This window comes from Helianthus annuus, chromosome 13, assembly GCF_002127325.2.
Source record: "Helianthus annuus cultivar XRQ/B chromosome 13, HanXRQr2.0-SUNRISE, whole genome shotgun sequence".
Taxonomy (NCBI): Eukaryota; Viridiplantae; Streptophyta; class Magnoliopsida; order Asterales; family Asteraceae; genus Helianthus; species Helianthus annuus.
The window spans coordinates 19,637,627-19,706,760 of record NC_035445.2 but is presented as its reverse complement, the minus strand read 5'-3'; the positions used below and the strand labels follow the sequence as shown (position 1 = coordinate 19,706,760).

The following is a 69,134-nucleotide window of genomic DNA, read 5'->3' as shown; positions in this document are numbered from 1 at the left end:
TATGAAAAGCGTGTATGAACATGAATGTTTTACAAGGACTTTAAGGCATGTGAGGACATAGGAAGCACTCGTAATGGCTTATACCCTTGTCGATTTTCCTCGACTCTGTCGATTAACTTCGACTTTATCGATTAACCTCGACTGTGTCGATTTACCTCGACTGTGTCGATTAACCTCGACTGTGGCGATTAACCTCGACTGTGGCGATTAACCTCGACTGTGGCGAATAACCTCGACTGGGACTCCGAAGCACTACTCGGTACTAGTTGTGACCATGAGTGGGGTTCGACCGTACCCGTAAGATCTAACCCTCGTCCCGAATTAACTATTAATGGCATTTCAATATTAAGTCTATGCTCACATGATCTAGTATTTCATAGGCATTTCATACCGTTCAAGTATTCGTAACACATTTCACCCCCGTGAGTTATAAATCCAAAAACAGTTAAAGAAAAGGGGGAGCATGAACTCACTGTTTTGCGTTCCGAAGCGTATGTTAGCAAAGTCAAATGTCCAAAATAATTCCTGACCTACACGTGCCCTAATTCATATAAGACACTAAGGTCCATGACATAAAACCCTAGCACATGTGTTGGTCATAATCAAATCATCCAACTAGCTAGTTTTGAAATAAATATTTTCTTATTTTTAGCCCCACACTCCGACATGTTGGTGCTTCGTTTCAAATTGACAAACTATATATCTTTAAACCAAAAATATATTTTTATAAGAATAATGTATCGACATTATTACACTTGTAGTAGTTTTATTTTATTTATTTATTTATTTATATATATATTTTTTACTAAATCATATCCGGGTATAAAAGTAAATATATTTTTAACCCGGGTTGACGACAACTAGTTATATTCATAAAAGTTGTGTATTTTTATTTAGAGAATTCAACCCTTATAATAAGACAAATATTTATGTATAAGGAAATGATAAGTTTATATTTGTTTATTCAAAGTCTATAGATGTGTACATAAAGGCTTGTAACATTTCTATAGCATTAAAATTTTGAGTTTAATGTCTTTATTTATGTCATATTTAAGTTTCTGGGCCTTTTACTAAAAGAGTGCTTAGCTTTATGCAAAATAGTCATCCACAATTGTTAAAGCTTTATGACACATAAATACATATTTATGACCATGTGTTCAAAAAAAAAAAAAAAAAATTCTTTCAAGTCCATAAATGACGTATTCATGCAATTTAGTCTTATAATTACAAAACGTGCCCTTCTATTTTATGAACTTTTAATTTACCATTTCCAAGATTTTATAATTCAAAATCGTAAATTTTATACTACAAACAAAAGCTCTAGATTCCTTACAACTCTTAACAGTACTACCATATATGCTGCAAATATATGTATGCTCTAAATTCCAAAAGAAAGTTATTTATTAACCATTATGTTAAGATTTTGTAAACCATTAGCACAACTCCTGTGAAACCATTAGTACAACTAGCTTAGCCAAAGATATAACTAAAAGGATTCATGGGTTTTCAAGTGATAAAACGCTACTCGGATGATTGTGACGTATAACCAACGTGGGGAAATTCGAAGGACAACCATGATAAATACTTACAAAACCAAGCAAGGTTGCGTTCGAAAGACGAGACGGCGAAGAACTTGAGCTTGCTTTTCGCGGGGGTTCGAAACTCGATTCTTTACGGTCGCGGACCGTGACTGGTTTTGATCATAAAAGCGACTAGGTAAGAAATATGAGTTGCGGAAGATAAACACTAGCATTTAAACTAGAATACATACACTAAGATTCAGCTTGAACTCGAGGTGCGAATGTCGTGCGAAAGACACCAAACAGAACCGTAGTGGATGGAAATGGATGTTGGACCTTAGCTCCCTGGTGAAACTTGAAATGGAAAGTGGTGGTGGTGTTGGTGTTACTTACGGCCGAGAAAGGGAGAGAGAGTAGAAGAGATGTGGTGTGAAGTGTGTAGAAGATAAGGATCCATCAAGCTTATTTATAAACCAAATTTTGGGTTTTAACATTTGTGTCTTATGTTCCCATAAGTACATGACAGAATCTAAATAAATCTTGCTCAAATCCTGGGAGGATCATGCAAAGATTAGGGAAAATCTTATGAGGATTATGTTGGGGTCACTAGGTGACAGATTACTAGCATGGGGGGGTTAAGTGTAAATTCCAACCAATAAGTTTGTTTAAGATTCAAATCTAAGTGTTTAGTTACAAGTGTTACTTACTAGCTATTTTTAGTGAGTGTTGAGGTGTTCGGGGATAATAATTAGTTCAAAAATAATAAAACAATGCTTCTAGCAATATTTTGGTGTTCCGGGTAATGTCCGGTTGTTTGGTTAGATACCGGTTCGTCAAAGTGTCAACTCATTCCGTTTAGTGTTATTTAAGTACCCTTTTGTGACACTTTTAATTCCCGACACTTAGGAAAACATACAGGACCATTTTGTCATATTTTTGCACATTACTAGCTTGTTAAAAGCTGATTTTTTTGCTGAATTATGCAGAATTCTGCACTATATGTGGGTTTTAGGCACTTCCCGGCACTTAAACTATCACTTAGGAATGCAGTTTTGTGGTCCTTACTTCCCTACACACTATACTAGTGTATCACTTGGTCTCTGGCTCATACTGGACCTCAAAATATTGTCTGTCTATGCACTGAAAATCGTCAGTATTTTTTTTTGTTTGTCTGATAACGGTACCAATTCTGTTCTGTGCATTATTAGCACTATATCGTGTTGCATGTAGCAACGAATATGAAATGCCATTGTATGTATATAACAGTAATCAAAAATTCATTTGTCTTGTAAACTAGATCATGCACAATTATTAAAGTGCAGATTACTGTTCAATTAGTGTACGGAATGTACGGAAAAGTGACGGCTGTTACAGTCTCCCCCCGTTAAAAGAATTTCGTCCCGAAATTCAAGCGATGCCATCGGTCGCTGGGGAGTTGTGAATCAAATGTGGTCACTTAAGTTCAAGATTTGTCTTATGTTCCCATGTAACTCTGGTCATGATATGAATTCTATTGTACTCAAGTAGTTCAATCATGTCTTTTCTGTGTTTTGTGGACTCTTGGTCCGTAACCTTAACAGATTCTATACTATTGTGGACTCTTGGTCCGAAACCTTAACAGGTTCTATGGTAATTTTGTTGTTTGTCATTGACGTGAATCTTATTTGTGGGAACAACGACTGTTCCTTGAGTCAGACTCCTCTAAAGACTAGACACATGGAATGTGTCGCGATCACTACTGATCTTTTACTGGAAGTTTCATCTTGTGAACAATGGTTCCGATCCCTACATCGGGGTCCAACCTTTACGTTTTCCAAATCATACTACGCCTTCTCTAGGCGAGGCTCCCGTTCAAGCCATACTTCTTATTTCAATTTCATACGATTTCTGCCGCTCATCGGCGCACTCTTTCTGTATTTCGCGGCTGTCTCGATATGATCACATATCTGAACGATCTTGCCTCTAGTTTTTTTCCTCGACCAACTCAGGCCAGTAGATTGCTTATTTCCGGTCTCCGTTCAACACAACGGGGATCGACTGTCGACTTATTATGTTCTATCTAAAGCTTCACACGAAGCGGTTTAAACAGTGTTGAGATAGATACTGTTGTAGGAAAACTCAACTATGGGCAAGTGAGTGTTCCAGCTTTTCATCGAAGTTTATCACACAAGCACGTATCATCTCCATACAATCTGCATTGTTCAGTAGCTTAGTCCATCTTCGTTAATATTCGAGTTCTTACGATCAACGGTGTGCTGCAACCCTTGTGATTAGTAAAGGTCGTGCAACGTTTTCTTTCAGGTAATGACGTCAAATTTGTGGTGCGCAATTACTGTATCTAGATCAAGGTTTCTTCTTATGATTCCTTAATCAATGTGCCGCGTGTGCAATGTTGTGGTCTCGTTGCATTGACGTGCAATCGAGACTTTGCCGAGAAGCGTTACATAATTGCAACTCTAACTCCTTAGCTTCTGATTGCAAGGTTGGCATGAATCTTGTTTTTACCCACCATGTCTCTAAAGTTCTTTCCTTGCGAATTCAAAATCCGCTTTTCAACATCTTAGCACATAACTGTTCTTTCTCTAAAAGTCGCAAGATAATTTGCAGCTGTTGCTCACGACCTTCGTTGGTCGTTGGCCCTATAAGAATGTAGTCAATAAATATAATCATGATCTATCCAGGTATGGCTTACACTTCGATTCATGAGGTCCATGAATATTGTCGATGCATGTGTTAAGCCAAATGGTACGACAAGGAACTCGTAATGCTCAAAGCGAGTCCTAAAGGTTGTTTTAGGGATATTTCCTTCTTGTATTCACGGTTGAGGACATCCTGTCCTCAAGTCGATCCTTGAGTGGCAACTAGGATCTTACGATTCGTGTGCTTCATGTCATCAGTCCTTGGCAAAGGATTCTGATTTCTAAATTTTCTGAAATTTATGCAAAGTGGAGTCTATCAACTTTCTCCATGTGTCCTTAACTAAGGATGTCATGTCCTTAATTTCCTTTGTCTAGCAGCTCTTGCAGTTATATCGTAGGCTCATGCTTCACGGACGAAGCTAGTCGGTAAGGCGTCATTCGGAACTGGTGCCGCTCCTGGCACGAGATTCATCTTAAACTTCTCTTGTCGTTGTGGAGGTGTTCCTGGCAAGTCTTCCGCAAAGGATACTGGAACTTCTTCCGTCACGGGGATGTTCTCAGGCTCTAAACTTGGATATCCAATCCATGCTGACTATCATATTATGATTTCTCAAGTCAATGGTAACAGAAGGTTCCGGCCTTCTGAGTCCCCAAATACAATCCTTAATTGCTTCTCCTGCTTAAACTAGCCTTCTATATGCCCATTTCTAGAGAATACGGGATGTTTATTTTACTCGAAACTAGGCCAAGTAGTTTTCTTAAGTTCTAAGCATACGAGGTTAAAGCTGATGCCAAGATTAATTAAAAATAGATGCATAGGGTTGGTTAATAGGGAATGTACCCGTAACCGCATCTGGATCTTGGCGTGTTTCACGAGTTTCGATCGTGAAAACCCTTCTTTGCTTGTTTCTTCCTAGGGAAATCTTTCCTAAAGTGCCCTGCTTCACCACATTTGTAGCAACCTGGTACTCTACCTTTATTTCTTTTGTCTGGATCCTTCACCCAACAGGCATCCTTGCTGTGTCCTTCTTTCCCACACTTTCCGCACTTAGGCCTCAGACATCGACCTTCATGGTGAAAATTGCATTCCCCGCACCTCGGCTTAGTCCCCGAGTAAACTTTACCACCAGCCTTATTAGTGGCTCCATCAACCTTCCTGCCACGAGGCGGGTTCACTTCCTTTCTTTTGTTTTCCTTAGAGCTTCCATAGCTAACTTGGGTGCTTGACTTTAGGTTTGAAGACTTCCTCTTCTTGTTGCCTGATGACTCCACGTGAGTCTCTTTCTTATTATCCTCAGATTCCGAAAATTTTTCCATGCGTAGCGCTTCTTCAGTAAGTGTGACAATCAAATCGATAGCCTCTGCGATGGTTGAGGGATTTGAGGTAGTAACCATGCTCCTGATCTGAGGTGCAAGTCCCCAAATGAATCGCTCAATCCTCTTGAATTTCGGCTTGACTAAGTAGGGGACGACCCTAGACAAGTCGTGAAATCGTTGGACATATTCAGGAATCTTCGGTCCGTCCATTTTCAAATTCCAGAACTCCATGTGACAACTCGAATTTCCAAGATTCCTATTTCGCATTTATTGCACGTTCATTGTTTGTTTAGTTAATTATTTGCACAATTGGTTGCTATGGAATTGTATACGTTTTGATGCAATGAATCGTATTGTGTGTTTGTGCATGGTTGTTTGTTAATTATGAAAGACTTGTCAAATGCATAAACTTGGTGGTGAAACTGTGAAATTGTTTGAGATGGTGCACTATTGTAATATATAATAATAAAGGGTGTAAAGAGTTATTAGCGAAACCTAAATCATACTTAACCCTAATTCCTTTTCACTAATCATTACACAAAAACAAAACACGTACTTGCAATTCTCTGATTCTCTGGCAATCATCATCACCATCATCATTGGTACAAGCTATTCATCACTTTCGATTCCACATTTTCTCTAGAATCAACAAAAGGTAATTGTTTATTGATTGCTTGATTATTATCAATTCTTGATTCTTGATTATGTGTTCATGAAAACCCTAGTTCCTCATATAATATTCTGTGATTTTGATTTGATTCTGGATAATTGTGATTATGATGAATGATTAGTTGTATGCCAATAAGATTGTTCACATAATGATTGTTGTAATCATCGATTGATTGCTTGTGAATTCTGCAATGCGTAAGATTGAATAGGGTTCTTGATCGTATGAAAAACTAAAAATGTAACTGATACAATCTCGATGAACAGGAACATTCGTATGTTTGTTTAGTTGTCTGAGTTTTGTGCATGAATGAGACTGTCTGAGTTTTGGATTATACATGTCCGAACTCTTAATGATATATTGTGTCCGAGTTTTATGTTATGCCTAAGGGTCCGAGTTTTATCATTGATGTAAGGGTCCGAACTTCATAGATTTGTGCTAACTTGTCCGAGTTTTGTGATGTTAGTCCGAGTTCTTGGCCCAAACCCTCTTGTCCGACTTTTTAAACCCCCACACACACACTATCCGACTTTTAACCCTTGGAAGGGTGGTCCGACCTTTTAGATGGCACATAGAAGGTCCGAGTTTTAAGTATTGATGTTTGTCCGACCTTTAAACAAGTTAAGGGATCCGAGTTTCTTGTCTAATGTGCTGTCCGAGTTTCATAACCACATGTGTGGTCCGAGTTTTTGGCCCCTACCCACTTGTCCGAGTTTTGCTATAATAAGGAAGGTCCGACTTTTATTAGATGGGTGGTCCGAGTTTTTGACACCCCACATGTAGTCCGAATTTCGTTAGGACACAAGGGTTATCCGACTTGTATAGTACAAAGGGGAATCTGAACTTTTTGTAATGTTACTAAGGATCTGACTTTTAGGTGAGATGCCTTGTCCGAACTTTTAAGTGATTTGCTTAGGTCCGAGCTTTGATATCTTGTGTCCGAATTCACATGAACAATGTATGGTCCAACCCATGTGATCTGATCATTTTGCAGTTAGTCTAATCAATGTATTGAAAGTTGATAATTGTCGGCTATTCACAATCTGTTTGCAATGGTTTATGAGTTAGTATTAATACATGTAGCATGTCTAGTGTATGAGCTCCGTTAAGTGCGTTGACTGTATGAAATATGTTAACTGCCTGTAAATCATGTCAAGCATAAGTGGTGCGATTTTGATTAAACTGCATACGTGATATATGATAATTGTTTAAACACACTTCATGACATAAATGGCAAGTGTATCATTACGAACATGAACTGATTTATTACACGTGCATGCAATAGGACTTGACTGATTACTTGTGAACGCATAACATAGCATACCGAGCAAACCAAGGTGAGTTTACACAGCCAAGGCATGGGGTTCCCAGGGTGGGAATGGGATTGAATGATTTATTCATACATACTTAGTTAATCGAACCTAATGATATGGTCCTCGGGAGAGGAAGAGTAAAGATAAGATACGGCTAGACTAGTATACCCATTTGAACTGATCTTCGCACACACGCCAGGGGTTGGCTGCGATATTATGACTAATCATTCGCACACAAGCCTTGGGAAGGCCGTGAACTATAGATACTAAAACTTCGCAAGTAATGCAAGGGTGGCCGCGATACAAATATACATAGTCTAGGATATTTGGGAGTATTATCCCAAATCTTCGCATACATGCCGAGAGGCCCGCGATGGAAACTAATACGATAAATGACTTAACGAACGAACATAATGCTACTCATACTATTAGCATTACTGAACTATACACTGTGAACTCGCTCAACTAGTTGTTGACTCTCTGCTGCATGGCTTGCAGGTCGTTAGATACATGGAGCTTGCACGGGGAGGAGCAGGACGTTGTGGGCATGGATCATGAATGCTTAATTAAACACTTATGACATTTCATACATTATTATTTATGTTGGGTTTATTTACATGCTTCCGCTACTTAAACAAAGTTTGGTTTTGAACATCAATCATGTCGTGATGAATTACATTATCTACTTTTATTATTAAATGCTGTGTTCGATATGATTGGTGGCTTGATCCTGGTCAGTCACGCTCCCAAGCGGTGATACTCCGCAGGTGGATTTTGGGGGTGTGAAAGATTGGTATCAGAGCCATTGGTTATAGAGAACTTGGTTTTAATATGGGAAAACGTTTTTATTAAAACCAGACTATAACCAGTACAGTGCTCTGAACGATCCACAACGACGCTTCGCTCCACGTGCAAGACTCAACATCCTAGGTAATAAGGTTTATATTATTGCCTACATGCTAGAATTGCATAGAACTTTGCTCGTAGTATGCTTAGATTACACTGCTCATTACTTGTTATTGCTTGAGAACACCTATGTGCTTACACTCTTCTGTCATCGCACTACTCGCGAACCATTCTCACTTACACTACTTTTACTATGAAGAACAATGGCTGGACGCATTAACATGACTCAAGCCCAGTTGACGGCTCTTATCAATGAACAAGTTGCTGCGGCACTTGCAGCTGCAAACGCAGGAGGTATACCATGCAGTCGTAACTCATTCTAGGATCTTTAGATCCTACGTTCCTAAACAACTCTTATGTTTAAGCTCGTTCTGTTCTTACACATTAGGTCAACACGCTCATCAGTCTGTTTGTACTTTCAAGAACTTCATGGACTGTCGTCCAAGCTCATTCAGTGGCATCGATGGGGCAGTGGGACTCCTCCATTGGTTTGAGAAGCTAGAGTCAGTATTCGAAATGTGTGAATGCCCTGAGGCTCGCAGGGTCAAGTACGCCACTGGTACTTTGGAAGGAATCGCGTTAACTTGGTGGAACGCGCAAGTGCAGATCCTAGGGTTGGCAGCTGCTAACGCCACCCCTTGGAATGATTTCAAGGAGCTGATTAAACGTGAATACTGCACACGGGAAGATATTCACAAGTTGGAAGATGAGTTCTACCATCTGAAAATGACTGGGTCAGAAATCGAAGCTTATACTAAACGGTCGAACGAGCTGACCGTGCTGTGTCCAACTATGGTGGACCCTCCAATCAAGCGCATTGAGTTGTATCTCAAGGGGTTAGCGCCAGAGATCCAGAGCCATGTGACATCGGCTAATCTTGATAATATCCAGGCTATTCAGCGCCTTGCTCATCGTATTACGGATCAGGCAGTGGATCAGAACAAGCTGCCAAAACGCATCAGTGCTACCACTACTGCTGTTACTACTTCTGCTACTCCCAGTGACAACAAAAGAAAATGGGATGGGGATTCCAGCAAGCGTTCAGCTTCAGTTCAGTCATAAGTTCAGCAGCGAAAGACTGACAGTTATCAGAGTCCCAGTCAGCACTCTTTAGGCAATCAGGGGCAGGGTGGATATCGGGGAATTCACCCATTGTGTAACAGGTGCAACATGCACCACAGTGGACGGTGTCGTAAGGAGCGTTGTCAGAGATGTCTCAAGTTAGGGCATGAAGCTAAAGACTGCAGGAGTTCGCGACCTGCAAATCAGAATCAGCAACACCCACCACCAGCTCCACAGAACCAGCATCAGCAGCAGCAACAGCGGGGCAACAGGGGATGTTTTCAGTGTGGGGCTGAAGGTCATTTCAAGCGTGATTGCCCCAGTTAAACCAGAACCAGAATCGCAACAACAACAACAATCAGGGAAATGGCAACAACAACAACAATGGCAACGAAGTTCGGGGCCGTGCTTTTGTGCTGGGTCGAGGTGACGCAATGAATGATCCCAATGTGGTTATGGGTAAGTTTCTTCTCGATGATATTTATGTTACTGTTTTGTTCGATTCAGGTGCGGATACAAGTTATATATCGTTAAAAGCAAGTAAAATGTTAAAACGTACACCAACACCTCTAAACACCAAACATGTCGTAGAGTTAGCAAATGGCAAGAGTGTAGAAGCCGTTCATGTAGTCAAGGGTTGTAACATCGTCTTAGCTGGTCAGACCTTCTTGATTGATCTCATTCCCATAGTTTTGGGTAGTTTCGATATCGTCATTGGCATGGATTGGTTATCCAAGCAGCAGGCAGAGATCCTTTGTAAGGAGAAGATCATTCGTATTCCTCGTTCGGGTAAAGAACCTCTCGAAGTTCAAGGCGACAAGAGTGGTGTTGTGGTTGGCATCATCTCTTTCTTGAAGGCTCAGAAATGTTTACGAAAGGGGCACACTGCCATTTTGGCACTTCTTACGGATGCATCGACGAAAGAGAAAAGAATAGAGGATATTTCAGTTGTACGTGATTTTCCTCAAGTGTTTCCTGAAGATTTACCTGGTCTACCGCCTCATCGCCAGGTCGAGTTTCAAGTAGAGCTAGCTCCAGGAGCAGCACCTATAGCTCGCGCACCGTATCGTTTAGCTCCAACTGAACTGGAAGAACTATCTAAGCAACTACAAGAGCTCTTGGATAAGGGCTTCATTCGTCCAAGCTCTTCGCCTTGGGGAGCTCCAGTACTATTCGTGAAAAAGAAGGATGGCACTTTCAGGATGTGTATAGACTACCGCGAACTGAACAAGGTCACAGTGAAGAACCGTTATCCTCTTCCACGTAGCGACGATCTATTCGACCAATTGCAAGGGTCGAGCTACTACTCCAAGATTGATCTAAGGTCAGGTTATCATCAGCTGAGATTCCGGGATGAGGACGTCTCCAAGACAGCATTCAGAACTTGCTACGGTCACTACGAGTTCCTAGTCATGCCATTTGGGCTTACGAACGCGCCAGCAGTTTTCATGGATCTTATGAACAGGGTGTGCAAACCCTATCTAGACAAGTTCGTCATTGTTTTCATCGACGACATCCTGATCTACTCCAAGAGTCAGGAGGAACACGAGCAGCACTTACGACTTATCTTGGAACTTCTTCGAAAGGAGCAATTGTACGCAAAGTTTTCAAAATGTGACTTCTGGCTTCGTGAAGTCCATTTTCTAGGCCATGTGGTGAACAGGGATGGGATCCATGTTGATCCATCCAAGGTAGATTTGATCAGGAACTGGCCTGCACCGCGTACACCAACAGAGATACGCCAATTCTTGGGTGTGGCGGGGTACTACAGACGATTCATCAAAGACTTTTCAAAGATCGCACAGCCACTTACTATGCTGACATAGAAAGGTGTCACCTACCGTTGGGGAGATTCCCAGGAAACCGCTTTTCAGCATTTAAAGGATAGGCTATGCAGCGCACCTATTCTCTCATTGCCAGAGGGCACGGACGATTTTGTGGTCTATTGTGACGCATCGATACAGGGGCTTGGTTGTGTATTGATGCAGCGGGATAAAGTTATAGCTTACGCCTCTCGTCAACTCAAGGTTCATGAACGGAATTACACGACGCACGATTTAGAGCTGGGAGCTGTTGTTTTCGCGCTTAAGATATGGCGACACTACTTATACGGTACCAAGTGCACTATTTACACCGATCACAGGAGTCTCGAGCATATCTTCAAGCAGAAGGAATTGAATATGCGTCAACGACTATGGGTCGAGCTACTTAATGATTATGAATGCGCTATCAAGTATCATCCAGGCAAAACCAATGTTGTGGCTGACGCTCTCAGTCGAAAAGACACTCTACCTAGGCGTGTACGAGCTCTGCAGCTCACTATTCAGTCTGATCTTCCTGCACAGATACGAAATGCCCAGGTTGAAGCATTGAAACCAGAAAACGTCAGGGCTGAAGCCTTACGCGGATCAAGGCAACGATTAGACCAAAAGGAAGATGGCGCCTACTATGTAACAGGACGTATTTGGGTACCACTATATGGCGGTTTACGAGAACTTGTGATGGACGAAGCTCATAAGTCTCGCTACTCGGTACATCCAGGTTCGGATAAAATGTACCACGATATTAGAACTACATATTGGTGGCCTAGTATGAAGGCCCACATTGCAACTTACGTCGGCAAATGTTTGACTTGTGCGAGAGTCAAGACAGAGTACCAGAAACCCTCAGGCCTACTGCAACAACCCAGGATACCACAGTGGAAATGGGAAGAAATTTCCATGGATTTTGTTACTGGCCTTCCTAGATCCCAGCGCGGGAATGATACTATTTGGGTGATCGTAGATCGACTCACGAAGTCTGCTCATTTCTTGGCTATCAAAGAAACAGACAAGTTTTCCACATTAGCAGACATATACTTGAAAGAAGTAGTCTCAAGGCACGGGGTGCCCACCTCTATTATTTCGGATCGGGATGCACGATTCACTTCAGAGCTATGGCAAGCAATGCATAAAGCTTTTGGCTCTCGATTAGACATGAGCGCAGCTTATCACCCTCAGACGGATGGGCAGTCTGAGCGCACGATCCAAACTCTAGAAGACATGCTTCGGGCATGTGTTATCGATTTCGGCAACAGCTGGGAAAAGCACCTCCCGTTAGTGGAGTTTTCGTACAATAACAGTTACCACACCAGCATACAAGCCGCTCCATTCGAGGCATTGTACGGACGTAAATGCCGGTCACCTCTCTGTTGGGTAGAGGTGGGGGATAGTCAGATTACAGGTCCAGAAATGGTAGTCGATGCTACCGAACGAATAGCACAAATACGACAACACATGTCGGCAGCTCGTGATCGCCAGAAAAGCTACGCGGATAAGCGTAGGAAGCCATTGGAATTCCAGGTCGGGGACCGGGTTTTACTTAAAGTCTCACCCTGGAAGGGTGTGGTTCGATTTGGTAAACGAGGCAAGCTCAATCCATGGTATGTTGGACCGTTCGAGATCATAGAAAGAATAGGCAAAGTAGCCTACAGATTAAACCTACCAGCTGAACTCGGTGCAGTTCACAACGTATTCCATGTGTCGAATCTGAAGAAGTGTCTGTCAGATGAGACCCTCATAGTTCCTTTCAAGGAACTCACTATCGACGAGCAATTGCACTTCGTCTAGGAACCTGTAGAAATCACGGTCCGGGATGTTAAGGTCCTCAAGCATAAGAGAATCCCTCTTGTCTGAGTTCGTTGGAACTCCAAACGTGGCCCAGAGTACACCTGGGAACGCGAAGACCAGATGACAGAAAAGTACCCCCAGTTATTCGGAACCAATGCAACCAATACTGAGACTGAAACTACTACTGCGGAATTTCGGGACGAAATTCCAAATCAACGGGGGGATGATGTGACACCCCAGGAAAACCAGTAAACGATATAACTTACCTAGCTTCCTCAGTAACCGCATGCTAAATTTCGGGACGAAATTTCTTTCAAGTTGGGGATAATGTGACAACTCGAATTTCCAAGATTCCTATATCGCATTTATTGCACGTTCATTGTTTGTTTAGTTAATTATTTGCACAATTGGTTGCTATGGAATTGTATACGTTTTGATGCAATGAATCGTATTGTGTGTTTGTGCATGGTTGTTTGTTAATTATGAAAGACTTGTCAAATGCATAAACTTGGTGGTGAAACTGTGAAATTGTTTGAGATGGTGCACTATTGTAAAATATAATAATAAAGGGTGTAAAGAGTGATTAGCGAAACCTAAATCATACTTAACCCTAATTCCTTTTCACTAATCATTACACAAATACAAAACACGTACTTGCAATTCTCTGATTCTCTGGCAATCATCATCACCATCATCATTGGCACAAGCTATTCATCACTTTCGATTCCACATTTTCTCTTGATTCTTGATTATGTGTTCATGAAAACCCTAGTTCCTCATATAATATTCTGTGATTTGGATTTGATTCTGGATAATTGTGATTATGATGAATGATTAGTTGTATGCCAATAAGATTGTTCACATAATGATTGTTGTAATCATCGATTGATTGCTTGTGAATTCTGCAATGCGTAAGATTGAATAGGGTTCTTGATCGTATGAAAAACTAAAAATGTAACTGATACGATCTCGATGAACAAGAACATTCGTATGTTTGTTTAGTTGTCTGAGTTTTGTGCATGAATGAGACTGTCTGAGTTTTGGATTATACATGTCCGAACTCTTAATGATATATTGTGTCCGAGTTTTATGTTATGCCTAAGGGTCCGAGTTTTATCATTGATGTAAGGGTCCGAACTTCATAGATTTGTGCTAACTTGTCCGAGTTTTGTGATGTTAGTCCGAGTTCTTGGCCCAAACCCTCTTGTCCGACTTTTTAAACCCCCACACACACACTATCCGACTTTTAACCCTTGGAAGGGTGGTCCGACCTTTTAGATGGCACATAGAAGGTCCGAGTTTTAAGTATTGATGTTTGTCCGACCTTTAAACAAGTTAAGGGATCCGGGTTTCTTGTCTAATGTGCTGTCCGAGTTTCATAACCACATGTGTGGTCCGAGTTTTTGGCCCCTACCCACTTGTCCGAGTTTTGCTATAATAAGGAAGGTCCGACTTTTATTAGATGGGTGGTCCGAGTTTTTGACACCCCACATGTAGTCCGAATTTCATTAGGACACAAGGGTTATCCGACTTGTATAGTACAAAGGGGAATCTGAACTTTTTGTAATGTTACTAAGGATCTGACTTTTAGGTGAGATACCTTGTCCGAACTTTTAAGTGATTTGCTTAGGTCCGAGCTTTGATATCTTGTGTCCGAATTCACATGAACAATGTATGGTCCAACCCATGTGATCTGATTATTTTGCAGTTAGTCTAATCAATGTATTGAAAGTTGATAATTGTCGGCTATTCACAATCTGTTTGCAATGGTTTATGAGTTAGTATTAATACATGTAGCATGTCTAGTGTATGAGCTCCGTTAAGTGCGTTGACTGTATGAAATATGTTAACTGCCTGTAAATCATGTCAAGCATAAGTGGTGCGATTTTGATTAAACTACATACGTGATATATGATAATTGTTTAAACACACTTCATGACATAAATGGCAAGTGTATCATTACGAACATGAACTGATTTATTACACGTGCATGCAATAGGACTTGACTGATTACTTGTGAACGCATAACATAGCATACCGAGCAAACCAAGGTGAGTTCACCCAGCCAAGGCATGGGGTTCCCAGGGTGGGAATGGGATTGAATGATTTATTCGTACATACTTAGTTAATCGAACCTAATGATATGGTCCTCGGGAGAGGAAGAGTAAAGATAAGATACGGCTAGACTAGTATACCCATTTGAACTGATCTTCGCATACACGCCAGGGATTGGCTGCGATATTATGACTAATCATTCACACACATGCCTTGGGAAGGCCGCGAACTATAGATACTAAAACTTCGCAAGTAATGCCAGGGTGGCCGCGATACAAATATACATAGTCTAGGATATTTGGGAGTATTATCCCAAATCTTCGCATACATGCCGAGAGGCCCGTGATGGAAACTAATACGATACATGACTTAACGAACGAACATAATGCTACTCATACTATTACCATTACTGAACTATACACTGTGAACTCGCTCAACTAGTTGTTGACTCTCTGCTGCATGCCTTGCAGGTCGTTAGATACATGGAGCTTGCACGGGGAGGAGCAGGACGTTGTGGGCATGGATCATGAATGCTTAATTAAACACTTATGACATTTCATACATTATTATTTATGTTGGGTTTATTTACATGCTTCCGCTACTTAAACAAAGTTTGGTTTTGAACATCAATCATGTCGTGATGAATTACATTATCTACTTTTATTATTAAATGCTGTGTTCGATATGATTGGCGGCTTGATCCTGGTCAGTCACGCTCCCAAGCGGTGATACTCCGCAGGTGGATCTTGGGGGTGTGACACTCCACCTCAAGCTTCTGAATTTCAGCCCTAGAACAGTATTTCTTCTCCATTATTTCCTGGAGCTCGTCTCAGCTCAATGCATAAGCAGCATCTGCACCAAGGGTCTGAACCTGAAGGTTCCACCAGGAGAGTGCGCCATCTAAAAATAACCCTGAGATAAAGGTAACTCTCTGCTGGGGCGAAAACTACTCATTCTTAGAACGGATTCAGTCTTTTCTGCCCAACGAACAAATGTAACGGCACCTCCTGTGCCATCAAAATTCAATGGCTTGTAGTCCAGGAACTGTTTATAGGTGCATCCAGTTAGAGGGTTATTTCCGGAAGTGCCACCGCTGTGTTCGGAGTGGAGGGCTTCATGTCATGCAATTGCCTAAGAGATACATTCTTGAAGCTCGGCTTCTGTCCTTGGTAACGTACTGGTGTCTGTGTCGCGTCTGGGCGGCATTCTCTTCTGTCAAAATGCATGAGGTGGGTTAGACAATATTCCATATTTATCTACGGGGTACATATTACCACAAGCATCATGTAATCTCCCAATGTCACATGCATATAAAATCAACAATGTACTAGCGGGGAAACAATTACTGAGCCTTCACATAGGCTTGGTAACTTGGCCTATTGTTTGTAATAATGTATTCGAGGCTACATCGCCCTAGTCATACAAGTTTCATAAAGTGGTAGAGTGTAACGTCACCGAATCTTTCTGAATGTTATTCCTCTTCTCTTGCTTAAATATCATTTCTCAAACGTCTCGTGCACGGGTAGGCACGAAGTAGGCAAGACAGGTTTCCTACTTTATAAAGTGCTAAAGCACTGGTCTAGGTATTGTTCTACCATATGAAGGTGTGAACACCTATAGATTATTTTTGTGGAGGGATGGTGATCATCAACCTGACCCGTAGAGTCCACCAGGATTTCCATTCACTACAAGTTGTTATTACGTGGGCCCCCGTAATAATAAATTGTCTTGCACAGTTACCCCAATTTTCCCTCGTCCAAGCAGATGATCAATTAAGGAGGGGACACTACTGTCCTTATATCTCTGTCATGGAAAGGACCATTGCAGTGGTCCACACGCTAACACTCGTTATCGTTATGCGCGAATAGGCACTGATTAAATGAAATATGAATAAAGAGAATTCCTAGTAGTTGGAGGGGCACCTTCAAGACGAATACTTCATCTTCCTTTTCTGGTCAAGTATGTCGTCAATCTTGCTTCACAAAAGCCGCAAGGATCTCGTCCCGCTGGATAAGAAGTTGTCCAAGGTTGCCGCCTCTGCCTTGTTGTCACTATCGTAGTCAGGCACCTTCACGATCGAGAGAGAAGAGCGGCCATTTCCTATGAAAGCAAGCTCGGAATCTTGTTTAGTAATCACTCCAGCCATGAGCTTTGCAATGAACGCGAGGTCGATAGCTTCATCGTGTGAGTTAAGTATAATTATAGGAGCCGGAGTCGAAAGTAACTTGTTCACGTCAATAATCATTCCGTACACTTATTTGTATGCATTCACGTCAATATTTATTCCGTACACTTATTAGTATGTATGTATCGATAAACAAATATGTTACATAGCATAAACAGGCATTTCGATGCATCATATCTCGTATAACTCTCGTTTTTTTGGGGGGGTCATTTTTCTAGTTGTCGATTCATGACTGAGACACAAAAACACTACTTGGTACTGGTTATCACCAAGGGTGTATTTTATCTTTGGCAAGTCTAACTCGTGTAGACTATGCCTTAGTTGGCACCTTATCTTGAGGGTATTCCCTACTAATGTCCTTGCCTTGTCTCTTCTTTGAAAAATGTTTGACTCATAGATCTTGACGCTTACGTGAATGCAATGAAAAACGTTTTTGTAAAATGTTTTTGTGAGAGAACTCTAATGATTGTAGTCTAGACTCGAGAAGGAATCCTAGTTCACTACAATCGAAGCTCTGATACCAAAACTGTCCCCTGACTTTTGCGGAAGCGTATGACGTGTGACTGGTTTATTATCATTGCATTCAATCGTAATAAACAACTATATGATCAAAACGATGTTCATCCATTCATAAAATTTGAGTATTACAAACACTGGTTATTCAAGTTTTTAAAACACAACATTTGACTAGGTTATAAACCAACAAAAGTGGATGACATTTAAACTTGAAGTCTACTTCTAGTTACGACACATGCGCCCAAGATCCATCCTGTCACATGAAATACATGTAATTTTGGAAAACATCAACAAAAGTTAAGCGAGTTCATGCGTTTTGTTTGTGTACTGTAATCTTGTAAATCTTTGAGAGACTCCTTTGTAAACAGGTATGAAAAGCGTTTATGAACATGAATGTTTTACAAGGACTTTAAGGCATGTGAGGACATAGGAAGCACTCGTAATGGCTTATACCCTTGTCGATTTTCCTTGACTGTGTCGATTAACCTCGACTGTGTCGATTAACCTCGACTTTATCGATTAACCTCGACTGTGTCGATTTACCTCGACTGTGTCGATTAACCTCGACTGTGTCGATTTACCTCGACTGTGTCGATTTACCTCGACTGTGTCGATTAACCTCGACTGTGTCGATTAACCTCGACTGTGGCGATTAACCTCGACTGTGGCGAATAACCTCGACTGGGACTCCGAAGCACTACTCGGTACTAGTTGTGACCATGAGTGGGGTTCGGCCGTACCCGTTAGATCTAACCCTCGTCCCGAATTAAGTATTAATGGCATATCAATATTAAGTCTATGCTCACATGATCTAGTATTTCATAGGCATTTCATACCGTTCAAGTATTCGTAACACGTATTTCACCCCCGTGAGTTATAAAACCAAAAACAGTTAAAGAAAAGGGGGAGCATGAACTCACTGTTTTGCGTTCCGAAGCGTATGCTAGCAAAGTCAAATGTCCAAAATAATTCCTGACCTACACGTGCCCTAATTCATATAAGACACTAAGGTCCATGACATAAAGCCCTAGCACATGTGTTGGTCATAAACAAATCATCCAACTAGCTAGTTTTGAAATAAATATTTTCTTATTTTTAGCCCCACACTCCGACATGTTGGTGCTTCGTTCCAAATTGACAAAATATATATATATCTTTAAACCAAAAATATATTTTTATAATAATAACGTATCGACATTATTACACTTTTAGTAGTTTTATTTTATTTATTTATATATATTTTTTTTTACTAAATCATATCCGGGTATAAAACTAAATATATTTTTAACCCGGGTTGACGACAACTAGTTATATTCATAAAAGTTGTGTATTTTTATTTAGAGAATTCAACCCTTATAATAAGACAAATATTTATGTATAAGGAAATGATAAGTTTATATTTGTTTATTCAAAGTGTATAGATGTGTACATAAAGGCTTGTAACATTCCTATAGCATTAAAATTTTGAGTTTAATGTCTTTATTTATGTCATTTAAGTTTCTGGGCATCTATCTATATATAATTAAAAATTTAGTTATATGAACTATTTTACAACCTTTATTAATGAGACTCTTAAATACATGAGTCTCTTAAATACATTCTTTCTTCAAATTAATAAAATTAATATTATAATTATAACAAATTATATCTATATATACTTAAAAATTTAGTTATATCAACTTTTTTACAACCTTCATTATGAGCCTCTTAAATACATTTGTGTCTTTCAAGTTGTAATTGCCTTAATATTTTTTAGTGTTTTATAGTTACATTTATATTATTTCAACAGGTTTCAAGTGAAAAATAAGAAATTTTTCCGCAATTTTACGACCATTACTTCATTTGGAGTTGTTGGTACTCTGATTTCGTTTGCCATCATATCGTTCGGTATGTTAAATGCTTACAATTAAACATCTCGGTGGTCTTATATTTTTTTAGGATGCGTAGATTTTATTTATGTTTATTACACTTTAACTTGATTATTATTTTTTTTATTTCAGGGGCAATGCGTCTGTTTCCTTTATTGGATATTGGTTACCTTGAGCTCAAAGACTATCTCGGTATTTATTCTTTTTCCTCATTTTTCTAAAATTTTGATGAATTTTTAATTTTATGACGTGAATGTGATATATACCCAGTATAAACTTAAAATATCATATATACACCTTTTAAATGAACTTTTAGTTTATGACGGTTTTACCCTTTTCAAACACATTACCTTTTTTAACCTTAATTTAATTTTTGCGGATATATTTGTTGCTTCGATCATAGCTTAGTCTGAGAACTCTTTTTAATTAAAAAGAAAATTTCAATAACAATATCACATACAAATTTGATTAATTTGTTCTTTTTTAAATTGTTAGTTACGAGGAAAAATAGGTAATTGTTTTTTAAGGTTCATTAATGATACTATATTTAGGTTAGCCACACAACTCTAAAATATGTATTTAAATCAAATTAAAAGAATTAAACTTTTTATAAATCATGTGGTGTCCAAAGCCATATAAATGAACCATCACATTGATAATTAACAGTGTACAAGTGGTAGGTATTTCTTAATAAATTGTTCTCTTTTATAAAGTCTAACATTATATAAAAACCAATTCAAGAAACTCTAACTACAAGCTAGGATACCAAATGTCGCTTTAAAATTAATTAAATTGCATTGTTTTATTGTGCCTCTTTGAATATCCCTGTCATTTAATATCATTCATTAGGATATGATTAATTTGTATACAGTTGAACGGTCTTTGGTTATGCTATAAGATTGCCGGCTTTGTTATGTTTGTAAGTTCATAGTTTCCTTTCCTCCTCTATTACCATGGCCAGCCCCCTTAGTTTGCAAACGTCCGACGGTGGTACAAGCAGTCATATGTTCCTTAGTGAACTCCGTGAAGGGAGCACCGGACCTATCATGATAATGGTTTGTAGAAAATGGAACGTGACAAGTGTTAACGGCAGGTACATGAGCACCGACTATATTGTCACTGACATAAAGGTAGTTTTTTACCCTCTGCTATCCCACATTCTTACGCTTTTCTACTTTTGATTCTGAAACAAAAATCTACGCCTTTATTTGCGCAGGGAGGTGTAATGCATTGCACCGCAAGGAATAACATTGCCCACTATTTCTTTGACAAACTCAAAGAGGGCGGTGTATATTTGGTCAACGGTTTCGCCGTGCAACCTACAAATCAGTATCGGGTTCTTAAAGACAGCCCCTTTGTGATTGGGTTTCATGGTTCGACAACTGTGAAGCGGGTTGATGATGACGGCGGTCGTTTTGAACGCTACCCTTTCCTGCTTACGGCGTTTGAGGATTTCCAACCAACCGAAAACAAGTACTTCGTTGGTATGTTTCCTATACCCCACCTGGTATTTGTCATTAAAATATTATTAGGGCGTATATTAAATGCAATCTACATCGAAATAAATATAAATCTTTGATAATTATGTTACCGTCATTGATATTTACAACAAAAAAGAGTCATGATAATCATAGTTATGATCATCAGAATCCAGGTTTTCTTATTAATGTTATACACGTGAGACAAAAATTTTAATGTAACATATAGCGATTGAGTAATATTTAGTTAAAAGAAAATGCTAAAACGGTAATAGTAATAGTAATAATATTAATAAATAAATAATAATAATATATTTATATTTTTTAATAATAATAGTGTTAATACCTCCAATCGAGCTACGAACACGAGTAGGTAGGCGGCTAGGGGGTGGCAGGGCTGCGCCTTTTTGATTAAAGACGCTAATGACTATTATTATTAATAATAGTAATAATAATAATATACAAATAGAATAATAATTAGTAATGTTAATAAATGAGTGTGAAAAGAATATTCTAAATTATACATGTTAATTTTTTTAAGACCAACTTAAAGTAGATTATAGACACGACACGGTTATTACAGTTAGATGTTACCGGTTCATATCATCAGTATGCTACGTGTTTTAAAATAATTAATGATGTGATTCATTTAACATAGGTAAAACAGTAAAGTAAAAGTTCCTAAAAAAATGTATTCTGTTTATAAATTTATGTCGTTTTGGTAAGTTGATCATAACAATAACAATACCACAGGGTTTGTAGTATGGGTGCAATGTGGCCACTAAATCATAAATGCAATACTTGGCATTTTTATTTGGTGAGGGTATAGCAGGCGATATGTTTTGTTTGCTAAAATGGGTCGTGTTAACATCGGGTACACTATCATATTTAGCTAAACATGTAATATACGACATAAAGGAAAAGTTGCACAACATTGACATGTTTAGCATGATATTTGGCAAGTGGGGTTACATGCCGTTGACATACTTTTAACATGATTCAAAACAACAAGTTCAATAGCATAAAGGAATGTATGCATTTAACTTGAAATAGTAACCAGTTTTCATATAAAAGGTTTTGGGCCCAATATATTTATGATGATTAAGATCCATACCTACTCTATAAAAAATAAATTTAAATATATAGAGAAAAATATTTGCCTCGAAAATTACCGGGCTTGGCTAATCGTCCGGCTCACACTACCCTGGAGCCGACGCTGCTAACATCACATATGAGTCTTTGTGTTGAACATATATGTCACATGTTCATATTAATATTGTCATTGAACTAAAGGGTGCATTTCATAATGTGAGACCATGTATACCTGGAGCCGGGAATTGCTAAAACAGAGAAGGAAAAGAAAAAAAAAGGAAAAGGCGGGCCGCCGGGTTCAGTAAAAAGAAAAATAGCTACCGAATACCGAGAATTAGTAAATCAGAATTGCAAATAGTTTCTTGGAAGACATCTGTTTTCACTTCTTTTTGGCCGGCAAGTTTTGCCAAGGAAACAACTTATGGTCCATGGTTTAATAAAGTTTAAGCACGCCCCTTTGCAGGCGTATTGTCTTACATGTTATGCACCGACCGTGTCAGACGTCTTACCACGAACAAACAATAGCTATTATGCATGCCGTGCATCGCACGGGCTTTCTCCCTAGTATATAATAAAAAAGAAGTTGAATGAACAGTAATTTTAGAATTATTTAAAATAGTATCGGGTATAGGTACCGGTCTCAAATTTATCAAACCGGTGTATTTTTGGTGCCGGTTCTGCACAGGTATTCACCGGTTTTTACCCTCAAATACCGGTGTCGTACCTGTACCGAACCGTACCATACTAGGTATATTCGGTACCGGTACCCACTTTTGGGGATTTCGGTAATGGTTGGTAATGAGCTCATCCAATCCTGTAGCAACGCAACAATGCAAGTAATTGCACCATTTAAGTAAACTGTATTTCGTTTAAATAAGTTTTTATATACACAACAACTTATTTTGCTTTCTTTTTTGTCTTTTTTTTTGTAATGAATGAATTGTAGCATGTAAAATTAACTTGGATATTTAGAATATTGATGAGCAAATTGTATCAAATCCTGTAAACGAACCGGTATCGTATCGGTACCAAATTTACTATACCAAATCATTTCCGGTACCAATTTGGTACCCACCATACCTTTATTTATTGATTTTTACCTTCAAATACCATACCGTATTGTACCGAGCATTTTCGGTGCCGGTACCTAATTTCGATGATTTTCCGGATCGGTACTTTCGCTGCTGTTACCGGTACCGAGCTCATCCATATTTTAACGTGTTAGCAACGTAATAACTGAACTGAAAACAACCGAATTTCCAATGTGTAGGACGTGTGGGCCCTATTATTATATGTTAGGTTATTTAAAATCGTTGTTTATGACGGAGTGACTAACCTTACCACGTCATTTTATTTATCTTTTGATATTCAATATCTGTTTGCCGTTGCTGACACGCCTTTTGTAGTCATTGAGTCCCGCGGCAACGCGCGAGATGAAAATAACTAGTTTTACTAAAAGAGTGCTTAGCTTTATGCAAAATAGTCATCCACAATTGTTAAAGCTTTATGACACATAAATACATATTTATGACCATGTGTTCAAAAAAAAATTCTCTCAAGTCCATAAATGACGTATTCATGCAGTTTAGTCTTATAATTACAAAACGTGCCCTTCTATTTTATGAACTTTTAATTTACCATTTCCAAGATTTTATAATTCAAAATCGTAAATTTTATACTACAAACAAAAGCTCTAGATTCCTTACAACTCTTAACAGTACTACCATATATGCTGCAAATATATGTATGCTCTAAATTCCAAAAGAAAGTTACTTATTAACCATTATGTTAAGATTTTGTAAACCATTAGCACAACTCCTGTGAAACCATTAGTACAACTAGCTTAGCCAAATATATAACTAAAAGGATTCATGGGTTTTCAAGTGATAAAACGCTACTCGGATGATTGTGACGTATAACCAACGTGGGGAAATTCGAAGGACAACCATGATAAATACTTACAAAACAAAGCAAGGTTGCGTTCGAAAGACGAGACGGCGAAGAACATGAGCTTGCTTTCCGCGGGGGTTCGAGACTCGATTCTTACGGTCGCGGACCGTGACTGGTTTTGATCATAAAAGCGACTAGGTAAGAAATATGAGTTGCGGAAGATAAACACTAGCATTTAAACTAGAATACATACACTAAGATTCAGCTTGAACTCGAGGTGCGAATGTCGTGCGAAAGACACCAAACAGAACCGTAGTGGATGAAAATGGATGTTGGACCTTAGCTCCCTGGTGAAACTTGAAATGGAAAGTGGTGGTGGTGTTGGTGTTACTTACGGCCGAGAAAGGGAGAGAGAGTAGAAGAGTTGTGGTGTGAAGTGTGTAGAAGATAAGGATCCATCAAGCTTATTTATAAACCAAATTTTGGGTTTTAACCTTTGTGTCTTATGTTCCCATAAGTACATGACAGAATCTAAATGAATCTTGCTCAAATCCTGGGAGGATCATGGAAAGATTAGGGAAAATCTTATGAGGATTATGTTGGGGTCACTAGGTGACAGATTACTAGCATGGGGGGGGGGGGCTTAAGTGTAAATTCCAACCAATAAGTTAGTTTAAGATTCAAATCAAAGTGTTTAGTTACAAGTGTTACTTACTAGCTATTTTTAGTGAGTGTTGAGGTGTTCGGGGATCATAATTAGTTCAAAAATAATAAAACAATGCTTCTAGCAATATTTTGGTGTTCCGGGTAATGTCCGGTTGTTTGGTTAAATACCGGTTCGTTAAAGTGTCAACTCATTCCGTTTAGTGTTATTTAAGTACCCTTTTGTGACACTTTTAATTCCCGACACTTAGGAAAACATACAGGACCATTTTGTCATATTTTTGCACATTACTAGCTTGTTAAAAGCTGATTTTTTTGCTGAATTATGCAGAATTCTGCACTTTATGTGGGTTTTAGGCACTTCCCGGCACTTAAACTATCACTTAGGAATGCAATTTTGTGGTCCTTACTTCCCTACACACTATACTAGTGTATCACTTGGTCTCTGGCTCATACTGGGCCTCAAAATATTGTCTGTCTATGTACTGAACATCGTCAGTATTTTTTTTTGTTTGTCTGATAATGGTGCCAATTTTGTTATGTGCGTTATTAGCACTATATCGTGTTGCATGTAGCAACGGATATGAAATGCCATTGTATATATATAACAGTAATCAAAAATTCATTTGTCTTGTAAACTAGATCATGCACAATTATTAAAGTGCAGATTACTGTTCAATTAGTGTACGGAATGTATGGAAAAGTGACGGTTGTCACATGCTACAACATCGAATTCCTCGTCTACCAGTTTACACGGTAGTAAGTCAAACTTACGCCAGAATACATCTACGTCGTCGAGTTGTATCTTACGCTCTGCACAGTTAAGTCAATACGATGTGAGAAACAGCTAAATCGTACTAAATAACAAAAGGTTTGTAGGTTAAATATTTTTTACATGTACGTTTGTAGTTTTCCAGCCTAAAAGCACACGGCAACCCATAACTAAGCCACATATGGCAACCACATGATGGGTTAAGTTTCTGCAACACCTCCAGCTTCCTCGTTAGCTCTCCTTCCAGCAAATCAAGTGCTGTATGGGAAACCTTTCCACGTAGGTTGTCCAACAGTAAGTTTTTGTGGTGGTTCATCGTTTTTTCGATGCTGTCGGTGAAACTTTTTTGTATTTCCCCATACTGAGTTTCAATTATATCAATGACGCATCTTGCTATTCGCTCCAATGAACTCCCGCGCGTAACGTATCTTTTTAAATTTGCGTGCTGGCTCTCAACTCTGTTGGTGGTGTGCTGACCAAAGTTGCGACACTTATTTGTCCACACACAAACGAACATTTCTTTATAGTCTTTGAGCCAGTTTTTGTAGACATAATTAAAGACCCCTGCAAAAATAAAATAATGAAATGTAAAAGCGTGTGTAAAATATAATAGATTGGGTGAGTCGTTTGTTTAAGGAACACTTACTTTCTCGGTTGGCAACCACGAGTCGGTTATACAATTTCTCCTAGTTGTACTTGTACATGGGCTCTAAAGCAGACTCGCACACTCTCCGCCAGTACGACATAAATTTCTCCGAATCTAATTTATTGAACCCTTGCTTGCAATGTTTACATATATTTTGTTTGATGTGAAACCGACATAGAAACCTAGACGCGTTCGGGAATACTTTAACGCACGCATTAATTAGGGCTAGCTCTCTATCCGTGACTATCACACGCGACATCATACATTCATGCAACATTGACTTGATCCGCTCAAGCACCCACACGAAGTTATCCCTTCGTTCTTTGCAAATAACGGCATGTGCGATATAAAAGGACTTGTTGGTCAACGTCAAACCCACAACCTGGACAAATGGCATGTTGTAGATGTTTGTTTTGTAGGTCGTGTCGATCAACATCACGTGCGGGAATGCACGCCACATAGTGATTGAAAGAGGATGAACAAAGAAAAGCTCTGTTATGACATCTGTTTTGGGTTCCTGTCGGGTTTCGTAAATGAACCGGTTGTCATGCAGCACGCATTCCAGTGCCTGCATAGGAGTCTTTCCGTCCATCAGTGACGCTCTAATTTTTTGTACCGCATTTTGCACGTCTTTCTAAACATGCAGGCTGTCGAGAAACTGCTTTCTCAGGGTTTGAAATATGTTACGTGGCTCCATGTTTTGAGCAGTTAGCTGCTCCACTAGTTTGTATTCGACTTCAGTAAATCTTTGCACAAAATCGTGGCCCAACAGACCCGTCATAGGTTCGTGGTTATGGTTCGCGTTGTCCACTTTTAACTCCCACGTGTCATTCGTCACGTCCCGGATAACGAGTAATGAAAATGGGCAACCAATTTTTTTACTACCAGGTTTCCTAGCTGTTGCTTTACTATGGTCGCTCACAAGCCATACCATCCCCGTAGTACCACCAACATTTTTCGATCGACGGGTAACAATTACGTAACCATTCTCCTTTCCCGTTGCTTGTACCCAATTCTTCAAATCAGTTAGAGACATGAAACGCTAAAAAAAAGTTACGTTAATAATAATAACAATAATAATAACAATCTATACTTTCTATAAAAGGAGAAATCCCAATGACATAAGAAAGCTGATGTATCAGCAGGAGAGGCTGTCCAACAATGCTTTTCTTATGTCATCAATGATGAGGTGGCAGCCATAGAGGGAGCATAGTGACATCATATTTCAAAGATCTGCCATCAAACCACTGCCCCACTTTCAAATTTCAAAGGTCTGGCCCACATTCAATTATGAAACCACTGATGTTCATTCAAAATTCAAACCACTGATGTTTCCTTAAAATGGGAGGGTAATTTGAAATTTAAAACTTATAGGGATATGTAATTTGCATTTAATGTCATCAGAGCTTCAGTTCTTCTCTCTCTCAAATATACATTCAAACTCAAATCATAATCCGATCATAATTTCAAAAACCCATTTCAATCTCTCTGTCTACTTTCTCTCAACTCTCTATCTCTAAAACTGTAGATACAGAGAAGAGGATGAAGACGACAGAGGCGTTGCATTTAACATCGATTTGAATGTTATGCAGACCAACGGTAGTTTAAAAATAGATATTTTTTTATTTTTCTTTTTTTGTAATCGTTAATACACTTTGTAATCAGTTCTTCTTCTTCTTCTTCATTATTTCTTGAGCTTTGTTACATGATTTATAGATTGAAGTTTCTTCAAATCGTCATCTTCTCCAATGCTTCCATCGATTCTTCTCTCGCTAAATCTGGTAACAATCCGTGACCTAATTTCTTTCATGATTCTATGAAATTTATTTGATATGTTTGTAGCTTTTGATTTTGTCTTTGATTTGTTATTGTTTATTCAGATGCTTGCATTGGTGTACCATGTGATTACGAGTAGATTGATTTTGATATGTTTGTAAAAGGAGAAATCACAATGACATAAGAAAAGCTGGTGATGTCTGTTTATTCATCATGTTTAACATCGATTTGAATATTATGCAAACCAACGGTAGTTTAAAAATAGATATTTTTTGATTTTTTATTTTTATCACAAACTGAAGGTTTGTATGCTAAATGTTATTCAGGTAGATCTTGCTGGAGTTGTTATTTGGTGTGGAAGTCTTGAGTTCATTGGCCGAACTTCGAAATGTAATAAAGGTTATAAAATGTATCTCAACTTTATTGATGAAGAGGTAATGTCTGCTTGTGTTTAAAAATAGATGTATATGTGTTTAAAATAAATCATGATTCTATGAAATTTGTTTGATATGTTTGTAGCTTTTGATTTTGTCTTTGATTTGTTATTGTTTATTCAGAAGCTTGCATTATTGTACCATGTGATTACGAGTAGATTGATTTTCAGTTGGATGGAATGACAGCAAGTCCAGGTTATGCTTCAAGCTGTCTCGATCTCTTTGGAGGATAGGTGGCTTTGGGAGGTCTGAAAAACAGAATTGATAAATTTAGGGAAAATGGGGTTGACAGATGATAACCCAACAGTTGAGGATCTCATTCTACAGCTTCGATAAATTCAAGGGTATTCTGAAATAATGCTTCCTAGATTTTTGAAGACCGACAAATGTCCAAAGAAGCATCACTGTGGACATTTGTCGGTCTTTGTCAGTCTTCAAAAATCAAGGAAGCATTATTTCAGAATACCATTGAATTTTTCAGAGCTATCGAATGAGATCCTCCATTGTTGGGTTATCATCTTTCAAACCCATTTTCCCTAAATTTATTGATTCTGTTTTTTCAACAGGGATGTAATGCAATGATTCCTCTCAATTGAATAGATGGACACTTGCTTCCTCTCAAATGGTTATGGAGTGGTTATAACAGCTGATCATGCTAAGGATTGTTATAACTACCCACTGCTCCTTATAAAGACTGATGGACGTAAAGACTGATGGACGTAAAGACTGATGAGACCTATCCACTATTGAAGACAAAGCCCTGTTAAAGACAGGAACTTATGTACCTAAGGCCTGATCAACCGAAGGAAAACCACTGCTCAGTAACAGCAGTAGTTCAGCATCTACATCGGATTCAACATCAGTATTTATGTAACAGTGTTTAGTGTATCAGTGTTTAGTTATATACAATCTCTCGAGACAAACCCTAGAGTTTATGTGTATACAATCTCCCCATGTTGATTCGATTAATGGTATGTTGATTCGATTAACGTTATGTTATGTAATTGCTACCGTTTGAATATTATTGTTATTATATTATCATCTGTTGATCATGGTCTGTTAAAGCACTGCTGTTAAACATTCTCTTTTAAACTGCATCATCTGTTAGTCCATAGCAGAGGTTCTCTTTGGCAGACCTTTGCTTGAAGGAGATCTGGGTGTTTATCAGCAGATGTTCATCATGATGCGTGTGTAAATAGATGTTTGAAATCCTCTGTTGAACTGCATCATCTGCTAAGGCACATCAGATGTTAGTAATCTATACTGTGGAATGATCAGCAGATGTTATGTTTGGCAGACCTTAGTTTCAACAGCAGATGCCAAAATGTTTAAAGATTGTATCACCTGTTAAGTAACAGCAGATGTTAGCTTTATGATGCTTTTGTATTCATATTCAGCAGCAGAGGTTGTGTTTATCAGCAGAGGTTATTTGCTATAACAGTCTTTGTGTTCATCAGCAGAGGTTGTTTGGAACAACAGACTTTGCTTGAACAGATTTTCTGTTTGACAGAGCTTTATCTAAATAGAGGTTGAGTGCATAAATTTGTTTATAGTCAGAGGTTAATTCAAGTGAAGTTATGAAAATGATCACCCAGAAATTTGTTGAAGCCTTTTAAGTGTCGATGACTGCCCATAAATTTGTTGAAGCATTTTAAGAAAAGCGTTTTAAGTGTCGATGACTGTCCATAAATTTGTTGAAGCCTTTTAAGTATCTATGACTGGCCATAAATTTACAGAGTATAATTGAAGTTGTAATGTATCATGAAGAGCCAATTAAAATATATGGAGAATGTACAACAAAGGTTTAAGTTAATATAAATAACAAGATAAGCATACATGATTATAATTTAAATATTCGTAAGTCGTAAGTTTTCAAAATATAGAAGTTTGATACATCACCATCCCATAATTTATCTCAAATGAGATAATACCAACAACCACAACTATCTGTAGACTTTCTTTAAGATCAGCTTGGCTTTTTCTTCAGAGTAGACAAATTTGCATCTCATATTTCTGTAGATACCATTGGGCTTCGTGAACTTCTTGGTGAATTGACAAGCCGCGTATCTAAATCCCTTGCCATGCTTCTCCCGTCGAAAGTCAATTACAGTGTCAACTCCATTCAGATTTTCAACTGTTATCTTTTTTGTTCTATGAATCCTTGATAAAGACGTTACTTTCACATTCAGACGCTTAAAAATAAATATAAAATATCAATAATTAATAAGAAATACATAATGTATTTAAGTAAAGTAAAAAAAACAACTTAATTGTAACAAACATTTAACATCCAAAGAATGAGGAATAATATATTAACAGAATAAACTTACAAAATGTTTGCTGCAGTACCATACGATTTGTAAGGGGTATACATCAAGATCAGCTTCATAATCTGAGACAGCGGCATCAAAATCTGCGTCGTCGATATCATTGGATGTTTCATTCGATACAACATAATCACTATCAGAATCTGTGTCATTGGATTCTTCAACATCCGACTGGTGATGCAGATCCTCGGTAATTGGAGCAACTTCTAAATTGGGTGAGGAAGTATCGTCTATCGGACTGTCATTGGATTTGGGTGTAACAATCTCACATCCATTCAAATCAAAGGCAGTAAGCAGAAAGATGTAATCCGCTACGTATCTTAAAACAAGTACAATTCCTGTTTGCATACCCATGTAGTGTACAACCTTTTCCCATCCATCGGTCATAAAGTAACAATTCCGAAGAGGATCACATTGAAGTAGTACATCAAAAGAGTCCCACTGATTCACATAGATCTTAAATATCTCTTTAAGTTTACCAACTCCAATACTGACGTTGACTAACTCCTTGGGTATTAGCTGAACAAAAAGATATAAAATTATGGGAGAATGAATCCATACATCCAAACTTCCTCTCAAACGATATTGATGTGAACATAGAAATCATTGGGAGTTTTTTTGGATAGTTATGAACTTTTTCAAAAGGTGTCAGCAGATATGTGTATGGTGCAGTTTTTTTTAAATATCAACATACATCCTTCTTTCAATGAAAGGTCAGAGACAACTGAGGACCATCCTTCTTTTAGAGCAAAAGCTCCATTGTGTTTTGAGAATCGGTAATCCCATCTCATACCGTTTACACACTCTATAACGCCAACGTTACCAGGAACTTTTTGCAAAGTTTTGTGGTATTATCTGTTGAGTTCAAGTATTTAAGTATTGGCAAGTGTTATATGTGAATTAATTGTTAACAATAAAACTGTAGAAAATGATTTTAATGTAATAATCTTACCAAGATTTTGGAATTAAGAGAATCCAAAAATTTATAAAAAGACATCTTCTAAGATATGATGTTTCTGGTTAAAAATCAAAGAAAAAAATGAGACAATGTATTTTATCAGATACTTCGTTATTTATAAAGACTCTGATAACAAATGTGAACCAACAATGTTTAACATATCTATGTCATTCAGATAACGCATTTAATATTTATCGATTTATCTAGAGTATATCAATAAATAAATATTCCTCTAAAAACTGTTGAATCGAGTACCACTGTCAATAACTTTTTTTTGCAAGTCTATAAATAAAATATTTGTCATTTAATCATATTCTTTAATATCAAGTAAGAAAAACAACAAAATATACATTATCGATTGCTTTCAAGAATCCAAATGTAACACCATATCAAACAAAACTTCAAATTGGAAACATTATAAAAAATAAAAAAGCTTGTAAAACTAAATTGATATATCATCTAAAACATGCAATACATTGAGAACAGTCTTCATAACAGTTGTTAATCATGTGCATATGAAACTAATGTATATACACATTTTAATAAATATTATTATACCTTGATCGAAGTTGTTGATGATGTCAAAAGTAAGAAGTATTCAAGTGGAGTGATTCAATATTGAAATGGACATCGGTGATTAAAACTTGAAGCACTTTTTATGAGATCAGACAAACAATTTTGTAAAGGGGCTTTGGAGAGTCGTTAAAAAGGTAAAGTATGTTTCTATCTGCCTCTACGTAAAAAGGTAAACCGCCATTGGAATAGTAAATTACATTTTACCGCCATTGAGATAAGGAACTTACATTTTACCCCCTAATAATATAGCTTTCTTTTCAAATAATTCAAATCATTTTCAAATAATTCAAACCATTTTCAAAATACTTTGAAAGTCTTTTTCTTGGGTGCTCAACAATCTTCTTCATTCAGATATTTGAAATTATGGATATAGATAATAGAATTTCAAGTAAGTATGAACTGTTCTTTCAACCAAGTCAAAGTCAAGTCTGTGCTGAACCAAGGAAAAAAAGGAAGTGTGTTCTGCAACAAAAGCGAAACAAGAGTGGTTTTCATCGTATATCAACATCCGATTCACTTAAAAGGATTCCATTATTAAACACTTCAAGTGGTATGTCTTAAAGGTTTGCAAACAAAATTTTACAAGAAATATATATTTACATGTTATCTTTTGGGAATCCTTACACATGTTTCGTGTTTTACAAGTTTCAACAACCAATGTTGAGAGAAGGAATGTGTATCATTTTCCTGCTTATGCTACTCCAAATATTAGCAGTAATTTGTTTCACTCATCTACAGAAGTAAAAGGTATACTTACTGCAAGTATTTTTTGGCAATTTCAAAAAATTTTCACAATATGTTCAAAGTTCTTTCCTTGAGTGGTCAACAATCTTCTTCATTCAAGTATTTTAAATTATGGATATAGATAACACAATTTCAAGTAAGTATGAAGTTGACCTTCAAGCAAGTCAAAGTCAAAGTTGTGCTGAAGAAAGAGAAAAAAGAAAGTATGTTCTTCAACAAAAGAGAAACAACAGAGGTTGTCATCCTGCATCAACATCTGATTCTGTTGAAAGGATTCCATTTTCAAATAATTCAAGTGGTATGTGTTATAGTTTTACAAACAAAATTTAAAAGAAATATGTATGTATATGTTATGTTTTTGGAATCCTTACACATGTTCTATTTTACAAGTTTCAACCAACAATGTTGAAAGAAGGAATGTGTATCATTTTCCTACTTATGCTACTCCAAATATTAGTAGTAATTTGTTTCACTCATCTACACAAGTAAAAGGTATACTTACTGCAGATATTTTTTTTGGTAATTTCAAATAATTTTCACAATACTTTCAAAGTTCTTTTCTCGAGTGGTTAACAATCTTTTTCATTCAAGTATTTTAAAATATGGATACAGATAACACAATTTCAAGTAAGTATGAAGTTGACCTTCAAGCAATTCAACGTCAAATGTGTGCTGAAGAAAGAGAAAAAAGGAAGTATGTTCTTCAACAAAAGAGAAACAACAGAGGTTGTCATCCTGCATCAACATCTGATTCTGTTAAAAGGATTCCATTTTCAAATACTTCAAGTGGTATATGTTATAGTTTTGCAAACAAAATTTAAAAGAAATATGTATATATACGTTATGTTTTTTGAATCCTTACATATGTTCTATTTTACAAGCTTCAACCAACAATGTCGAAAGAAGGAATGTGTATCACCTTCCTACTTATGCTATTCCAGATATTAGTAGTAATGTGTGTCACTCATCTACAAATGAAAAAGGTAAACTTACTGGATATATTTTTTTTTCTAATTTAATTATGAATTGTAGTTTTGTTTGTTTGTTTTATATACTTTTGTATTATAAGATTCATCAAGAAAAATCTCATCAAGGAATGTCCATCACACTCCTTTTGATAGTACAACCATAGAGGGTCTTAAAGATATGTTGGATTCTTGCAATCCTCTTGTCCAGTCCTTCAGAATGGTAAGAGATTGTTTTCAAGAAAATGAGTTTCAAGATGTGAGCTTGAAGCTTATTGGAATAAGAGATATGGATGGAAGAGTTCACAATTTGCCAACAGCATCAGAAAATTGCTGCGTTAATAAATGGTGATTTTGATGGAGCATTTGATAAACGGGACATTGTTTATAGAAAGAAGTCTGGTGGTCATCAAAGAATTAGTGAGCTTCATCCCTCTTACCTTGCTTTGCAATATCCACTTATTTTCCCATATGCAGAAGATGGTTACAGAGTTGGTATTAAACATAGAGAGATTGCGATTGATAATGAGGTACTTAGAACCAATCTTACAATTAGAGAATCCTTTTGTTACAAAATTCAAGATAGACAGAATCAGTTTTCATTGTTAGTTAATGCGAAAAATCTATTTCAACAGTTTTTGGTTGATGGATACACAATGATAGAATCTGCCAGGTTAAATTATATAAGGACACAACAACCTAAACTTAGATCGCAAAGTCTTAAGAACTTGAACGTTACTGTTGAAAGTGGAGAGAATAATGCCTCAAGTTGTGGTAAACCTATACTTTTACCTTCATCATTTACTGGTGGTTCTAGATATATGATGCAAAAGTACTTGGATGCTATGGCAATTTGCAAGTCTGTTGGATATCCCGATTTATTCATAACGGTGACTTGTAATCCAAACTGGCCTGAGATTTACAGGTGTTTGCACAATAAAGCTCTTAATGCTGAAGACAGACCGGATATTATCTCTAGATTATTCAAGTGTTAATTGGATCATCTTATAAAAGATTTCAAGAAACATAAATTCTTTGGTGATATACAAGCAGGTACCCTTTAGTTATATTTTTTACTTTGAACATCTAATTATATTTATCTAACAGCTCACTGTTCCAAAATTTCTGTTATGTATACAGTGGAATTTCAGAAGCGTGGACTCCCACATGTTCACATATGTTTGTTCTTGGGTGCTGAAAGCAAATTTCCAACTGCATCTGATATTGATTGTGTTATTAGTGCTGAGATACCAGATAAAGAAAGAGATCCTGAATTATATATGCTTGTCAAGCAATTTATGATTCATGGACCATGTGGTACAGACAACCCACTTTGTCCATGTATGGTTCAGCAAAAATGTTCTAAAAAGTTTCCCAAAAAATATGTAGATGAGACTTGTGTTGATTCTGAAGGGTATCCTGTCTATCGTCATTGTCAAACAAGTAATACAGTAGTAAAGAATGGTGTGACACTTGATAATAGATTTGTAGTTCCTTACAATGCTCTCCTGCTCAGAAAGTATCAGGGCCACGTTAATGTTGAATGGTGCAACCAGTCAGGTTCTATCAAATATTTGTTTAAATATATTAATAAGGGGCCTGATAGAGTCACTGCTTCTGTTTTTCATGCCAATAGCACCAAGAATGATACGGAACAAAATGTAGCTGTAGATGAGATAAAAGCATACCTTGATTGTAGATATATCTTTGCTTGTGAAGCTGCTTGGAGAATATTCATGTATGATATACATTATAGATATCCAGCTGTTGAAGTATTACCTTTTCATTGTGAAGATGGTCAGAGTATTATGTATAACGATGATGATAATTTTTGTGATATTGTTACTGACCCAGTTGTGAAAATGACAATGTTTACAGAGTGGATGAATTGTAATAAAGTAGATGAATTTTCCAGGACATTGAGGTATGTTCAGTTTCCGGGATATTATGTATGGAATGCTAAAAATCGCAAATGGAATCGAAGAAAGCATCCGTATGGATCAATTGGGAGGATACATTATGTCCCATCATCACTTGGTGATTGTTATTACCTAAGGATTTTACTGAATCATATTAAGGGACCAACCTATTTTGAAGATATTAAAACAGTTGATGGGCTGGTTTTTCAAACATTTAAAGATGCATGTTTTGCACGGGGGCTGTTGGATGATGATAAAGAATATGTTAATGCTGTCAAAGAAGCTAGCACATGGTCAACCGGAGATTTCTTGAGGACCTTTTTTGTAATGTTGTTACTGTCAAATTCGATATCTCGTCCTGGTGTTTTTTGGTCGGAAACGAAGTCCCTGTTATGTGAAGACATTCTGTATCAGCAACGAAAGATAACTGGTATTGTAGGTAATGTGATTATTTTATTAAAGTTATATACAACTACATTAAAATTATGTAATAGCTCTGTTACTGGGAAAAAACTAATACTTTTTCAACATTTGTTTTAGATTTGGATCTTCAACAAGAAGAACTTGAAAATATCTGTCTATCTGAAATTGAAAAGTTGCTACTTACCAATGGAAGTACAGTGAGAAATTTTGATGATATGCCAAGTATTCCGGACAATTATGTTTCATCGTTGAACAATCGATTGATAATGAAAGAATTATCGTATGACAGACTAGCTCTTTAAAGGGAACATGATGGTTATGTAAAGTGTTTAACTACCGAACAGGAAGGGATATATAAAATTGTTATGGAAGCGATTGAAAAAGGTGATGGAGGTGTGTTTTTTTGTATATGGTTATGGTGGAACTGGAAAGACGTTTCTTTGGAAGACATTCTCTGTAACACCCCAACCAGGAACGGGCTGGCATGTCACTATTACAGGTATAAAAAACCAAAGAGTTTCAATAAAAGATAGAAACCAAGAAACAAAAAGTCTCGAATCAACCAGAAAACCTAAGTCTTATATTATTCAGTTACTGAAATAAAAAGAAAATGAAAAGCTTTAAAAACTTGAACTTCATATTCCTTCCACTCATCCCTGTTTCCTCCGATTACCTTTAAGCACATAAGACAAAGACAAGAAAGAAACTACGACTGAGCCAAAAAGTTGCCCAGTAACAGAGAAATCAACAGTAAAAGTAGGACAAACATGCGGACAGAAACATGAACGGTACTGACATTAAACAAGTCTAGATTTTGGCACTAAAACATATACGTATATAACTTGAATCCCAAAACTTATACTGAACGGATAACAAATACTAAACATAAACAGATGCATATAATCATATCAAACATATCATAACAGATACAAGACATACGTGACATCATATAACAGTAAAATAAGTCACGTAATATAGAAGCACCCACGAGCCTAAACAGAGGCATACATAGCTAAAGTCTATGCGCCGAGATGGTGCGTGTAGGCGCACACACATTATTCCATCTCAACAGGAGTCAGGAGTCAGATCTAAGATCGATCTATTCGCCTCTAGGGGCCAGGTGCTACACAAGCACAAACTAGAGACGCCGTGAACTTTAGTTATGAACCGTCACGATGAGTGCCATGTCGTTGACGCCCCAACGACAAGCCTTATAATTGCTCGGGTGACAAAGTACAAAGCAATAACTGAAATAAATGTATCATAGGGGAACATGCAATAACGAGCACGAGATTTAAAGTCTATTGCATGCTACAATATATATACTAGTCATATAACAATACCAAACAGAGACGACTAACGAAAACAATCCGTACTACAAAGTAACGGACCTGAACAAAAATACTATGATGACAAGAACAGGAACTCGTACCAATGAGTGACAAACATAAAATTATACTATGATGTAAAAGAAACAGAATCCATACCTTAACGCGTAAGTCCAACCTGGCAAAACTTTAACGTCTCACTTGAAAATTATATAATACAACCTAGATATAAAATTCCTTAGATTTTCTTTTACATGATCAAATCTAATTTTCCAATTATGAGGTTGTCATCAGCTTCTTTTTAAAAGTTAGTTGTGGGATTCAAAGATATTTTTTAATAAAGTCTAGCACACCATATATATATACGTGATATGAAGATTTTGTAAATAAATCTTACTTGTTCAATACTACATAATCACTTATATAATAATTCATATAAATCAACCTTCATTTATTTAATAATACTATTATAGACAAGTTCTTTCAAGAAGTATTCATAAGATACTGTTTTATATCACAAGCATGTGCACAAAGAAATCTAAGGCACATGTACTCTGCATGGTGAACGCTTTTCATAATATGAGACACCAGCTTTACATTTTTTTTCCAACTTATGTGTGAAGAAAATTAATAGAACATACCGTATCGTACTTTCAAAAATACTAAACCCATCGCTTTTGATAACCTCATACTCAGATTCAAGCGGTAATCAACTAAACATAGTTTGATCAGAACGGAAGGTAAATTTAGTTACCTGAATCGAGGTCGAACTCAGGTAGATTAGAGAGTGACGAGAGCGGTAAAACACGAATATGTGACAGTGGCTGAATCGTGGTCGTAGGACGCGATTTGTAACTGATGCGGTGACCACGACGGTTCCGAAACCGGCTGTGAAGATGAGCGGAAACAATCAACAACACATGAACGAAGTTTAAAAGAGAGACCTGAATGTGAATCGAACTGAACTAACCTGAATGGAATGCGAATGGTGCGGTTTCGGTCACGGTGGCGAACGACGGTGCGATGGTAGTAATGAGGCGGCCTTGAAACAGAAGCAAAGTAGAAGTTGATGTGGGGAGTTCGAATTCGGTGTCAAAGTGATTTAAGGTAAATTGAAGGTTGGCTGAGAGAAGTAATCCTCCTATCTTTCGCTCAGATCGTTTGGCAGAGATAAAGATTTGATTTTTGAATGGAATATGGATAAAGATGGAAATGCAACAACAATTTTCCATTTATTTCTTCCGAACAACAATTATTGTTACTATATTATTTTATTTTATTTCTTTCTCTAAACAAAACAAGTCATGAGTAATTTATACGAAATGCATGAACCTTCCATAAGGTAATTTACAATTCAAATATCAGCTATATTCATCAAATACTAAATATATTATTCAGACTATTTTTTTCATGTAACATAATTCTTCAACTATTTATACGATTAGGTTAACATTATATTAAAAAAACACTTATTAGTGTACATATGGTAATAATAAAATAAAATGGATTATTTGCATAAGGATCAAATAGTAGTATATACGATTAAATATATAAAAATAACTCGTTAGAAAAAAAAAGAAATACATAAGCATTTGAATAAATTAAACTATTATTATAATTTCTGGATATTACAATTCTACTCCACTTAAAGAAAATTTAGTCCTCGAAATTGCCATGTACGAATACGAACGTTTCACACATGACGGACACGGAATAGACTTTACACATAGCAAGCATTTAGACATCACACACACTAAGGTACGGAGTTTCTGAGATGGCAAATAAACAGATACTGAATCAAATCATAACAAGTATCTCCAAAAGGAGCAGATATAACTAGAGGCTACTATAAAGTAGTGGACAAGGACTTCAAGCACTTAGCAAATAAAAGTGATACTACAAAATGTGTCGCATCAGTATCAAAGAGCATATGCATCATGTACACCAATATGCACATCACCGAAAAGTGTACCTGGGACATTAGCTGCACCAGTATTAGCTCGCTTCTCAGGCCGAGGGCAATCCTTAATCAAGTGGTTATCATCTCCACATCTGAAACAACGACCTTCAGCAAGGCGACATGCACCACCATGACGTTTCCCGCAATGAGTACAAGGAGGAATATCAGCACGATTCTGGTTCGGGTTTTGTTGATTATGTGGTTGTGCTCCAGGGGCCTCGCTCTGTTGCGTCTGATTCTGTGCAGGCCTACGATTCTCATAACGGTTTCTTCCACTTCGCGACTTATGCCACCCTGATTATCAGAATTATCCTGGTCATTCGCACTAGAGCGTTTGTGATCACCATCCGATTTCTTCTCACGCTGCTTCTTCTCATTATTCAAATTCTTGACAGCATTGACTACCTCAGTAATGTCAGTGAAACGAAGATTCAGGATGAACTTCCTATCTTGATCGCATATAGCCCATTTGAAATTCTCAGTCTGCTGTTGTGGTGTACCTGCTGCCGGGCCCAGAAAATTAACCAAACGACTAAAACGAGCTTTGAACTCCATAATAGGCTCATCATCCCCTTGCCTGATAGAAGCATACTCTCTCAGATACTCACTCCTATCAGCGTTAGTGAAGTACTGCTGATAAAACAAAGTGCGAAATTCAGCCCAAGGAAGTGTTGCTGCATACTGATCTCCTCCACGAGCTTCTTTCAAGGTCTTCCACCACCTATGAGCATCGTCCTCAAGTTTATAACTAGCAAGCTTAACCTTGAACGCATCACCCACGCCCATCACTTCGAACAACTTCTCGATATGAGCAATCCAATTTTCCGCCTCAACTGGTGTAGCAGCGGTACTACACAATTTTGGCTTTTCCTTTCTGAAATGCTCAAGCCAATCAAGGATAGTAACAGGATCGTTATTGTTACCATTGTTATTTCCCCTAGGTTGTACATTATTGTTGTTCTGCTGCAACTGTTGTAGAAGGTTGGGAACTAAACCCGCAATAGCTGTATTAACAGCATTAGCAATGAGAGTCTCAATAGGGACATCGTTGTTGTTCACGTTTCTTCGAGGAGGCATCTGAAAAGAAGATATACATGTGAAAAGAGGAAGGTTTCATAGCGTGCGGAAGATGACACGAATGGAATCCTAACCCGACGTCTACTAATGTGCACAAAATGCAACATATAAATTACATCAATTGTGGCATAAAACTAACTCTTTTTTAGTACTAATGTTGGAAAAAGTGTGCTTTTGTTATCCTTTTTAGTACTAATGTTGGAAAAAGTGTGCTTTTGTCATCCTTTTGTATTTTAAGGATTAAATGAGCTCAAATTAACAAAAGAAGCAAAAAGACAGCTAAATCTAACATAAATACAAGAAAAGGAACAAAAGTGGCATGCCCGACCTCCCGATAGCATCTTCCCAAGCAAAACAAAGAAGACAGAAGGCTGAACACGCCCCGTGCTCAGCGAGCATGGGGCCGTGCCCAAGTGTCAGCAGAAAAGACAAAGTCATAGAAGCTTCTGTTGCACACCACGGGGCCGTGCCCAGCGGACACGAGGGCGTGGTCAACTTCCTGCAGGCACATTTATTGCAATTGCGAATTGCAATTAATGAAGAGAGAGACATGGATGGACATGGGGCCGTGCCCAGCAGACACGGGGCCGTGCCTGAGCTTCTGTTCAGCCTATAAATAGGAGTGTTTGGAGCTCTTGCAACTCATCCCTTGGCACACCACCTCTCTCACACTTCACCCACCGCCCACCACCATCACAACACCATCATCCACCACCATCATCCATTGTCCATCATAGAGTGTGTGAGTCGTCTCGGAATCCAAGATTGATCGTAAGAGTTCTTGACAATCAAAGGCCATGTTTTCCTAAGTCTCTTACATCACTTGGTGAAGACAAGTGTTTAGTGTAATACTTTCTATTTTTAATCTTTTGCACTTTTTAATTGGTTTTGTATTAATGACTTTAATTACTAGTTTCTTATGTTGAAGGTGATTCTTCCTTATCGTTTCTCCATGGTGTCTTGGCATTATTTTACTGTCTATATAAAATAAAAGATTTTCACCATTCATATCTCCACGGTCTATATGGAGGTATGTTGGCTACCTGGTCGGGGGTTAAGGGAACGGTTTGGTAAGAGTCTTGCCATTGTTCAGTGTATAGATCCTGCAAAGGACCTGGGTCAAATTTAGTAGGACCTCCTTCAATACCCAAAGGTATTGGATGGCGGGGGATCAAACCCTTTGATCCCCTCATAAGTTAAACTACTATTAAAACTTTAACCCGGCTACTTAGGACTGTATCCCTGCTGACTCAGACTACTTAGCCGAGGGTAACGTCACCTTCAAAAGAGGAGCCTACCACATTATGCATTAATAACTTAATTAATTATCTTTCAATAATCCGACCCTTTAGGATTGTATCCTTGCTGACTCAAACTACTGGGTTGAGGGTAACGACGCCTTCAAAAGAGGGGCCTACTACAATAACTAAGATAATCTCTTAAACAAGTGCAAAAGTGCGAAAATAATCAAAGGTTACACTACACATGAGTCGGATCCAAGTGATTCATCGTGTCTATCTGTTTTTATTTTTATTTTATTTTTATTTTTCAGCATTTTAGTTAGTTTTATTTTCTTAGTTTAAAAATATCTTTCTAACATTTTGATTTGATTAGACGTTGAGGATAAACCGGTACTAAAAGCTCTTGTGTCCTTGGACGACCTCGGTATCTTACCAACACTATACTACGTCCACGTTGGGTGCACTTGCCCATTTGTGTGTTTAGTGTTAGTGAATATCGTGTTTATAAATTTAAAAATTGGCTAAAAAGTGTAAAAAGGGCTTAAAATATACACCTAATAAATATAACACTTCACACGCATCAAGTTTTTGGCGCCGCTGCCGGGGACACAAGGATTTTAAGAAAGTTAGGAATCAACGGCCTAGTCATTTATTTTATTTTATTTTATTTTATTTTTTTTAGGATTTTCTAAATTTTTCAGCTTCTGCAAAGCTCAGCACGGGCCGTGCCCAGCAGTATCACTGGCAGTTTTATTTTCCGAGTTACAGAGGGCTGAGCACGGGGCCGGGTCGGTGCAACACGGGGCCGTTTCCAACTTTCCAGTAACAGGGATCCATAAAACAATCGCTGTATCTCCGACCACGGGACGTGTTCACTGGACACGAGGCCGTGGTGAACTTTCTGACCAATATTCGTTTATGTTTTTATTGTAGGACTTGGAACTAAACGCCACATCTGAACCTTCTACGTAGTGTATGAGCTCCAGTTCTAATAGAGACATAAAAGAACCTCTAGAAGAACCCGAACGCTTTCTCAGAAAAAGACTTAAAGCTAAAAATAAGAGAAGATTTTGGGGGACCCACTTCCAATGGCGGACCAACGTACCCTTATGGATTACCTACGACCCACCGTGGGTAATCTCGGCGCCGCTATCAATGCACCAAATGTTGATGCCAACAACTTCGAACTTCGGCCACATTTGATACAAATGCTTCAAAACTCCGCAACCTTCCATGGGCTTGCGGACGAGGATCCCCATCTACATATTACTAATTTCTTAGAAATATGTGATACCTTTCGGATCAATGGAGCATCAAATGACGCCATCCGCCTTCGAATGTTTCCATTTTCACTAAAAGACTGAGCAAAAGCTTGGCTCAACGCCCTCCCAGTTGGTTCGGTAAACACCTGGGATGAACTAGCCCAAAAATTTCTATAAAAGTATTTCCCTCCCGCTAAAACGGCTAAATTAATGATTGAAATTAATACATATTCACAAGAGGACGGGGAATCCTTATATGAAACTTGGGAAAAGTTCAAGGAGCTATTACGAAAGTGTCCCCATCATGGTCTTGCGGTATGGCAACAAGTATCCACTTTCTATAATGGGTTGTTGCCACACACGAGACAAACACTTGACTCTAGCTCCGGGGGACTTTTAGGTAATCGCCGCCCACATGAAATATACAATCAAATCGAGAAAATTGCTTAAACCAATTTTCAGTGGCACACTCCCCGAGGCAATAAATCTATTGCCCCGGGCGCCCATAAGGTTGATGAAAGCAGTTCTTTACAAGCCCAAATCGAGGCCCTTTCTTCAAAAATTAAAAAGTTAGAAATGACAAAAACGGTCTCGGTTATGGCTTACGAAGGGTGTGGTGGGCCACATGAAAATTAGAGTTGTATGAAAGAAACAGATGATCAATCAGAGTCGGTAAACTACATTGATAATAGACCTAGGCCGTCGGGTCCTCCAACGGGTACCTACAACCAAGGATGGCATAACCACCCTAACCTTGGTTGGAGAGAACCCGACAATAGTAGTAACCAACAAAGTCTAAACCAACAAACAAACTTTCAACAACCAAGAAATGAGTCACAAAATTTCCCTCAACAACAAGGTGGACGAGAAAGGCTTGGAGATACTATATCTCGCCTCATCTCCGACACTGAAAAGAAAAACTGGGATCGATTTCAACAATTGGAATCGAATTTTAGAAATCAACAAGCTAGTATACAAAACATTGAAAAAAAATAAATCAACTAGCTCAAAATTTCTCCGAGAGACCACAAGGCGCGTTACCAAGTAATACCGAAACAAACCCAAAAGCACAAGTTCATCTCATAACATTAAAAAACCGTACCGTGGGTCCCGCGGAAGCTCCGCCACCACCAAATGTGGAAAGCACAACACCGCCCCAACAAGAGAAGGCTTCTCCTCTACTTCAAGAGCCCACCAAGGCTCCTCCGGTTCCGTACCCCGGTAGGTTAATTCGTCAAAAGACCAATGAGCAATTCGCAAAATTCGAAAGTCTACTAAAACAATTGCATCTTAATATTCCTTTCATCGAAGTCCTAACTCAAATGCCTAAATACTCAAAATTCATGAGGGACTTCCTCACTCATAAAAAGAAAATTGAATCATTGCAATTAGTTAACCTAGGCGAAGAATGCTCCGCCCTCGTACTCAACAAACTCCCCCAAAAGAAGATTGATCCCGGAAGCTTCACAATTCCTTGCTCGATCTGGGAATCCCCCATTCGTAATGCACTAGCCGACCTTGGGGCTAGCATTAACCTCATGCCCGCATCAATGTTCAAACGACTCGGCCTAGGAAAAACAAGCCCTACCAAGATGAGTATACAACTTGCCGACAGGTCCGTTAAATACCCGCAAGGTGTCGCTGAAAATCTATTGGTCAAAGTCGATAATTTTGTCTACCCGGCCGAGTTTGTCATACTAGATATGGAAGAAGACATCGAAGTCCCCCTCATACTAGGGAGGCCATATCTAGCCACCGCACAAGCAGTGGTAGACATGAATGACGGAACACTCACTTTGAAGTATGGGGATAAGGAAGTGAAGTTTGGGGTTAGGAAGAGAGTAGAGGACGATGACCCGGTAATTACATGAAGGTTATTGATTCGATTTTGGATGATGCTCTCCGACGGTGCAACATGGGATGCAAAACATCCCGCTCGGAAAACATATAACCTCACTTTGGGTCTAGCCAAGGACCCTTATAAACGTGGCGCACCACGGAGGCATTCCGCCGAACTATCCTTAGTTTAGTTTAATCTTTTAGTTTAATTTTAATTTGCAGGAATAAAACACACTCGGGATGGTGAAGGATAACAAGGGAAATGAGAAACATCACCCCACACACGAAAACAGGGCCATCCGACAACAATTTCTTCATTACAGCAAGATCAGCACGGGCCGTGTCCGCCCAACACGGCCCCGTGCTGAACAATCTGCAGAAAATCGCCCAGTTCAGGTATCTTGACATGAGTCGTGTTCACTAAACACGCCCCCGTGTCCAGGCTTCTGTTCCGTTTCTTTAATTTTTGTCACTGGCACCAGAACACGGGGCCGTGCCCGGTTACCACGGGGCCGTGTCCAGGATGCCAATAGCATAAAATTTTGCTTTTAACACCCTTTTACACATTCAATCAACGTAAAAACTTATTTTTGGGACACATTAAGGACAATGTGTAATTTAAGTGTGGGGGGATGCTAAAACCTTGAATCTTGCAAGTCCTAATAACAAGCCTTACACAGAACTCTATTGGAACTGCTAATCACCCTAAACCTTTTTCAAAAATTTTCATTTTTCTTTCTACTTGTCCAAGTTTAAGTTGGGAATTCAAGTTCTAACAAGGTTATATTTTTACAAATTTACAACTGATAGCGTCGTGATAAAAAGAACCAACATAAGAAAATTATGAAACGACATGACAAGCTTAGTTAAAATTTGATTATATATACTTGATCTCATAAAAACCCCTTTCACACAAAAGTGAGTTTTGAGCCTTTATTGAGCATACAAATACATATCTTTACACTAAATGCTCATTTTTCGTTTCTTGTGTGAATAGCCGCTTGGTTCGTACGACTCTAGAACTTGCCAGGACAATACATTCCCGGTCCTTACCAACTTAAACCCAAGTATGTAAATGATGGAGGCATTAGGACTAACCCTTTTTCTTTCTACACCATTATATTTCATTTTTTTACCACCTACCCAAAATCCCCCTAGTTAACCCCTTTGAGCCTAAACCTTTTCATTTCTTAACCCAAAATAATCACCCTTTTTACCCACCTAAACCCTTTTTATTTTACCCCTTTCTTTTAGTAACAACGTTCGGTTTTCTTATGACTTGAAAAAAAAATCTGATGAAACCAAATAAACAAACAAGTTCATCAAGAATAACTTTGTTTGAAAAAGAATGGTTCATCAAAATAAAATAAAGACGTGAAAAATAAAAAGTCTTTCAAAAACCGACATTTGTTACGCTTTTTGCCCTTTTACTAACCACTAACCCAACCACCCACCTTTAGCCCAAGCCTAACCCTTCACTCAAAAAGTACTCTTGATATTTACAAAGGTATATAGTTAAAAAGGAGGAGGATTAATTGTTTGGCAAGCTTATGGTAGGAGTAAGTTCCATGCCGCTCTCGAGTGATTCACTAAAAATACACCGTCGGCCGAGTGTTGAGTGATCCCCCATGAGGTATGTGAACTTGTATATAAATGGAATTTTAAAAAGGTATGTTACGCCCTAATAAGTAATTTTTCTTACGAAACGTTTGTAATAAATCATGACGAATAGGATTGTAAATAAATAAAAATAAAACCTAAATAAAGAATCTAGGAAATCCCGACACTCTATGACAAGCCCAAAAACCTTCTCTTCTACCTATTCCATTTGGGAGTGAAAAAAGCCACATTATAAAGAGTTTTGCTTGAGGACAAGCAAAGATTCAAGTGTGGGGGTATTTGATGTGCACAAAATACAACATATAAATTACATCAATTATGGCATAAAACTAACCCTTTTTTAGTACTAATATTGGAAAAAGTGTGCTTTTGTCTTCCTTTTGTATTTTCAGGATTAAATGAGCTCAAATTAACAAAAGAAGCAAAAAGACAGCTAAATCTAACATAAATACAAGAAAAGGAACAAAAGTGGCATGCCCGACCTCCCGACAACATCTTCCCAAGCAAAACAAAAAAGATAGAAGGTTGAACACGCCCCGTTCTCAGCGAGCACGGGGCCGTGCCCAAGTGTCTGCAGTAAAGACAAAGTCATAGAAGCTTCTGTTGCCCACCACGGGGTCGTGCCCAGCGGACACGGGGGCGTGGTCAACTTCCTGCAGGTGCATTTATTGCAATTGCGAATTGCAATTAATGAAGAGAGAGACATGGATGGACACGGGGCCATGCCTAGTGGACACGGGGCCGTGCCCGAGCTTCTGTTCAGCCTATAAATAGGAGTGTTTTGAGCTCTTGCAACTCATATCTTGGCACACCACCTCCCTCACATGAGTCGGATCAAAGATTACACTACACATGAGTCGGATCCAAGTGATTCATCTTGCCTATCTGTTTTTATTTTTATTTTATTTTAATTTTTCAGCATTTTAGTTAGTTTTATTTTCTTAGTTTAAAAATCTCTTTCTAACATTTTGATTTGATTAGACGTTGAGGATAAACCGGTACTAAAAGCTCTTGTGTCCTTGGACGACCTTGGTATCTTACCAACACTATACTACGTCCACGATGGGTGCACTTGCCCATATGTGTGTTTAGTGTTAGTGAATATCGTGTTTATAAATTTAAAACTTGGCTAAAAAGTGTAAAAATGGCTTAAAATATACACCTAATAAAAATATAACACTTCACACGCATCATCTACCCATTAACTCGCGTGTTTAATTATTATTGTTTAAGTTTTCTACAAGAAAGAGCCTGGGCTCTGATACCATAACTGTAACACCCCTACCTGGAACGGGCTGGCATGTCACTATTACAGGTATCAAAAACCAAAGAGTTTCAATAAAAGATAGAAACCAAGAAACAAAAAGTGTCGAATCAACCAGAAAACCTAAGTCAGAACGCTGGTTTTAAGAATGAGTGATTGCCCTTCTCCGACCCTTACTACCCAACTTACTGAAAAAAAAAGAAAATGAAAAGCTTTAAAAACTCGAACTTCATATTCCTTCCACTCATCCCTGTTTCCCCCGATTACCTGTAAACACATAAGACAAGAAAGAAACTACAGCTGAGCTAAAAAGTTGCCCAGTAATGGAGAAATCAACAGTAAACGTAGGACAAACATGCGGACAGAAACATGAACGGTACTGACATTAAACAAGTCTAGATTTTGGCACCGAAACAGATACGTATATAACTTGAATGTCAAAACTTATATGAACGGATAACAGATACTAAACATAAACAGATGCATACAATCATATCAAACATATCATAACAGAGACAAGACATACGTGACATCATATAACAGTAAAATAAGTCACGTAATATAGAAGCACCCACGAGCCTAAACAGAGGCATACATAGCTAAAGTCTATGCGTCGGGATGATGCGTGTAGGCGCACACACATTATTCCATCTCAACAGGAGTCAGGAGTCAGGAGTCAGAGCTAAGATCGATCTATTCGCCTCTAGGGGCCAGGTGCTACACAAGCACAAACTAGACACACCGTGAACATTAGTTACGCACCGTCACGATGAGTGCCATGTTGTTGACTCCCTAACGACAAGTCTTATAATTGCTCGGGTTACAGAGTACAAAGCAATAAGAGAAATAAACATATCATAGGGGAACATGCAATAACGAGCACGAGATTTAAAGTCTATTGCATGCTACAATATATATACTAGTCATATAACAATACCAAACAGAGACACTAACGAAAACAATTCGTACTACAAAGTAACGGACCTGAACAAAATTACTATGATGACAAGAACAGGAACCCATACCAACAAGTGACAAACATAAAATTATACTATGATGTAAAAGAAACAGAATCCGTACTTTAACGCGTAAGTCCAACTTGGCAAAACTTTAACGTCTCACTTGAAAATTATATAATACAACCTAGATATAAAATTCCTTAGATTTTATTTTACATGACCAAATCTAATTTTCCAAGTATGAGGTTGTCATCAGCTTCTTTTTAAAAGTTAGTTGTGGGATTCAAAGATATTTTTTTAATAAAGTCTAGCACACCATATATATATACGTGATATGAAGATTTTGTAAATAAATCTGACTTGTTCAATACTACATAATCACTTATATAATAATTCATATAAATCAACCTTCATTTATTTAATAATACTATTATAGACAAGTTCTTTCAAGAAGTATTCATAAGATACTGTTTTATATCACAAGCATGTGCACAAAGAAACCCAAGGCATATGTACTCTGCATGGTGAACACTTTTCATAATATGAGACACCAGCTTTACATTTTTTTTTCCAACTTATGTGTGAAGAAAATTAATAGAACATACCGTATCGTACGTTCGAAAAGACTAAACTCATCGCTTTTGATAACCTCATACTCAGATTCAAGCGGTAATCAACTAAACATATTTCGATCAGAACGGAAGGAAAATTTAGTTACCTGAATCGAGGTCAAACTCAGGTAGATTAGAGAGTGACGAGAGCGGTAAAACACGAATATGTGATGGTGGCTGAATCGTGGTCGTAGGACGCGATTTGTAACTGATGCGGTGACCACGACGGTTCCGAAACCGGCTGCGAAGATGAGCGGAAACAATCAACAACACATGAACGAAGTTTGAAAGAGAGACCTGACTGTGAATCGAACTGAACTAACCTGAACAGAATGCGAATTGTGCGGTTTCGGTCACGGTGGCGGACGACGGTGCGACGGTAGTAATGAGGCGGCCTTGAAACAGAAGCAAAGTAGAAGTTGATGTGGGGAGTTCGAATTCGGTGTCAAAGTGATTTAAGGTAAATTGAAGGTTTAGCAGAGATAAAGATTTGATTTTTGAATAGAATATGGATAAAGATGGAAATGGAATAACAATTTTCCATTTATTTTTTTCGAACAACAAAACAAGTCATGAGTGATTTATACGAAATGCATGAACCTTCCATAAGATAATTTTGTAACACCCCAAAAATGTGTATTAGGCATAAGTAAAATGTAATAATAAAAGGGTGGTGCTTAAATTAAATAAGTATTTGAAATGGGGGGACTAAAGATGTAATTACCTAAAACTAAGAATAATAGATAAAAACCCACACACAGTACGTGTGTGGGGGTCTGCTCGATCGAACAAGAAGCCAGGGGAAACCCTAGCTTCATCAAATCCACAAAGAATTCAATGGAGATTCAAAGAAATTGAAAGCTCAATCAGGAAGTTTCAAGCTCTTAACTTGATCATTTGAAAAGTAAGTTCATTTTCATGATTTAACAAATTGTAGGAAATGGGTTTTGATCAAATCTTGATTGCATGACATGAAATTTATGAAATTTGAGTTAAGATTATGATACAGGATCAGAATAATGTCTGATTACTAGCAAATTTTGTTTGTTTAATAGTCAAAACCCAATTTATGAAAAGTTACTAGGGGTAGAATGATCAAGTATTGATATTTGTGTAATTTGTTGATGAATGACCTTGTCTATAATGTATAAACACTAGATAAACTGATATAGAATAAAGCTTGATTGATTATTGTAGAATGATTAAAGGAACTAGCTTAAAAACATGTTTTAACAAGATGAGTAAATGTCTCGAAAATGCGAAACCCGCCATGTGTTTGATGAAATGCTTGAAAGAACAATTATGTGTAACTTGGAAAATAATGGAACGAAATTGGGGTACTAAATGAACGAATGGTTGTGTTGATATAGGCGTGAAGGAAGAAGGTTCAAGCACTAAGAAATCGGAAGGCTCACAGGATCGAGGTTTGTTTAGTAGCATACAAAACTTTTCTTACATTTTGTTAGTAATTATATCGAACAACCCTTGTTATAATGATTATTTCTTGTTATAATGATTACGGCGTTAGTAAATAAATAGCAAATCCCTTGCGGATTTGGTTATGCTAACGAAGAATTATGTTAAACTATGCAAGTCTACCGGTTTGTGTAAACTAGGTTAATCCGTTATACGAATAGAACGGGTGGCCGTGAAAGCAAAAACGTATGCATCGAGTTCAATCCGTTATACAAATAGAACGAAAGGTTTATGTTGAAAGCAATCAACCCGATGTTACCGGGTCGTAAACGGTATGCTTGAATCTCTTTATGAGAATATATGCTCTACCCATTTAAATGGGTAAATCGAATGCATAAGGATGATGAATGATTTTAAACGAATGCGGCTATAAGTGGTATCGTAAGCAAAATAAGTAATAAGACTAACTTTTTAAAACTTGTTGTTAAATGTAGGTAAATCCTTGACTTAGGCGATTGGACGGCTTGGAATGTGCACACTTGATCTACGCCCGCCTCACGCTTCCGTCACAAATTATGTTGATATGGGTTAAGTTTTTGGTCATATGTATTTAAGTTTATGTAGTATGTTGATGTCCTTGTTGTTAGGTAAAAACTTAGTAGTTGTAGTCATGTCGTGTTCAATGTAAACTTTGTCCGTTTCGGGTTTTGTCAAAAATGTTAAATGTTGAAGATTGTTTGTGAAAAACAGGTTATTAGTAGTTTTAAACGAATAGGTCATGCCGAAATTTTCAAAATTCTCCCTACATATTATACACATTGAATTAAGTAAGGTATGGGGTGTATCAAATTTACAATTCAAATATCAGCTATATTCATCAAATACTAAATACATTATTCAGACTATTTTTTTCATGTAACATAATTCTTCAACTATTTATACGATTAGGTTAACATTATATTAAAAAAACACGTATTAGTGTACATATGGTAATAATAAAATAAAATGGATTATTTGCATAAGGTATGACGGGGCGGTCCCGTTATTTCATCACGGGAATTGCTATAACGCGTGGAACTCTCATCTCCCCCACCCCGTGGACTTGCTATAACGCGTTATTCTATAACGCAATTCCATTTTCGTGATATTTTTAACGCGTTATTGTTTTTGTTTTGTGAGTGTAATTGTTGGTTGGGGGGAAATTGTTGGGTGTGGTGGTGAGTGATGACCACCCCGACTAAAATAGGTTGTGAGTGATGGAAAAATGGTCGATGACATGGCGGAACTTGATTGGTGCTTGTGAGTGATAGAATTCTATCACTAGTGAACCACCCCCCTCCCCTAAGGATCAAATAGTAGTATATACGATTAAATATATAAAAATAACTCGTAGAAAAAAAAAACAAATACTTAAACATTTGAATAAATTAAACTATTATTATAATTTCTGGATATTACATTCTCAGCTGCATTACGATCAAATAGTGAAGTTGTATTGAATGTTGCATCCAGTGGAATTGCTTTACTTTTGCTGGATGGTGGTAGAACTGCTCATTCAAGGTTTGTAATTCCAATCAACATTAATGAGAATTCAATATGTTCGATAGAGCCTAATACTGAGTTAGGTGATTTAATTAAAAGAGCAACATTGATTATTTGGGTTGAAGCACCTATGACTCACAAGCATTGTTTCGAGGCTCTTGATAGAACAATGAGAGACATATCACGTTCCAGTCAACCGAACATGCAATCCAAGCCGTTTGGGGGAAAGGTAATTCTATTTGCTGGTGATTTTAGACAAATTCTTCCGGTCATCCCTAATGGTAAAAGAACAATGACAGTCAATGCTTCTTTGAATTCTTCTTATATATGGCGCCACTGTCAAGTACCAAAGCTAACTGAGAATATGAGATTAAGAGTTGGTTGTCAGGAAGCAGATTTGAAAGAAATAAAGGAATTTGGAGAATGGATTTTAAAGCTTGGTGATGGTCTGCTTGGTGAAGAAAATGATGGTGAGATAGATATTGTAATACCAGATGATTTACTTATTCATGACCAAGTCAATCCTATTTCTTCTCTTATTTCATTTACATATCCGGACATGAATAAGTTTTTGTGGGATTTAACGTATTTCCAACAAAGAGCGATTCTTACTCCAACTAATGAAGTAGTGGATTCAATAAATAAAGGGTTGTTAGAGAGTCTGCCTGGTGAAGAAAAGGTTTATTTTAGTTCAGATAGTTTATGCCAATCGGAGGAAGAATCAGAGCTTAATATGGCATTGTTTCCTCCTGATGTGTTAAATAATCTTCGTTTATCTGGTTTACCTAACCATAAATTAGTACTAAAACTTGGTGCTCCAATTATGTTACTCAGAAACATTGATCAGGCAAATGGATTGTGTAATGGTACACGTTTACAAGTCACGAAGCTCGGAAAAGTTGTGATTGAAGCAAAAATTATCACAGGGACTAATATAGGTCATCATACTTTGATTTCAAGACTGAAGATGACACCTTCTGATAAAAGAATACCAGTGAAGATTTCTCGAAGACAATTCCCACTTTCACTGTGTTTTGCTATGACAATAAATAAAAGTCAAGGACAATCATTGGAGCGTGTTGGTTTATATCTTCCACGTCCAGTGTTTAGTCATTGCCAGCTCTATGTTGCTGTATCTAGTGTAAAAAGTAGGAAGGGGTTGAAAATTTTGATTTGTGATAAACAGAAACGAGTCTGTACAACCACTACTAATGTGGTTTACAAAGAAGTTTTACAAAATCTGTGATGATACTAAACATCTGTCAACCTGGCAATGTCTGTTGGGTATAATGGAGGAACTGTTGTTAGGAAATGTTTGATGGAAAACAATACATCTTTTTGAAAGCATCTGATACTTGCTCTGCATTAAGCCTATCCTGAGAACACATGTTGTTAATAACATTATTCTATTAACATCTGTTTACTAACCTTTGTAATTTCTGTTGACTGACCTTTTTAACATGGGTTGACTAACATCTGATAGTTACTATCTATCATGTGGCAAGCTCTGTTGGAGATAATGGATGACAGTTCTTAGTAAAGTCTGTTGGAAAGCAACATAAGTTTTTAACAGTTAATGGACAACAGTGGTTTGCTATCAACATAATGGAATTGCTGTTGAATAAACCTATTGATTATTAATTTATATCAATTTTGTAACACTGCAGTAATTATTTTTTTTACTCTCTGTCAATATACGTTATGCATGGTTTTCTAAGAAACGAAACACGGGTCTTATCTCTAGTAGCAGCAGCAACAGCAACAGCAGCAGCAGCAACAGCAACAGCAACAACAACAGCAACGGCAACGGCAACGGCAACGGCAACGGCAACGACAACGACAACGACAACGACGACGACAACAACGACGACGACAACGACAACGACCACGACAACGACCACGACCACGACCACGACAACGACCACGACCACGACCACGACCACGACAACGACAACGACAACGACAACGACAACGACAATGACAACGACAACGACAACGACAACGATAACCACAACAACAACAATAATAATAATAATAATAATTTTAACAATAATAATTACCTATATATTAAAAATACATTACCTATATATTAAAAATACAATTGAATGAATAGTAACAACACTAAGGTGGAATGATGACAAAGTGGATCTTATGGTTTTAGCTCAGACCGACCAGGTGATGCATGTCAAACTTGTCTTCAAAACCGATCCGAAAGTTCTGTTTTGTTCGTTTGTCTATGCTAAGAATTTGTATCAGGAAAGAAGAATTTCATGGCAGGACATATGTATGCACAAGATTATTGCTCATGATCAGCCGTGGATTGTAATGGGCGATTTTAATTCTGCTTTATACGCTGATGACTGTCTGTATGGTCCTTCTTGTAGATCCCAAAACGTATCCGGATCACAGTGGTTGGTTGTTTTAACCCACAACACCTATTGATTAGGTGTTTGAGTTATGTAAAGTCAAGAAGAAACAAAGATGAAGGTGAAGCTAATGGATTAATGAATACAACAAGTGTTGTATTGAATCCAAACAATAAGATATAACAATAAACAACCTTGGATATCAGATTTGAGCACTAGATCAACAAGAGAAGGTAACAACACTAATATTCATCAAAGAGCCAAAAGCTTGGCTAGGTTAAAATGCTTGGGGTATTTATAGTGAACTCCTGACTTGCCATCAAATTTATAAATTTGCTGGAATCTTAACTACACCAAGTCAGGATTCCTATTTCTAGAGAATTACAAAATAAGCCCCTATACATTTCAAAATAGCTACAAACTACTATTAAACTAATCCAGCACAAGTATCAACGATCTCATAAGCTCTAACAATATCCCCCCTAGATCGTTGCATACTTGTCTTTTCATTCTTCGGTAGTTGCCGCTGGATTCTCAGTAGCTTGCTTCTCGGGCTCTGTTGGATTTTCTTCAATAGCTACTGTTTCTGGTGGTGCCACGGTCTCGCTCGGTGCTTCCGGAGTTTCTTGAGAAACATTAGCTTCACACGTTGGTTGGTCCTCCTTAGCGACCTCATATGTGGATGAGGCCGGAAGGGTTGGTGTTGTTTGTGAGATTTTGGTAGGTTCAGTTGCTGAAGCGGAACTTCCTTCCTTCGTTCGCTCGTGCTTCTTTTTCTTCCTCGCTTCTTTCTTCTTTTGATCCTTTTCCTTTCTCTTTTCCATTTTGTCAACCATATCCAGCATATCTCTTTTTAGCCTCCATGCACGCTCCACCGCTCTCGAAAATAACGCCGCCTCCTCCAAATTTGCATTTCCTGCGCCTACGTTTATGCGGCTGGCATTTAGTATTGTCAAATCAGAGAGCCCAAACATGAAGACATCCATTGGATCCAGAATACGGATATCTTCATTTTCATTTGATCTGATAACAGCTTCACTGGTTTGACTGTCATAGAACCATTTCTTGAAGTTTGTGAGAGCAACAAGGACTTCTTCTGGGAGTTTGATCCGAGTAACAACTTTAGCTGGGTTGATTACCCACGTCACCTTCCCTTTTCCAGTAACTGGATCGATTGTTGTTTTGGACACTCTGCGCCTTGGTCGCTGAGGAGTGTGATTCTGGAAACCTTTTTTACATTCTTTGGCGATTATTCGTTCAAAGTCTCTTCCTATACCTCTTTCTTCGTGATTCAGTAAGTCTAGACGCCCAAGTTCCCTGAGATCCCATCTCGGAAGTGTGAATAGATCAAATCCAGTTTCAAAGTACTGAATTACTCCACCGCGTCTTTTCACTACGAACATTTCTCTAAGATTATCATACTTCCAACTGACAATTTTATCAGTAGCCTCAGATTTTTCAACTTTGATAACTTGATGAAAATCAGGAAGTCGTTCTCTTTCCTTTTTGAACCATTCCGGGTGCTCGGGGGCGAATGTTTTTCCATTTTCTTGCTCGTATAGAACTTCATCCTCAAGCCCCCATTCAATGAACTTTGATGGCATATCTTCCCGATCAACCGCTTCTTCCTCACTTTCATCACCTTCCGATACTTTGTCAACTGACTCTAACCGCCTCTTCTTTGCTTCAGCTTCTTTTTCTTTTCGAGAAGTTTCTTCTTCAATAAAAGCATCGAAGTCAAAGATTTCGTCAAACGTGAACATTGGCTCGATTTTCATTTTCTCACACATCCCTCGCATCATCCTGTACATTTTCTCCAGCCCTGCTTGCTGGAATCTGATAAATTTGGACTGTTTAGCCATGTACGCAGTCATATCTTTGTTTTTCTTCCTCTGGTCTTTAAGCTTTTCCCTAAGGATGTTGGTATCATTCACTTGATTTTCAATAAGCAGATTTCTTTTGCCACTGAAGGCCCGGAGTCTTTGATTAACTTCTCGTACAGGTCTTGGAAGGGGCGAACCCTTTGCGGAGGAACCGGAGGCCTTGAAATCCTTGTAGGCTTTACTGGAGACACATTTGATGGGCCTTGACTTGCTTGGACTTCATCGGGATCAACAAGTATGGCGTCAACAAATTCGTTCATTGTTTGAATTTCTTCAGGTATCGTTTCGGGCCTTTCTGTTGGAGATATTTCTTTACGCTTTAAACTCTTCTCTCTTTTCTCCTTCTCTTGCAGAACGTGAATTGCTTTCAGATCTTTGATGTGTTGGCGGTGCTGCTCTTCAGATTCAGCTGCCCTTATGCTTGCACCCATGAAACGTTCAGAGCTTTCTGTTGTCTTTTGCTTCTTGGGCGGTTCCCCTTCAGCAGGTTGTTTTTCTTTTCTTTTCCCTTTACTGCGTTCTTCTCTTGCAGCTACTTCGGCTTGAGCCTGAGCAGCCTTCTGCTGTTTTTCTCTTACTCCCTCTTTGTACTTCTGATAAGCCGCCTTGACAATTGGTAATCTTTCTGCTCGATACATCCAATCATGCAGCAACACCCATTCATTGGTCTTTATTTCAGTATACTGTCGGCTGGTAGGGACATGAAACTTGTAAACATTTCCATCATTCGGGAGATCCTTGTGTTGATCGTTGATAAGCATTTGAATGAATCTAGGGTACATCGCCCACGTAGCTCCGTTTGCATTTTCACGCATGTAGTTGAATATTAAGCCCGAGAAGTTGAACTTCTGATTTAGGCATAAATTCAACATGGCCGCCGACCATTCCAGGTTCAATCCATCTTATCCACCTTTTCGATGAGCTAGACTCATAGAGATCACATGAACAATGAATCTCCAATCTCGGGTGAGTCCACCTCTCTTGATTACTGCGGAAGTCTTCAGCATACCCCATTCCTTTAAAACCATCGAGGATATCATCTTGACTTAGACTTAACGGATCCTGATCACTGTCTTGGAACTTTAAAACTCGGCGAATCCTGTTTTCAGTCACCTCCACTCTCTTGTTGCGAACGGTTGATACTATCCCTGGTTTGTTGTTGATGGATTCTAGCTTCACGTTTTGCCAGAAGTCTTGAATGTGTATGGGATAGACTGTAACGGATGTCTCCACAGCGTGTTCGATCCTGCTGGTACGCACCCATCTGGTTACATCTTCAAAATCAGTAGGCACTTCATCTAGATTTATGCTTTGATTGTGCTTAAGCATTTTATCCCATTCCAGATTCTTCACCATACTACACATTACACGAAAAACGAGGCAAGTTAGAGTGGATAATTACACGATGAACTATGTAGAGAGTGGAATTTACAAGAAATATACACAATTATATTAAATATTTAATTAAATCAAATGAATTAAAAGAAATCAAAAGATTGATATCTACGCTGCCAAATCAAGCTATGATCGCTGGTATCGGTTATCAAGCTTTGAAGATTAGATCAGTCAGCGAAGATGGTTCATCATCGCTGACTTCGCTATACGACTAGATATCGGAGTCGTCGCCAACATCGCTCGATTACCGAACCTGATCAGTGACTATATCTTCGCTGACTTCGCTAGACGATCAGACCATGAGATAAATTCGCTGGCGAAATTAACGAGGACATGGTTTCTTTTACCGGAAACGGTTTACCAGCGAAGACAACGATCTAAATCGCTACACGAGCAAAAATAGATCATTCGCTGGTTGCTCGAACTCGCGTTCGAGACTTTTGAGATTCCCACTTAAATCCGCTGTCTTTGCTGGCATCATGTTAACATCGCTGTATTCAAAAATTTCTTGAAAAACCCTTTTTCAAAACCCTCTTAACAGTTCATATCCGACTGATTCCTCGTGATTTTTGCTCAAATCTAAACTTTATGCAATCAATATATGTCGGATTTAACACAGATGTGAACACTAGCATTATCTAACCATCTTTATGAATTCCTTATAACCCAATGATCAACCTAAAACCCATTCAAGACCCACCCAATGGTTGAATCTTTAACTGATAATCAAACAATGAAGACATGAAAACAGAATGATCGATAAACTGTACAATAACACATACATGATGATCTTGATTGAAAGTGAATCTTGTGTTGATTTGAGATGAAGTTTGCAGAAAAACAGAGAAGAAGATAACCGTATGTACTTGGGGTGAAAGTTTTGAAAATTTACAAACGGTTAAAAAAATCTATATATATACAAATTCTAATGACCAGCGAAATTACAAATTCGCTGGCATCTTAATTTCGCCGCCCAAATCTATATTAAAAAAATTTTTAATTTCTCTTGTTGATTTCAAACTTTCTCGAAAAACGTACCCATTTTTGTTTAAAAAACTGTTTATTTCAAAATATTTACAATATTGCTAAAAATTAGGCCATTTTGACTCCGAACTTCAAAATTTCTTGCTTTGGGAGGATTCATTTAGCGCAGATTTTCTTGAAATATCTGACGCTTACTGAACTTACCTGCAGAGAATCATACTGCCAACACTTGCCAAATTCTTTATATATTATTATTATTATTATTATGTTACTAACCAGGGCACAAGAAAAACTGTCAGTATGTTTGTCCGCTTAAATCCATGCATCCTTCTTTCAACATACCTTCGGAGAGCTCTTTTTATCATGTTTTTGGTAATATTGACAAGTCTTCGATGGCCCCCACACAAGCTATTGAAAATAGAATCATTACGCCCTCGTGGGTCCCACATCAGGACATACCCCCGCGATCAAGGTATGCACAAAGATTCCTCATAACAGGTGAGTATATTGGCTTCATTCTCTTCAACGATAGAACGGAGATCAGGTCTGTACTTTCGTACAACAGAGATTCCAAGAGCTATCGAGGGCCGAGACAGACAGTTCGGCTAACAGGTCAGTACCATCGTATAGCAGAGTTGCCAAACTAATCTATCAAAGGATTCTGGCCAAAAATGGCGCTTATTATGGATTTTGGCCAAAAATGGCGCTTATTAGAAAGGGTTTGCCCTTTTTTTTTTTTAGAAGGCACTTATTATTAAAAGAATATCATAGCGTCTAGGTCAGCATGTATCTGGATGCAGCAGAAGAACGACTATGATATCCCCCGAATGAAATACCAATATAAAGACCCGAAATCTCAGATTTTGGCAATCTATCAACGCAAGATTCAAGACCGTTAAGCCATATGCCGCAACGTGTTACCCACTGAGATGCGTAATGTCTGAGAAAAGCCAGAATTCTTGTGTAGACATTATGTTTTGCTCCCTAACAGCAGTTTACTCGTTGGTGTTTCTATCACTTCCTCTCGCAGGAGTCAGATATAAGCAAGCGTTTGGATTTTCTGAATATATCCCCCCTAAAATCTTTATTTTTGTGAGTCCATTTTCCCAAAAAAAAATTTTAATAAGAAAATCTTTTTGGTGAGCAACGCTTTCCGATACTTGTTTTACTTTCAACAAACGTTTTTTTTTATATCAACACAAGATTCATTTCCAGTCAAGGAAATTGACCATTTCCAACCAGGTTACCAACTGGTTGAAACGAGTTTTGTCGAAAGCTTTCGTGAAGATGTCGGCCCGTTGCTGCGTTGTATCCACTGGCACCACTTGAATATATCCCTTTTCATAAGCATCTCGAATTGCGTGAATATGAATTTCGATGTGCTTTGTTCTTGAGTGGTGTATGGGGTTCTTCACAATTCCTAGACACGCTTCATTGTCGATGAATATAGGAGTCTTCATGATGTTGATTCCGTAATCCAAGAACTGATTTTGTATCCAAAGAACTTGTGAACAGCAACTGTAAGCCGCGGTGTATTCTTCTTGAGCGGTTGATGTGGAGACTGTTGTTTGCTTCTTGCTCTGCCATGAAATCAAGCGGTTTCCCAAGAATTGACATCCTCCTGATACAGACCTGCGATCTACTTTGCAACCTGCATGATCACTGTCAGAATATGCAATTAAATCAAAATTACTATCTTTAGGATACCAGAGCCCTAGTTTCGGAGTTCCTTTGAGATAGCGGAAGATGCGCTTTACAGCAATTTCATGAGATTCCTTGGGATTTGTTTGGAAACGAGCACAAAGACAAACTGCCCAAATGATGTCTGGTCTACTGGCCGTCAAGTACATCAGGGAACCGATCACTGAGCGATAAAAGGATTTGTTTACTGGTTTTCCCTGAGGATCTAGAGTGAGTTCTGTTTGAGAGGCGAATGGCGTGCTTGCAACTTTACAGTCGTTCATGTTGTACTTCATGAGAATGTCTCGAATGTACTTTGCTTGATGAATAAGAATCCCATCCTCCTTTTGCTTCACTTCTAGCCCCAAGAAGAAATTCAGCTCTCCCATCATGCTCATTTCGAATTTCGCCTTCATGACTGTTTCGAATTCTCTGCACAGAGCTTCGTTGGTTGACCCAAAGATGATATCGTCGACGTAGATTTGCACGAGCATTACATCCTCTCCAATCTTTTTGGTAAATAAAGCCATGTCGATCTTCCCTCTGGTATATCCACATTCCAACAAATAAGTGGACAAGGTCTCGTACCAAGCGCGTGGAGCTTGATGAAGACCATACAGTGCTTTATCTAGCTTGAAGTAACGACCTGGAAAGTGTGGATCTTCGAACCCTGGAGGCTGTCATACGTAAACTTCTTCCTTTACTTTCCCGTACAGAAACGCACTTTTAACATCCATTTGAAAGACTTTGAAGTTTCTATATGAGGCGTATGCCAGGAATATTCTGATTGCCTCCAATCGTGCGACTGGAGCAAAGACTTCTTCGTAGTCAATCCCTTCTTCTTGACGAAAACCCTGTACGACCAATCTGGCCTTGTTCTTGATCACCACTCCACGATCATCCATCTTGTTTCGAAAGACCCATTTAGTGCCAATTGGAAACTTTCGTTCAGGTAAATCTACTAGTTCCCAAACTTTAAGTTTGCTGAACTGAGACAGCTCTTCTTGCATTGCCTGAACCCAACTGGAGTCTTGAATAGCGTCTTCGATGTCAGGTGGAACTGATTGCGATAGAAAAGCTGCGAAGAGACCTTTGTTGATGTTAGACGACTGCCCGCGTGTACGTACTCCTTCTTCTACAGCGCCGATGACGTTTTCAAGAGGATGATTTCTATTTGTCTTGTATCCGGCATTTGTCAGAGATTCAATCTGCTGCGGAAGGTTGGTGAAGTGTTCATCTACGTAAATCACTGGTGGATCATCTTCTTGAGTTGGCTCATTCACATTCGCCTGTGAAGAAGAAGCACCATTGTCTTGGGTGTTCTCAGGCGAAGTGTCACCAGTTGTTTCATTTACATCCAGAATAGGATCAGCGGATGATGGGGATAAGCGGGTTCATGGTCTGGTACAATCTCCGGAATTTCAAAGTTGTTGAAGATCACTCCCACATCATAGAACCAATCAGGAGTACTTCCGGTGTTGGTGTAATTTCCTTCTTGAAAGTCAAAGTAGTAAGATTCAATTACCATCTTCGTTCGTTTGTTGTAAACACGGTAAGCCTTCTGTGTGGATGAATACCCCATAAAGTAGCAGATATCGCCCACTGCTTCAAACTTGACGAGATTTTCTTGAGTGTTTAAAAGAGTGCACGAACATCCGAATGGTCTGAAGAAATCTATAAGTGGCTTTCTTTTGAAGAGAAGCTCATATGCTGTCTTTCCATGAGGTTTCACGATGAGCACCCTGTTTAGAACGTAGCATGCCGTATTAACTGCTTCTGCCCAGAAGATAATTGGAAGCTTGGAGTCCACCAGCATGGTTCTTGCAGCTTCGATCAGCGTTCTATTCTTGCGTTCAGCAACTCCATTTTGTTGGGGAGTTCTGGCTGCACTATATTGAAGATGAATTCCTTTTTCTGCACAGAATGATATGAAGGTCTGATTTTTGAACTCGGACCCATTGTCGCTTCTGATAGACTTCACTTTCAGCTTGGTCACGTTCTCAATCAGGGGAATGAATGATTTTAACACTTCAGCTGTCTCGCTTTTTGCTTCAAGAAAATATACCCACGAAAACCGAGAGTAATCATCTGTTACAACCAAACAATAAGAGCTTTTAGCAAGACTTTTAACACTGATAGGACCGAAAAGATCCATGTGCAACAATTGAAGTGGTGCAGAAATCGTGTTCACTGCTTTGGACTTGTGTGGTTTCTTATGCTGCTTTCCCTGGGCGCAAGCAATACATTTTTCAGAAAATGGAAATTCTTTTATTGGAAGACCTCTAACTAAGTTGAACTTAGAGAGTTTGTTCATATTTTTGAAATTAACATGGCCCAGTCGTCTATGCCAAAGCAGTGACTCCGATTCTGAAGCTTTGGAGATTAAGCATGTCAAGTTGTCATTTGTCTTGGCATTTTTCATGTTGAGCACGTATGTTTTGTTCTGTCTTGGAGCAGTGAGCATGATCATTTCTGCAGGAACAACATAACCAGGCTTCAGGAACAAGCATTCCATATCATTGAAGAGCACAGAGATTCCTTTATCGCAGACTTGAGAGACACTCATGAGATTATAGCACAGCTCAGGAACATAGTTGACATTCTCTAACGTGAGGGCTTCGGACACCACATCTCCTACTCCAACAATCTTTCCTCCCTTTTCGTCGCCAGCAAAAGACACGAAATCACCATCAATAAAGCGGAAGTTTTTCAGCAGTTCCTTCAATCCAGTCATGTGTCTTGAACATCCGCTGTCGACGTGCCAGATGTATTCGATGAGCATTCGAAGCCATTTCTGGAGTTTATTATGATATTCACAAATATACAAATATACAAATTAGTTTGATTTGGGAACCCAGATCTGCTTCATTTCAAATCTATCGTGGTTTTGACCAACTTTGACCTCTTTTTGTTTCCAAAGATACGCAGTTGACTCAACCAGATTTTTAACAGATTTCTTAAGATAATTTAGTTGATGTGTGACGTTTATAATAAAATCATGCTCTGGTTTAGGAAACTTTTGGGTTTTACAATGTTTCGCTGTATGTCCTAAATGACCACAGCGAAAGCATCTTTTATGTCTGGGTCTTTTGGTGTGAGAAGATGATGTATGTGATGAGAGTCTTAAGCTTTCTGCTTTCTTCATTTTCTTGTCCACTCTGCTTTCATCTTCTTGATGTTCTTCATCACTGTCTGAATCGAGTGAGCTTTCAGACGTGTTGTCCTCGCTCGAACTTTGTTCTTCACTTGCTTCATAACTTGAACACTCGAAGCTTTCATCACCAGTTGTTTGATCTTCAGTTGAACTTTCTGATGTTTGTTCGTCTTCTGTGGTAGTGACGCTTGAATCTTCATTATCTTGGTTTTCAGTGACGCTCCTTTCTGATTCTGTCATACCTGTTCTAGAAGGAATAAATTCGAGAATTTCCTTTGTAAGGAATTTTCCAAAGCTATTCCTTTTTAATTCTGGCACAAATACAGGAGATTCACAAGCAACTTTATCATCACAACACGCATAATTCAAATCATGACAATCAGACACATAAGGTTCACGATCACAGGTCTCAAATGTAGGCACATGGCCCTTACAGTCATCCAAGGATTTAAATTTAGGCACTTGGCCATTACAGTCATCCATCCTACTTAAATTATTACATTCATCCTTAACATTGTTTTTCTTAGAACAATTCCAGACGAACCAGTTAACGGTGGAATAACTGTCGCCTGAATATCCAATTCCTATTTTTGACCCGCCGCAGTCTCCATCCTCATCGCACACATCTTCTTTACACTCAATGGGATCTGCATTGCTTTTAGAACAGTTAGCGGTTGTCTCATTTTCATAAAATTCATTTTGTTTAACTAAGGCCTTTTCATTTATGAGATCATTTTCGGGATGAGGAGTCGGCATAGGCACGTAGTTTTTATTGTGAGGTGGAAAGAAGAGTTTTCTTTCATTTCCGTGCCTATCCTTATATCCAATCCCGTCTTTCACAAACGTTGGTCATTGGCAATTTTTAATGTCAGTAAAGGCCTTTTGACTGACATTCCATTTATCTATTATAATTTGATGTTTGTTCTTTTCGTTCAAAGTTTTTTCTAATCTTTCTGTAAGATCATTAATGATAAAATCTTTTCTAAACACAAATTCTTTAAGGGTTTGCATTTCAGCCAAAGTTGAGTTCAACTTTCTCTGATATGCAGCCTCGTTCTGTTTAAGCTCGTTGTTAAATTTTAAAGCTTTGTCTTTTTGCCTTTCAAATTCCAGGTTTAAGAATTTGTAATGTGCCACGACATCAACGCATGCTGGTGAGCATAATTTTTCTTTAAAACTAAGTGGAATACTATTTACCAAGTCCTTGTCAGCCTTTTCTTTTGATGAGTCTGCTTTCATGGCTGCTGCTTGGACCTTATCCTTGCCTTTCTCAGATGTTTCTTTAACAGCATGCTTTTCTGCTTGATCACAAGTCTCCACAAAAGTAAGAATGCTTTTCAATCCCTTGTCAGCAGCATTGTCTCCAGTCGGAATTCCAGCTGTCTGCTTCTCAAACTGCCTGGCAGATGATCCACCTGAGATCTTGGCCATCAGGGCTTTGTTAACTTGCTCCTTTGCTTCAGTGATTTCTTCACTCCAATCATAGTCTTCAACGACTAAAGCTTTTGGCGTGCTGGGAGACGCATTGTTTTTGTTCTCTTCAACTGTGATTTGCTTAACAGCAGGAGTAGTTTCACTGTTTCCTTCTTTCAACAGAGGACAATCGCGCTTGAAGTGTCCTAGATTCTTGCAGTTGTAGCACCTCAGCTTAGATTTGTCAAAGCCAGCTTTTCCAAGACCCAAACGCTTGCCTGTCTTGTCTTGAAATTTCTTTAACCTCAAAGTGATCATGGCCATTCGCCATTTCAGATCCATTTCTTCCATATCATCTGGATCAACCTGGTACATGTCTTCAGCAGTGAACATCTCCTTTTTCAGTTCCCCAGACATTAGGGCTTCGTAGCTGCTTAGAAATGTGTTGAAGAGTGCCACATTTTCAGTGGATACTTTCAACGCTTGAGTGTCAACAGTGATGGTCTTCTCAACAAGTTGTGGGGCTTTTGATGCGCTTGCGGAAGCGTTCGTGTAAATTAAGTCAGAAGCTTGTGGAGTGATGCCCCCTGAAGCGAGAAATGCCACATTCTTCAATCCAGCTGAAGGTTGAGTTGACTTAGGTTGATATCCAGCAGTGTTCATTTCTCTTTTGTTAACATCCATTTCAAAGGCTCTTAGGGTGTTGATCAGATCTGACAGAGTGACAGGATTAGGATTGTTGAGGAAATCCTTATTGATCATCATGCACTGTAGACTCCATTCCTTGGGGAGTGAATCAAGCAGCTTCTTTATTGCAGCACGATTTGTAACAGGATTTCCTGCCTTCTTCATTTTGGTCATCATGTTCAAGAAGCGACTAATGTGATCAGAAAGACTTTCTCCATGAACTCCGCAAAACATGTCGTATTGTTTCTGCACCATATCTCTCTTGCTTTCGATCAGTTCTTCATTTCCTTCATAGTACTCGATTAATGCATTCCAGAGTGCATTTGCAGTTCGGTGTTCTTCAAACATGTTGCAATCGTTGGTTGATAGAGCCATGGTTAGAGCAGCGTGTGCGCGACGATCACGTTGAATGAGAGCCTTGTCTTCATCAGTGAAGGTAGTAGCATCATTGTTAGCAACTACTGCATCTCCTCGAACTACTGTTGGAATGTGAGGTCCAGCGGTAACAGAGAGCCACAGATTGTAGTCCGTGTACTCGAAGAACGATTGAATGCGAGTTTTCCAAGTGCTAAAGTCTTCCGCCCCTTTCAACTTTGGTGGGCGAGTGGTAGTTCCAGTTTCAAGTTCCGCTTGAGCAATTGGACTTAGTTGATTTAGCGACATCTTTGCTTGTTTTAGACAAATGTGAGCTGATCAGATCTTAAATTCGCTGACAGGAGACTTAATTCCGCCGATGATTGATGATGATTGAAGACCTTCGCTAGCTAATCCGCTACCTTCGCTGGAGAGTTATGTAATCCTGCACGAGCGATCACGTAACTTCGCTGACAAATCAAAACACAGACAGATGTTAGGTTAATTTCACCGATAACCGTGATAAGAACGCTGTGGTTCGCTATCACGGTTCTCGAAGTCGCCTTCGATAATATCGCTCAAGGGACGATTGACACTATTTCGCTAATGATCAACAATTTCGCTCGAACAATGGTCGGCAAAATTAATGATTATGCGATAAGATCCTTAACGATTTGATTTATTTCGCTATATTCAACGCTGAGTTCGCTGTCTTCAAAAAATAATTTCGCTGTATTCAAATATTCTTCGCTGTCTTCAAGTTATGTTCGCTGGACAGAGGGTTTAACACGAACAAAAACCCTCTAATCACTCGAAAACAGCTCAAAAACCATGTTTTGATGCAACAAAATGTCCAAAATGACTCCCTAATCAAGTATTAACAACAACCTATCGATTAAACACACCAAATCAATCCATTTTAAGCTCAAAAATTTGAAAAACCTTGAAACTTTGAAAAACCTTCAAAACAATGAAAAATCTCAACAAGAACACAACAACCAAGAGCACAAAGGCTCTGATACCAAATTGTAGATCCCAAAACGTATCCGGATCACAGTGGTTGGTTGTTTTAACCCACAACACCTATTGATTAGGTGTTTGAGTTATGTAAAGTCAAGAAGAAACAAAGATGAAGGTGAAGCTAATGGATTAATGAATACAACAAGTGTTGTGTTGAATCCAAACAATAAGACATAACAATAAACAACCTTGGATATCAGAGTTGAGCACTAGATCAACTAGAGAAGGTAACAAAACTAATATTCATCAAAGAGCCAAAAGCTTGGCTAGGTTACAATACTTGGGGTATTTATAGTGAACTCCTGACTTGCCAGCAAATTTATAAATTTGCTGGAATCTTAACTACACCAAGTCAGGATTCCTATTTCTAGAGAATTACAAAATAAGCCCCTATACATTTCAAAATAGCTACAAACTACTATTAAACTAATCCAGCACAAGTATCAACGATCTCATAAGCTCTAACACTTCTATTTCATCTATAGGTATGCGTGAGTTTTTTGAATGTGTTCAGTACAATGAGTTGTTAGACATAAAAGGTCATGGCCTTCATTTGACTTGGAATCAAAAGCCTAAGAAGGGGGTGGGGATCCTAAAGAAAATTGATCGGGTTTTGGGAAATGTGAAATTCATTGACACGTTTCCGAATGCTCATGCTATATTTCATCCCTTTCGGGTGTCGAATCATACTCCTTGCATCCTCAAAATGACGGGTTCGATGATATTGAAGCCGAAGCCTTTTAAATTTGCTAACTTCATTACTGGTAAGGATGGTTTCAAGGCTGCTATTGAGAATGAATGGAAGAAAAAGGTAGAGGGTATCCCAATGTTTTCTGTAGTTAAGAAACTCAGAAACTTGAAGACTCCGTTGCGGAAACTTCTTCACCAACAAGGGAACCTTCATAACAAGGGGAAAGACTTGAGGCAAAAACTTGATGATATTCACAAACAGATTGATTCAAACCCTCTAGATGCTGATCTAAGGGAGTTGGAGGCTGAAACTATTAAAGAATTCCATAGTGCTGCTTATGATGAGGAGTTATTTTTGAAACAAAAGGCAAAGGTCGAATGGTTATGTGCAGGTGATGGAAATACTACTTATTTTCATAACTATGTTAAAAGCAGGAATGCTAGGAATAAAATCCATAGTATCAAAGATGCTAGAGGCAATCAGTTTGAGGGTAAGGATGTTGAAGCTGTTTTGGTTAACCATTACCAAGTTTTTTTGGGGACTGAAGACAAGGTGGATGACTTGGTACTGGATAATCTTTTCGATAATGTTGTTAGCCCTGTTGTGGCCGCTCATATGGTTCGTCAGGTTACGAGACAAGAGGTAAAAAATGCTATGTTTAGCATTGGAGAAAATAAGGCCCCTGGACCTGATGGTTACACGTCGGCTTTTTTCAAGAAATCTTGGGATATTGTTGGAGAGGAGGTCACATCTGCCATTCTTCAGTTTTTTGATAATGGTAAACTCCTTCAACAAGTGAATCATACTATAATTGCTCTTGTTCCAAAGGTCCCAACGCCTAGTTCGGTTCTGGAGTACAGGCCAATTTCTTGTTGTAATGTTATTCTCAAGTGTATAAGCAAAATTCTGACTGATAGAATAAAAGGTAGCTTGGGAGCATTGGTTGGTATAAGTCAGTCTGCTTTAGTTCCTTGAATAAAGATATCTGATAATGTGACAACCCTCACAAAACCAGGTATCCGTACGACCTAATTAACTATTAATTGTTGCCTAATTACTGTGCTTAACC

General features: G+C 38.3%; 4 protein-coding genes and 1 non-coding gene across 5 annotated transcripts; 2 read left to right on the top strand and 3 right to left on the bottom strand.

The window, feature by feature from the left end:
- Positions 1-22,235: 22,235 nt before the first annotated feature.
- LOC118485722 lies at positions 22,236-26,789 on the bottom strand. Its single transcript, XM_035982137.1, has 4 exons — positions 26,462-26,789; positions 25,681-26,115; positions 25,525-25,592; positions 22,236-22,253 (listed from the first exon to the last, which is right to left on the bottom strand). Exons 1-4 carry the CDS (start codon positions 26,787-26,789, stop codon positions 22,236-22,238), a joined length of 849 nt encoding a protein of 282 aa, XP_035838030.1.
- Positions 26,790-33,123: 6,334 nt separating this feature from the next.
- LOC110900470 lies at positions 33,124-36,621 on the top strand. The gene is made up of 9 exons (XM_035982136.1): positions 33,124-33,310; positions 33,403-33,504; positions 33,625-33,801; positions 33,894-33,995; positions 34,082-34,200; positions 34,298-34,507; positions 34,613-34,967; positions 35,085-36,326; positions 36,437-36,621. The coding sequence occupies exons 1-9, from the start codon at positions 33,124-33,126 to the stop codon at positions 36,619-36,621; spliced, it is 2,679 nt and encodes an 892-aa protein (XP_035838029.1).
- A 2,945-nt stretch (positions 36,622-39,566) lies between these two features.
- On the bottom strand, positions 39,567-40,684 carry LOC110900469. The gene is made up of 2 exons (XM_022147357.1): positions 39,952-40,684; positions 39,567-39,901 (listed from the first exon to the last, which is right to left on the bottom strand). The coding sequence occupies exons 1-2, from the start codon at positions 40,682-40,684 to the stop codon at positions 39,567-39,569; spliced, it is 1,068 nt and encodes a 355-aa protein (XP_022003049.1).
- Positions 40,685-43,391: 2,707 nt separating this feature from the next.
- On the bottom strand, positions 43,392-43,498 carry LOC118486083. The gene has a single exon (XR_004877939.1). It is a non-coding gene; the product is annotated as a small nucleolar RNA R71 (small nucleolar RNA).
- A 9,070-nt stretch (positions 43,499-52,568) lies between these two features.
- Positions 52,569-53,684, top strand: LOC110900468 (ATP-dependent DNA helicase PIF1-like). Its single transcript, XM_022147356.1, has one exon. The coding sequence runs from the start codon at positions 52,569-52,571 to the stop codon at positions 53,682-53,684; it is 1,116 nt and encodes a 371-aa protein (XP_022003048.1).
- Positions 53,685-69,134: the final 15,450 nt, after the last annotated feature.

What these genes read in the sequence shown, in the direction of transcription:
- LOC118485722 (XM_035982137.1), bottom strand. Translation starts at nt 26,789, where the DNA reads ATGGACGGAAAGACTCCTATGCAGGCACTGGAATGCGTGCTGCATGAC. An exon ending in CAAGTCAATGTTGCATGAAT is followed by an intron (nt 26,116 to 26,461) that starts GTATGATGTCGC and finishes TTATTTTTGCAG; the next exon opens with GGGTCTTTAATTATGTCTAC. An exon ending in TAGGCTGGAAAACTACAAAC is followed by an intron (nt 25,593 to 25,680) that starts GTACATGTAAAA and finishes TTAACTGTGCAG; the next exon opens with AGCGTAAGATACAACTCGAC.
- LOC110900470 (XM_035982136.1), top strand. Translation starts at nt 33,124, where the DNA reads ATGGATATAGATAACACAATTTCAAGTAAGTATGAAGTTGACCTTCAA. An exon ending in CTCATCTACACAAGTAAAAG is followed by an intron (nt 33,505 to 33,624) that starts GTATACTTACTG and finishes ATATGGATACAG; the next exon opens with ATAACACAATTTCAAGTAAG. An exon ending in TATCTCTAGATTATTCAAGT is followed by an intron (nt 34,968 to 35,084) that starts GTTAATTGGATC and finishes TTTATCTAACAG; the next exon opens with CTCACTGTTCCAAAATTTCT.
- LOC110900469 (XM_022147357.1), bottom strand. Translation starts at nt 40,684, where the DNA reads ATGCCTCCTCGAAGAAACGTGAACAACAACGATGTCCCTATTGAGACT. An exon ending in GCGTGAGAAGAAATCGGATG is followed by an intron (nt 39,902 to 39,951) that starts GTGATCACAAAC and finishes TCTGATAATCAG; the next exon opens with GGTGGCATAAGTCGCGAAGT.
- LOC110900468 (XM_022147356.1), top strand. Translation starts at nt 52,569, where the DNA reads ATGACTCACAAGCATTGTTTCGAGGCTCTTGATAGAACAATGAGAGAC.